The following is a 72089-nucleotide window of genomic DNA, read 5'->3' as shown; positions in this document are numbered from 1 at the left end:
TCTTCTGGAGGAAGTGGACTACTGGAAAACCTCACTGAGGTATTTAACAGATTTATTAAAAAACATAAACATAGAACTGCAATTTCTAAATAAATTCCTTTGTGCACTGGCACAACAGTGCAGTGGCTGTTACTGCATCACCCAAGTTTCCCTGCCTGCAGTGGTCTAGCTTTTCTGCCTCCAGTTATGAGGTACCTCCCCTTCTAACGCAGCAAAGCTAAATTTAGGCCCTGCAGAGTGCACTATTCCTATATTTAGTGCTGTGAAAGTACGACTTCAGCAAGGAACTGGCTAAACTATAAGGTGTTCTGCAGTCCAGGAGACAGAAATAGAAACACAGCAAAGTGCCTCTTTGGATTTTTCCCCTGTGGCCAGGCCGCAGTGATAATGGAGGTCTCTGTGCAGGGGCAGCATTTAAAAGAATATTTATCTATCCCAGCAGTTATCATGGAATTCCTGAACGTGAGCAGACAGAGCTGCAGAGCTCTACGCCACTGGGAGGACACCGAGCAAGGCTACTGGCTTTGTGACGAAGGGAGGCTGCTGGCAGTGAGCTGGGGACACAGCGGCTCTGCAGCTTCCCCGGGTGCCAGCAGCACTGCAGGGCTGGTTCCAGCTGTGTTTTACTCCTCTGCCCTACGGCTGGGGATCTGCTCACATACGGTATGCATAGAAATACGCCGGTGCTCATGTGGACCATCAGGGTCCGATTCTCATGGACCCAAACTTGCCATGTGTCAGCCTCGTGTGATATGTAAGACAATATAATACTGTTTGTTAAGCCAGGTGAAATACTTGGGAGGGAAACAGGAAATTTGGGAGTACTTTCCTTTGGGTTTTCCATCAAAGCAGGAAATGCACCCCACAGTCGCGCCGTGGCGATGGAAATTGTTGTGGCTTTTTCTCGTGAGGCTCTGAGCAGGTAGAGGAGTGGGGTGGCGGTGGCTGCACCCGCCCCGGTGGTGGCCCGGCTCTGCCCGGCCCACAAGCACGGAGAGCACCACTAGAGGGCTCGCAGGACGGGGATTGCCACGTCTGGAAGAAAGCTAATTAGAACTGTAAGATGTGCTGGCACCGAGCCCTTTTTCTGCTACTGGCAGAGGTTAACAGAGTTATTATAAACGGGTACTCAATGATCACTTCAGATTGCCTCTTGGGGACCGCCAGCCATATGATTTAATTCCTGTGTGAATCAGAAAGCGTCTTTTGGACAGATATAGGATTGATTTGGTCGAGCAAATCACTTTTGGTTTTTTTATTCAAGTCTGCAGAGTCTGTATCTCAAATAAGAATGGATTAAAGTTTGATGAAAAAGCCGTACTTACTGGTATCCTAAAACCCTTGGGGGGAAACTGTTTTCAGAAGAAATGTAAACGGTTAAGAAAGATAAGTATATAGAGCTAGAAGATTCCTGAAATGATCCTCTGCTTTCATAGCCATCAGGCCACACAGTGATAAAACTTTTCTAAACTAATGTTGTTATTTTCTAAAAATAGCCATGGGTTTTTTCCCCCATTGTTCTCTTCCTGGGAGGTTCTTCCAGAACAGTACAGGTAGAATTGTTTACTAATTCCAGCCTAATTTTATTGTGGCTCACTTATTCCTATTTGCTCTTGTGCCATTTTTTCTTCATTAAATCTTCTTCCTCCCCAATGTATCCTCCCTATAAATACACCTGGGATAGTTATATTTGTGCTAGCCTTTGCTTGGCTGGGCTAAACAAGCAAGGTTCTTAAAATTTCACATTCTAAAATAGACCATCAGGCTTCAGGACTGTTGCAACAAGGCATAAGGACCTCTTTTTTAATCTTCTTTTACCCCTTTGTCCATTAGAGAACATTGCACAAGTGGGGGTACTGTGACATGGGGAAAATTTGCCATTATGTCTTTTTATGAAGTGTGGCAACAGAGTAGTTTTCTGAGACAGAATATTGCTGTGAGAGACCCACTTTATGATGCAAATTGGCAGGTACTGGTCTAGATGAGCTATTTGCCTTTGATTTCTAATTTTTAAATGTAGAACAGCTTAGTTGCTATAGAGAGAATCATACTGGTATAAACCAAGCAACATGACCTCAGCAAAATTGAAAACAAAGCATCAACAGCAGAGAAAATAGAGCAGAGCCTTTGAAACATCTCAAATTTTCCTTAATTTTCTGTGAGATTCAGGAGCATATTAAAAACATTCAGGACAGCATTCACATATTAGTATCCTCTCCCATATGGGCTGGTTCTTGGAAACCAGAAAACCTTTCTAGCTTTGCCACAGTATCCCAGACTGCAGTGAGACCTCTGCTCCTTTTGTCTTGTCTCCTAGCTGAGTTTCCATGCATGTAATGAGTTGCCAATGATGGCTTTTCACAGAATCACTATGTTGGAAGAGACCTTTAAGATCATTGAGTACAACCCATGCCGTAACACCTCAACTAAACCATGGCACTGAGTGCCACATGCAATCTTTTTTTAAACACATCCAGGGATGGTGACTCCACTACCTCCTTGGGAAGAGCATTCCAGTAGTTGGCAGACAATTCCAGTACTTTTGACCACTCCTTTCAGCTTTGTGCCAGCAGCATGGACCTGGCAGGCAGTGAAAACTGACTCTGTTCTCATAGAAATGAGAAGTGGGAAGCATCTCCGAAGGACAATGTTGAGTCCATGCAGTGCTCAGTCTGTGTCGCAAGGCTTATGGCTGGAAACAGTCAGTCAGTGACCACTGTGGACTATGGAATCACAAAGCCTGAACTGTCCTGAGGCAGGAATGACAGGCACAAAGAGTAGGACAATTGCCAAGCCTCTCAAGTTCCTATTAACTTGTCTGTTGCTCATAAAGCATGCTCTCTCCTGAGCATTCACTCATTTACACAAGCATTAAGTGTATTTGCAAAAGTATATCTATCTTGACATTCTTTTGCTCTGTGATCAGGGCAATGCTTTGATAAAAAAGAGGAGTGAAAGGGCCTTCTTTTAGCTGGAGACCAAAAGCTGCTTGAAAGGAATGGAAAGGGAGGGGGATTCCATGCTGAAGATGATTAAAGAAGATTAAGTACTTAAGTAAAGTGAATGCTTCACTGTGCAGAGTTAATGCTGAATTTCACTGGTCTGGGAAAAGAAGCTGAAATGTTGCTGCTCAGATTTGTGTTAATAATTTTCTTACATGCTACTGAATGACCCAACTCACTTTATCGTGGGAACAGAATATAATCCAACCAATGCCCAAAAGACTTTAGGAAAAACTCATTATAAAGAAAGCCAATCCTGTGCTGTGACAAGACAACGTGTAAATGTTTTAATATTATCTCCTGGAAGATCCAGGAGTTAAAGGAAATGGAGGCCTTGTTGGACAAACATTGCCCAAGAGATGGAGTCACTGCTCCAGTAACTTGTAGTCTTAACAGATGTAAGGGAAAAACAAGGGAGGTAAGAAGCAAGAGCTGCGTGATCTCATGTGGGAATGTGCCAGTCCAGCGAGCATTAATGGCTCACAAGCAACTTTATCCCCTCCTCACAGTCAGTCTAGACTGAAAGAAAGGTGATGGGAATTTAATAAAATACAGATGCCACTCTAGCAGAGAGTCTAGCAGCAGAGTGACTGCAGACAACTTCCTGGGCTGGCTGTGTGGCAATTGCCAAGATAATGTCTAGAAGTTCAGTTCCCAGAGCCTGTATATCCCTGTAAGCACATTGCTTTGTCAGGCACCACACCCAGGCACAACCTGGTGTGAAGCCCCTCTGCCCAGCGCTGGGCACCATTGGAGCAGAGGTGCTTGGGGAGATCTGGCCTGGCTGCACCCATGTAGCCAGTAACGCAGCTCAGCCTTTGCCTGAACCTTTAGCCTTGGTTGTTTCTCAGTATCACATGGCATTAAAGATGCGTTGAAAACCAGATTTTCTCACATCTGTTGCCAGATTCTGTGGCCAGGATTTCAGCCTGGCAAGCTATTCAGCAATGCTGTCCTTACAGCTGTAACTCAATTAACCAAGGCATGCAAAACCCTTTGTGATTTTCCCCTTCTTATTTCAAGTTCACTTGCTAAATAGCTACACATACCAGTTGGCCTTTTCCTGTTTCTCAGGTGCTTTCTTCTCTTGCCAAAACATCTCCCTCCCTGGCAGGCAACATGAGGGAGGATGGCACCACTCTCCTTCCCCAGATGGTCAGTGCCGTCTCCTCCTCAGTCACCAACTGCTGAATGTGAAAGGATTCATGACACGAGTGTTCACATAGTGAGAGGCTGAGAAATTCCCTGGCTTGTTGTACTGTCCTCAGCCCGACCTTCCTCTTCATCTATATTTTCATTTGCCACTCAGGATGGAGGAGAGCAGTCATGAGTCATCCTAGAGGCTGATGACTCATATTTTCAGTGAGAAGAGTCAGTGTGCTGAGGATTTCTCAAGTCTCTGCTCAATCTTTCATGCCCAGAAGCTCAGTGGAGGGTTTGTACATGGATTTCCCTACCTATGATTTCTAGCCCTCAGTTGGTTTTTCTCTCTATTTCATTGTTTTCTCACTTGCCAGTAGCTTTACCCTCCCTCACAATCCACTTTGAGCTCTCCAGTTCCAGACTGAATCTGCCTGCTTCATATATGCTAATGTTTCCCTCTAACATCCTGTATGCTCTTGCTGCTTGGAGAGAGCCCACTCGTATTTGCTCTCTGTGTGAGATGCTGCTATATCATGGTTTGGACAGCCTATGGCAGTGTGCTTGAGTTGGTGCTAAGAAACACGACATTCTTTTCAAAGCTAAGTTGCTAAGCTGTACATGTTGATGTATGACACTCCTTGCAGCTGGTATCAGCACAGAATCCTAGAATGGTTTGGGTTGAAAGAGACCTTAGATCATCCAGTTCCAAGGGCCCTGCCATGGGCAGGGACACCTTCCACTAAACCAGGTTGCTCAGGGTGCCATCCAGCCTGGCCTTGAATACTACCAAGGATAGGACATCCACAACTTCTCTAGGCAACCAGTGTCTCACTACTCTCATAATGAAGAATGTCTTCCTTATATCTAATCCACAGGCTCTTGTAACAAGCCCCTTTCCCCTTTTTTACATACTGAAAGGCTGTTCTAACCTCTACCTGGAGCCCTCTCTTCTCCATGCTGAACAACCTCAACTCTCTCAGCCTGTTGCCATAGGAGAGGTGCTCCATCCCTCTCTGACCATCTTCCTGGCCCTCATCTGGACCTGCTCCAGCAGGTCTTCATCTTTCTTATGTTGGGGACCCCAGAAGTGGATGCAGAACTCCAAGTGGGGTCTTACCAGAGCAGAGAAGAAAAAAGGCATTTCCATTTTGACGGAGAGTAGGACAAAATCATTTCCCCTGACCTGCTGGCCATGCTACTTTTGATGCAGCCCTGTGTCTGGCTTTTTGGGCTGTGTGCCCTGCCCTCAGGGTCGGGTCATGTTGAGCTTCTTGTCCACCAACACCTGTCAAGTCTTCTCCTTAGGACTGCTCTCAGTCTGTTCTCCACCCAGCCTGTGTTTATGCTTGGGATTGCCCTGATCCAGGTGCAGGACCTTGTGCTTGGCCTTGTTGAACTTCATGAGGTCTGTGCAGGCCCAGTCCTCAGGCCTGTCCAGGTCCCTCTGGATGGCATCCCTTCCCTCCAGCATGTTGACTGCACCTCACAGCTTGGTGTTGTGGGCAAACTCACTGAGGGTGAGCTCAGTCCCACTGCCCATGTAGCCAACAAAAGTGTTAAACTGCCCCTGTCCCAGCCCCAGCCCCTGAGGAATGGCACTCATTGCTGATCTCCACTGGGATATTGAGCCAGGGACTGCACTGAGTGTGACCATCCAGCCAAACCCTTCCCCACTGTGATGTGGGCTGGGCCTCTCCACTTCAGAGATGGGGATGTTGTGTGGGACAGTGACATGTACAGCTTTGCTTGTACAAGGCCAGGTAGATTACATCAGTTACTCTTTCTTCATCCACCAATGCCCTCACCCACCATGGAAGGCCATGAGGTTTTTCAGGAACAATTTGCCCATAGTGAAGCAATGATGGCTGTCACCAATCCACTCCTTGTTTTCCTTGTACTTTAGTATAGTTTCCAGGAAGATCTGTTCCATGATCTTAACCACAGGTTAAATGGGTGACTTTCCAGCTGTGCAGGATCTTAAAATACCCATCCGGTCGCAAGTTAAGGTCTGCATATGACCCATGGTGAGTGGCTGAAACAGCTGCTAGGCCCAAGCATTACTTGTCACTTCTTGTTTGAGGTTCACCTTCACATCAGATTACAGCACCCAGAAGAAGCACAAATGGGTTCTCAGGGAGCAATGGCAAGTTAGGAGGTTAGCCACACAGCAATGAGGTTGTTCCTTAGAAGCTGTGGGAAGAATTCTGCTTGATGTGTAACCCAGTGGTGATACTAGAAGGGGATCTGAATGAGAAGGGCATATGAGAGGTGCAATATGCTGGGAAAACTGGAAAAGAGGACAGCATTAAAGTGTAACAAATAAGTAATCGAAGTAATCCTTCCCAGCTTCTTTGAACTGACAAATATTCTTATGTTGAAAGATAAACACACACACAAAAAGAACTTATTTTTATCGTACAGTGCATGACTGATGTGTTGGCAGTATTTTGTTGTCACTCTGCATGGCTTTTAATTGAGGTTACCTAGAAACAGCAAGGGACAAAAGTGTTTCACCATGACTGAGTCCTAATTATGGGAAAGTTTATAGAAAACCTAAACTGTATCATGGGAAAAAATGGAAAGCCAAATTAAGTTGTTCTCAGTCTTTTCAGCTTCTCTTTGATTTACAGAATTTTTAAGTAAAAAAAAATAGATAAGAGTTATGTGACCCACTTATGGTTTGATGTATTATGTTTCTCTGTTTTCTTTTCCCATCTTGAAAGGGAGAGAGGGAAATGAAAACTAACTTAGTTTAGGGCTCTGAGTCAAGAGTCCTAAGCAGAAGTTAAATTTTGAATCTCACTACAAACTTCCTTCACAATCTTGACTTAAAGAAAGTCAAAGATTTTGTGTTTGTTGGAAAAGCAAACCAAACCAATATGCATTGAAACTACAAACCACACTGTACTTGGTATAATAGACTATTGGCTCATGGTCTCTGGATACATCTTTTCTTCAATAGATTTAAAGGTGCAGGCTATGTAAAGAAATCATAGAAACTATACCATTTACCAAATTGCAGTGAATGCCGTATTTTATGTGGAAGGTTAAAAAACTAGTATTGCATCTGAACAAGCTCATTCATGGATAATAAATAAATGAGCTGCTAAAAGGCTATCAAGAATGTGAAACTGCTCTGTCCCCTTTTTTCTAATTATAAAATCTCAAGGATACCATCCTAGGCAGCGCATTTACATAGAAATTCCCAGATCAAAGTGCTCCCAGAACAAAAGATTTGCTGGAATAAAATAGCTTCCAAAAAACTCTGGATAATTGCAGTCTTGGTGGAGCCAAGCCCCCTGGAAGCTGCCAGCCGTGTTGTGTGTCTTTTGGCACCTCTGCAACATATATAAATAGCAGGAGCCCTTCCTGCAGCCAGGAACAAGTGAGATGAGAAAAGGCTCTCTTTCCAAATTTGAGAAGAAAGCTGTAAAAAACAGGCATGGTGTGCCAGGGGACTTCGGGAGTCTGCCCTTTGGTCTTCACAGCAGGCAAAGTCAACTTCCCCTCCATTTTGTTTTGTAAACACAGACAGAGCATGACCACAGCCTGGGACTGCTCTTTTTGAGAACCAGATCTCAAACTGAGAAGATGAAACTTATCCTGGTGTGATCACAAGCCTCACACTGAAACCTTTGCTTTAATAAGCTTTGCTAACCAATTGTCCAGAGTGGCTACCTTAATGTTGCTGTGCAGTTCCTCTGCTTAATCTAGCCTTTGAAGGTGTCAATCAGGGTTATTTATAGGGAAAATGCAAGGAATAAATAAAGATCTTGGGCCACAAAAAATAGCACCACATTAAGTAAATGACAATTCATTACAGTTTGAGCAGTGGAAAAGTTCATATCCTTGCTCTGTCCAGGACCACCCTGTAAATTCATGTGGCAACTGGCCACATGAATTTGTAACAGGCCTTCAATGTCTTTGCTGTTCCCTAGTCCTATTGAAATGCCAGCCATATTTCAAACACCCATGAACTCTGCACACTCCACACAGTGAGCTGGATATTCTGTTGATGGTACAGTTTTAACCACTTCTGATCCAGTCAGGACAGAGCAACATGGTCTACTGAAAAGCAAAGATGGATATTAAGCTGTGTTTTCACAGATTTCCATTACCTAAAGACTCAGGGTCTCCTTTCAAATGTTTTAGTTTATCCTTAACTGAAAATTTTGCTATGTTATTTTTGCAGAAGTGTTTGAATAATTTCATAGAATCTTAGGACCCTTTAGCTTGGAAAAGATCCAAAGCTCCACATCTGCACATTCTTGTATTTGAAGAGAAATATAATCCAACGAGACAACTGAGGGTTTTTCCAACTACAGTGTTAGGTCAGTGGCATTTTAGTACCTTTAGAAAAAAGGGTTGTATGCTGCACTAGGAGCACAACTGAAGGCAGCAGCTGCCTAGGTGGTATTGTGTGTTAGTAAAAGCAGTAGCTGAGCAGGCAGCTGCATGTGGCACATTTCACACCTCACCAGCCCATAACCACTAGAATAATTTTTCATTTATTTCTTCCTGCAGACAAGGTGGTGAACTCCAGAAAAAAATACCCACATAAAACAATTCCTAATTCCCCAGATTGCTCAGGGTGCTTCAGTTTATTAAGCCTTTTGGCTGCTTCTTGTATGCTCTTCTAATTCATTGAAGTGACCCTTCAAATTTGCAGCACAGGGGGCTCTGGCTAAAAACACTTTTTTTAGCTTGTTTTGCTAGTATATTTCAGATACTCTTCTTCAGAGTCATTGTTTCACTTCCATCTTTGTAAACCTAAATAGCTTTTTTTGCACTCTATTTTTACACCCCATTCTTTCTTTTTGGGTCTAGACTTGATGTAGGAGAGAAAGATTAATTCTATGTGCCATGAAAATATTTGCCATGGCACTTTCTGTTGTGCTATTTGACAGGGTACTCCTTCTTCTATTTGGCCAGTTACTTTTACGCGACTCTTTTTTGCAGAATCCACAGCCCATTTATCACAAATGGTCCATGATGTATTCAAACATTTGTGCAAAGCATGTTTTCCTCAAAGATCTTGTTCTGGTTTAACTACTGCTGGCAATTAAGCACCACACAGCCTCTCACTCATTCCCCCTCCAGTGGGATGAGGGAGAGAATCTGAAGAGCAAAAGTGAGAAAATTTGTGGTTGAGATAAAGGTTATTTAATAAGTAAAGTAAAAGCAATGTGTGCAAGTAAATCAAAACATGGAATTCATTTATTCCTTCATTCATCACTTCCCATGAGCAGGCAGGTGTTCAACCATCTCTGGGAAAGCAGGGCTCCATCATGTGTAATATGTGTACCCCCTTCCTTCTTTTTCTACTACCTTTATGTGCTGGGCATGTTGCCACATGGTCTGGAATATCCCTGTGACCATTTGGGGTCAGCTGTCCCAGCTGTGTCCCTTTTCAACTTCTTGTACATTCCCAGCCTACTCACTGGTGGTGTGAGAGGCAGAAAAGGCCTTGGCTCTGTGCAAGCCCTGCTCAAAACATCCCTGTGATATCAACACTGTTTCCAGCACAAATTCAAAACACAGCCTCATACTAGCTACTATGAAGAAAATTAACCCTGTCTTAGCCAAAACCAGCATAGATATCCATTCTGTTACAGGTTTTGCTTTTTCTTATGTTTTCCACAACATTCTTGGGATGTCATGACGACACTGATTGCACCTGCCACCACAATAAACTCAGCTTTATTAGTAGCATGTAATAATATAGAGCAGAGTCTGGACACTACAAATGAGATCAATTTCTCTGTCTCACAAGGGAGCACTGTTCTTCCTGTTTTGTGGGCAGAGAATATAGCCTTAAAGAGTCTCACAAGAATACCATAGAGAAACCTGGTTTGTTTTCTGAAACCTTTTTTTTTATCCTAATCAGAGGAGAATCCTGCCTTGCTGGCATTCCTCTGGTGTTGTGAATCACAATGTGCTTAATTACCAAGTAGTGCTGTTCTTCCATGCAAGAATATTTTGTTCCCAAATCTTCATCCCAGCTTCAAGACGCAAGAAATATCTGTGTGGATGAAAGAGCTGTTACTTTAGAACAGCTGTTCAAATACACATAAACACCCTGCTGAAATGGCTGTTTTGCCTATGATTTACATTTGTAAGAGGTCTTAATAACTGTTTCTAGTATGAAATTTCAGCTCAAGCTTAGAGCTAACATTGGTACAAGCTGCAGTAGTGCCAGAATGGTGTTCTACTCTCATGCTACTCTGCTTGCTTACCTGGTGAGAGTGAAAATGACTGAGGAAAAGCTGCTTCAGGGACATGCAATGGAGGAAACTTTTCACCTGATGCCTAATGGTATTTATCCATTTTGTCTCCAATGCTCCTGCCTCTAAGAGCTTTCTAATGTCCTCTGTGGTGGGCATGAGGATAGTTGCAATTGGATTTCTGGTGAAGAGTTTCTGCATAGCTAATGCTCTGTGATTTGGGTTATTTTTATTATCATAACAAGGAAGTATCAGGGCAGTGGGCACACAAAACTTCCCTGAGTGTGTAGCTAGGCTAAAAGCTCATTGTGAAGTGATGGAAATCTATTTGATGAGTGAAAAAACAGAGGTCTGCCATCTCTAAGACACTGTGTCCTTTCTTAAAGGAGGATACTTCATTTTTCTTCCCACATGATGAGTTCCTAAATGACTGGCATGAAAATACAGAGATACACCAAAATGAGATATTGCTGCATTTCCAATATCCAGTATAACTGCAGGGAAAGCTGTATGTGGTGATGGTAGAAGCAGATATTTGCACACCCATGTTAATGGTGGATGCAGATGAGTAGGTAGAAATTTGCTCAATGTGCTGTCTTTCATGGAGGCACACCACTTAGAAGTAGATTATGGTAGTGTTACTGTAGCAGCACAGCTCTACACAGTTGTTAACCTTGTCATAGGTACAGGGTGAACATTTAAAAGTTTCTCACTTCCAAATGGTAATTTGTTGATTTTTTCTTTTTTCCAAATTTGAAGGTTTGTGATTAGAGAACAAATATTTCAGATTGAAGATTGACTTCAAACACCAGGAGATATGATGGCAACTAAAATGTAGTGATTTAGCCCTGAACCTACTGGATCAAGTCATCTCTCACATTGCTGAAGCAGTGGATAATTGCCTTGCCTTGCTCCTGAGAGGGTTCTGTGAGTATACCTGCTTGGTGGTGAGGAAGGCCAGCAGAGGGTCAGCCATGGAAATAAATAGTGAGTAATATTAATATAGGTTGTTTGTATCTTTTCCTTATTAGTGTGCACATGTCACATGCCTTAGAACTGGTCATGGTGGGAGCTGATCATTTTCCCTCCAACACACCAGGCTCACACTTCTCAGCTCTCAGTCATGGACCAGTCTCCAGTGAAAATTTATTAACAATACTGACTGTATTTGTTGCTGGTGTCAGGGTTTTGACAGCAGGGATTGCAGGGTGGTCCCTGTGAGGAGAGGACAGAGGTGCCCCTTGCTAGGCACAGCCGGTTCCAGACAGCTCCAAATGACCACGCAGGACACAGCTGAGCCCTGCAGCCACAGGGAGAGGCTGTGGGATAAAGGACTAAATGCTATCCTGCAGGAGGAGTGAGGGAAAGAAGTGTGATAAACACTCCGAGCCCTGAGGTGAGGGCAGGAGGAGGGGAAGAGGCACCCCAGCAGTCTGCAGATCTCAACACTGCACCAAGGGCAGAGGTTTTCCATTGGGAAGGTGTTGTTGATGATCCTAAGAAGTTGTGTTCTGAGATGCAGTGTTGCAATCCAAAAGAGTAAAATGCCACTTGGCGGTGTCTGGGGCTCATTTTTTCATCCCAAACTGCTGCTATTGGCTTGAATTGAAGGCTATTCCAGTTTAGAAACTGGGACTTAGTGAGGCTGAAGAATGATGTAAACGTAGGGAATGAGTGCGAAGCTGTAACTTACGTGCTTGTTAGGTCATGACATGGCTGTGTACAGATTGATACACTGGCAACATCATAATCCCAGCAGCTTGCTTACAGAACTTGCTTCTTAATTGACAGATGTCATGTTTCTAAACACAATTAGATCCCTAAGAATGCCCAGAAGTGCCTCATGGCATTTTCAAAAGTGTCTCCACATTCAACTTAGGAATAAGTGAAGTAATTTTCATTGCCTTATTTGCATTTTAGATCCTTAATATTTTTAAAAAAGCTATTGCTGGGAGGTCAGATATGTTGAAATTTATGTTTATTTCCTGACTAACTTGTAACTGTGGTCACAAATTTTACTAACATTTTTGCTATATTTATACCTGTCACACAGTATATATATTTTAGAATAACCCTGTGCATGCCACAGGGTTATTCTAAAATTGACTATATCTGTTTTAAAGGAATTCATAAAGGTTGTTTTCTCCCTACCATCTAGTTCTCACATAAAAGTCATAAGCAATTACAGGGTATTGTAAAAGTTATATGTAAACTGTTAATTATTCTGAATCAGTAATTACTTATCTCATGGAGCCTACTGTGCTTTCCTTTCAAAAGAATTATCCTTCTCTTCCAAAGAGATTTAGTTTCCCAGTGATTGCCTAATCATGCTTCTTATAAATATTATATATGCTAAGCAGAGAAATGAAATCTCACCTTTAACAGAGGTGACAAATCAAACAAACCAAGTACGTTCCACACTGCTCAGATTGAAATGCATATCTATACAATCAAATTGTTAACCAAGCAGTTGTATTCTTTTCTCTTCTCATTTCTATTTTCTTGGGGTTTTTCTCTTCCTTCTTCTTCTCCTTTTTATTTCCTCTTCCTATTTTTTTGCCTTCTTCCTTTCTTTTCCTTTTTTTAGGTCGGCTTAATCACAGGTGGAGAACTATATTTTTAGACCTTGGTTCAGCCCTGAGGGCTTAGCCACAAAATTTACACCTATTGCTAGGTCAGACTGGTAGGTCTTAACCTCCCCTTAGATATGAAATTTAGTAAAAGGAATTGGAAAGAATATGAGTTACACTGACACCAGAGGAAAAACCATCACTTTTTTTTAGGTAACGATCAGGATTTGAGGAAGTTTTCTTTATGTAAGCATGATATGAAATGCATTCAGTTACTGAAGGCAAGGAGGAAATCTGGTAAAAATTTCTGCTGACAATCTATAGTACTGTATCAAAGAAGTACAACCCAACATTGGTGCAACAATTGCACTGTTAGTGTGCATTTAAAGAAGAGAAAAACAAACATCTTATGGTGCTGAAAAAACATTTGTTCTAGTTCTTAATCTGCAGGCTAGTTTGGTTTGACCAAACCAAAGAAAGAAAAGAAAATACATCTGTCTGAGTTTTCTAGCTATGATCACATTTTTTTCTGCATAATTTAAATCAAAATATGGTATTACCATGCTTGTTTAAAGGCTCTTCTTGCCTTGAACTTGTTTTGTTCTGAGTTCATGATTTGAGGGTTTTTCATTCTCTTGCCTCCAGCCAAGGTTTCCCATATTGCAAGTCTAGATCATAGTGAGAGATGTATATTTAAGTTTTAGTTCTGCTGTGAGGTTAAGTTGAAATGCTTGTTGCTGTCCCTCTCTGGCATGGTGAGGTTATGCAAATACATAAATCCTATTTGATAGAAGGAATATGATTGTGAAGTGTCCCTTAAGTTTGTAGGTCAAGTTTGGATGTGTTCCCATTATTTATATTGTCCCCCAGTGCCAAACCATCTTATATTTACCTGTGCAACATCCACCAAGCCTCCAGGGTGGATTACTTGTATTATAGCAACATCTGGGCCATAAGAGCAGCCTAGCAAGGAACAAAATAACTGCAAAGCACAGATTAGGCATGGGAAGAGCTGGCTGGCTGCTGGGTGTTTCTGCAGCACTTGATCACGGACAGCTGTGTACAGCTGTAACCCAAAAAGCAGTGAACAAGCTGTTGCCATCAGAAAATGCCAAACTTGCAAGTAGGGATTTGTTTTTCTTCTTGGATACATTTGAGTGTTAGTTTGAACTATGTATTACCCGGTAGAATTAGCTCTCATCTGATCTCATAAGAGTGTTTAGGAAAGAAACAAAGTAAAGTTTCCAGGAAACCAAGCAGGCAATTCACTTTACTTGTATGATATAGGGCGGTAGGTTCTGAGGAAACTCATTTGCCCACCTGCCTGAAGCATGGGGACAAACCCCTGCAGCCTCTTTTTCTGCTGGAGCTGTGCCTCGTGTCATTTTGCCATCCTTCAGCCCCAGAACTGGTTCCAAGAACACTACAAGGCAACCAGGGTAGCAGCAGCTCTGGGAGCTGCATTCCTGTTACAAAACCCTAGAGACTGCCTTTTCTAAGTTGCTAGAGGCACTAATAAAATAAGTAGCTCTTGACATGCCAACTGGATTGAAAGGCTGTCCTGCTGGTAGTAACCCCAGTGTCCATCAAATTACAATTCAGTGGAGAAGAAGACTGGGAATTTGTGGTTAAGTGTGAGTCAGGCACCAGGACAAGCCTGGAATGAAGCAAATGAGCCATAGAACAGGATTTGTATTATGATTAATGCTATTGAACAGTGCTGGATAATACTTGTACTTTCTGTAAAGTCACTGTGGGTGATAGCTTGAAGATGCAAATGCTCTTTGGCTAACTAGCAGAAAGCCAGTTCATGCCAGCCAAGCCAGCCGCACTCCAGACAGGGCACAGCAGTACCTGCATGTGTTACTGCTGCTTCAGCTTTTGGAGGAGACTCATGGAAAAGCTGGGGAGACACACAGAAATATGACTGAAAGCAGAGAATGGTAGGCAGCAGGTGCTGAGCACTCTGTATGAAAGTTGCAGGGTTCCCCTTTGTGCCACAAGCATGGTCCTCACTGCTCTGTCCAGCTTTTGCCCTGGAAGCTTCTGCTCTGGAGAACAGTCCACTGCTTTTCTAGATTAAGGCACCTACAAATATTTGGGGAGCAGCAGCCAGCCTGCAAATATGAGCTTGCCAAGAAGCTTGGAAACCTATGACAAACAATCTGTGCTCCTGTGCTTGTTCCATAAAAACTTCCTGAATTTAACTCTTGATGAGAATCATTTAGAATGGATCATAAGGACAAGCAAAGAAGGTGCAAAATTACATAGAGTGGAGCTACTTTTATTAAGTAAAATAAAAGTTTTATTTTGTTTTATTCTACTTCCAATTGTTTTATTCTACTTCCAATGCAAAGTGGTTACAACAGCAAGTTTTAACATTAGTTTCTCAGTAGATCAATCTGAATGACAAATGTTAGCAATATCAGCAGGCTGTAGCAACATGGAGCTTTCTTCCATCATTGCAGCAAATGTCCACTTCAACAGGTCTTTTCTTTCATGCTGCTGACTGCCCTTTGTGTAGCTTCACAGCACTATAAGAGGAATGTCTGGAAGCAGCAGTCCACAGTGGTGGCAGTGGTTGATTTGCACCTCACAGCACTTTGCCAACATCTTGTTAGCAGCTGCTTTTGCGTGCATTCCTCTCTAAAACTCCAATATATAATTTTACCAAATTGATAACCAGAGAAAAAAATTTTTACCATGCTTCTAGCTTTCCATGGGCTGAAGTTTTCATCGCTGATCCAGTGTCGTATGCAAAGTATATGTTTCACTTCTTTTTTTCCTTTGGCTCTCCCAATTTGAGGCAGGATGGATACTAAAGTATGAAGTAAGAGATGTGGTTGCTTTTCATTTCAGTTTCATTATGCGGAGGGTACAATTATGAAACTGAACTGGCTGCCTACACTGGGTGCATTAGCCATGGTAGCATAAATCAGGACACTGTTGAAAGGTCCTGAATATGAATGCCAGAGCAGGTGATTTTCAGGTGAAATGCCTGATACAACCTTTCCTTACCCACAGTTGCTGGGTAGTAAGGCTGGTTCTGTGACTGGCTTCTTCAGCAGGTTCTGGCTAAGTGGTGCAGGGGTGTGAGAGAGCCATTCTTCTCTGGCAAGTGAACATGGAGCTACTTCAGTGTGCAGGCTGGCTCATGGGATGCATTCTGAGTCCCATGTGCATTGTAGTTTTGACAAACAGTATAAATATTTACAGATTGTGCTTCCTTCTAGCTGTCCAAATAGACTTCTTCATTAGAGAGGGAACTGAATATTATGTGCTTCCCATGCAGTCAGCAAGATATGAACTGGGATTAAACCGTGTGATGGCGGTCCATCAGATTCAGAGGTTTACAGATAGCCATGACATGACCCTCATCTAAAGAGAGAGGGATGTGTGACTGTGTCACATCATGCAGGACTGCAGACTGCACTGACTGGTACCAGAAGAAAGACTTAATTTGCTGCTAAATGTGTGCTTGAGTTTGCAAACCCAGCATTTGGGGAATGAAGGAAATATTATTCTGGTTTTAGAGACTTTATGTGTCATCTGGTGTTAATGAAAGGCAATAAATGTTGTATGAGAAAGTACCATATTTAGTGAATTTCCTCTCAGGGATAGAAAAAATAGCCTCTGAGTTGATTAGAAATTTTGTATATTTATTCTCTTTATTTGTATTCTTATCGCCTAAGAAGAAAGAGGAAGAGAGATGTGTTACTACAGTTTCAGTACACAAATAATAGTCAGATGTGGCTCTGCAGTGTTCTGTTTGGTCAGGGTTCCCCTTAAGCTGTGATGAGAACAAGTAAGCAAGAAAGGTTTAGCTTGGGCAAATAACAACATGTCTTCTGAGCTTCCTGGGCAGCATCCTTACACTACCAACTTCTGCCCTCTGAGAAGAATTAGATTTAAACCATCAGCTGATTTCTACAGCCAACAAACATCACACTAGATTGTACCAGCTTTTGATCACTGTGAACTGGGCCAGATTTAGAATGGCCATGTGGACCTGGAATGTTACAGCCATGGTAACTCCCTCATTGCCACAGACAGGTTAACTCCCTATTCTCTCCTCATCTTTGCAAGTGCTTTCCCTCAGTTTAATTTTAGTTTGTGCAGTAATAGTAGCACTTACTAATTTCTGTGCAATTTAGTTTTCATGCCATCTTTGTCTTGTTTCTTCGCTTCTGATATAGGTGTTTTTTTGTCATTATAAAATGATCAAGAAGGTTGGCACTTTAACAATAGAAAATAGAAAAGACAAAAAGGAGTCCACAGGTACCAGTAAAATTATGGTCCAAGGGTAATTTTGCTAATAACAGTTTCCAGTTTCATGAGATCAATTCTTAACTGAAAATCATTCCACCCTACCATTTTATACAAAGATTTATTAGGTCTAGGAAACAAACTGAGTGATTATTCCCTTATGTATCTACACACATCCACACACTTTTATAATTTATTTCTTCCTTTTTTTAATTTATAATAATGTGAGAAAAGTCCAAGTGAGAATTATGGCTTGGCAGAACTTTAGGTTATATTGAAAAGATTTGATGTTGTTATGATGTAAAAACTATTCTTTGTTCCTATGTCAGAAAGGGCTGTATAGATCATCTTTTACCCAAAGACTCCCCTACTTTTCTTTCTTGATGAAAAAAAAAGTGATTGATTGTCATAAGCTAATTACATTTAATTCCAGTGTGCTGAGAGAATGTAATAGGATGCATGGGGCAAGTGACAAGGTTTTGTGGCTGACTAAGCCATTAGCTATTTTTAATGACCTGCTTGGCCTGTAGCAGTACCTGAGGTAGGAGTAATTGATTTTCCTAACAGCTGAAGGCTAGAGACAGCTTCCCCTGACAAGACCTCACAGAACAAGGCATTTTAAAAATCTATATGGATTTGAGAGGCCATATGATTGCATGATTGCAATACATCTTTTTCAGACAGTGACTTTCCCAGTATAATTAAGCTGAAGCATTATGGGAAGGTGTTTTTACAAATTAAATTGCTGGGTTGGCTCCCAAAATGTAAGAATATCAAAATATGGGAGTTCAACATGTAAAAATAAGAATATATCAGAAAGCTACACATTCTCTATTTTTGTTATCAACATATGTAGCTAAGATAGCTTTCTTGGTCACAGCAGAAAGGAAGAAGAAAGGATTTTCTTGATACTCACTGCCATGTGACTGACTTAATACTGTCTTGGAGATCCCCACTGATGAAAAATTTGTACAAATACCTTCTCTGTTGGCTACATTTTTTGTATCTGAAATAAAAATGCTGCAAGATTCAGGAAAGGAGGTAACAGATCCAAAGTACCTTGCCATTTCTGCATTCTAAGAATCTTGTGTTTACTGTTCTCATTTCTTTTTATTGAAAAAGCTACTTTGAGCTGAAAGAAATAAGTAAGTTGTTCTGTAGGTGATTAGATTAAGAAAGGGATGCATGATAAGAAGAAAATTATTCTTCCTGTTGCCAGCTGCATGATCTGCTCTGGCTGCTGTTAACTAAACCAGATAACTGTACTGTCATTGTCCACTGCTGATTGCAATGTCAATCTGCTGATCTGTGAGCTCAGGTTCAGCTGAGAGCCAGTTTTTGTCTTTCAGTCTTAAGGAAAGCAAGGAAAACAGCTCTCTTTTTCACCTGTATGGTGGACTTATTTTTAACTAATAGCATTTTGCTTACTTGTTCAGGCCTTTGAAAATTAGGGAACCCTGATTTAGTACATCCAAAAGCCTCATGGGCTGGGAATATGTGATAAAGTGAAGTAGCTGTGTTTATAGGAGTTTACATTGAGTTTACATATTATTTCCTATATACTTTTTATTCTTTCAACCTTTCAAGAAACTAGTGTCAATGTTAAATGTTACATTTTGAAGATAAATAATCCTTCAAACTGAATATGATGCTACCAAATTAGCTAAGCTGGAATATATGCGGGTTGTTTCTAAATGAACTGAGGTCACCCTTGCCGCCTCCAGAGGAATTGGTCATGGATTGGATTAAGAACAAGTAAATAAATGAAAGACAAGAATGTTGAAAATGTACTTCCTGTGCTAGAGAGCTCATAGCATTCACATATGAATGAATACAGAAGGTAGAGACTCTGGTACAGCCATACAGCTCTGTTAGCTTCATCAGAATGAGAACTTGCATTTCCCCAGAGCTTTGCATTGGTTCTAGATGGGCTTGGAACAGAAATTTAAGTACAGGAGTTGCAGCCAACTTTCAAATCCCCTATGTCCTGCCTTTCCCTAAATCCCAGAGTTCTGTAAACTAGAATAGAGTGCTGCTCTATTCTAGTTTGACTGTTTGGTGCATCATTTGTCTTTGAAAAGTGCAAGAGAGACCACCCATTGAAACAGCTGAAAGATATCATGTCACACAGCTTCTCTAAGAGATCCCTCCAGATAACCCAATGCCTGCCCTTCCCTTTCTGTCACTCCTTTTCTGGGAAATATATACTAGACCAGTTAGATCCAATATCTGATGAGAAACTGGAGCACATTGCAAATTGACGTGTAATGCGATTTCATAGAAACTCACCTTCTGTAGAGACAGGGAATAAATTGTAATTGCAGGTCAGATTTTTATCATTGATTAGGAGATATCAGGGGGGTTTATCCTAATAAGGATTAGTAACAATGTACATTAGCTTTCACTTTGGTCTACATTTGAAATAATTTCATTATATTTGCTGAAAATTACAAAAAAAAAAAAAAAAAAAAGGAAGAAAACCTTTTTTTCGGTGGCCAAAATCAAGTGAGTGAATTTTACTTGTGGAGATGTGCAAGCCTGCAGTGCACAGGATAACAGGGCATTTGTTTGTGGAATACATATTCTCTAAGCCAGTGCTACTCCTGGTTGTGTGAATTAGTAGACAGTTATACTTTAACAACCTATAGCACAGAGCCAAATACCCCTTGGGGGATCACTGGATGGTCTACTGGCATTACCATCAGCCTTGCTCAGGTGCTATGCCCTTTCTGAGAATTGGACAATATGCTCTGATAGTGTGTTAGAGGACAACATGTGAGAATCACCCTCAGGGAGGTGCCATAAGAAGCAAGGATGGTGTTTGCTACCTGTTGCCTTCACAATCTTTTCAAAATTAATCCAGTATCCAAGGGGACGAAACATTCCTTAGGGTAGAGAGAGCAGGAGCTCTTTTGCAGTCATGGCACTAACTCAGTGTGATTCTGGATAAATCCTTTCCCCTCACATTCATTTTCAGGAGCCATAGAATCAGCCATTGAATAATATTTGCTTAATAACATTTGCTGTTATTGTGTGCTGTTAATGACTGCAAAATGCTTTGTGGTTTGTAGGCGAATGGCACCAGATATATTGAATACACCGTGCTGCATAAAATGCTGGGTATGTTTGAAAAGAGTAGATGAAAAAGGGCTGTTTGTAAGCCCTTTGAAGTCTGGGTTAAAACTTCCACATATTTCCATGGGCTCTGGATCAGATAGTGAGTGTGAAGAGAGGGATGGGAGAGAAAATCTTATTCAAGGTCATCTACTTGTTTTTAAACAAGGAAGCAAGTTGGTGCACTTGTGATTGATTGCCCTTTTTCCTTTTACTTGGAAAAATAAAGATGAAGGAAACATTACTGGTATCCCATTGATGTGCATCCAGTTTTGGAACAGAACATGGAAACTCTCAGCACCATAGCTGTCTGAATGTCTCTGTCTGCAAATGATGATCCACTGATGAACACAGTCATGTAGATGGAAAGAACATTCTATAGTGCAGCCCTGCTCAGCAAATCCTCTCACAAATAGACCCTCCATAACTCAGAGTCATGTTGCCTGGTTTATTTCAAGGGTCAGTGCCCGGGTGAGGAATGTGACATCTTGGGTCATTTATGTAACAGCCTAATCATGTAACAGGTGAGGAGGGAGTCCATGTACAGTGAAAACAAATCCCCCTGCCATTTTCCCCTGCATTGTCAAGCTGATTATAATGAAGAAACATGTAAAGCTGAAGCCAGAGAACCAAGGCTTGGAGCCTAGTCAGAGATTCAGAGAGGAGAGAGGATGGTTGATTCCATGTCTTGTGGCATGGTCCCAGGACCTCTGGTCTGTGTGTGAATCTATATTTGGTTTCTGTTCAAGTTATGATGCTTGAGCTTCTTATACGTGAGTAATATAAGAGAGGCTGTATTATTCCCAAAGGAAGAGCTGCCTGCCTTCATTGTCTCTACTACCGACTTCTCCTTAGCTAGCAGCCTGTAAAGCACTGACTGCAGACCAGGGAAATGTGCCCTAACTGCACTTAGTTCCTGATGAGTGTGCACATCAGCTAATAGTCAACAGCTTTTCTCCTTCAGTGAACCTGTGTAAAAATAGACCTCATCCATCTAGTTCCAATCATCAAAAAAAGAACATTTATAGTTGTTCAAGACCAACAATTTACTGAGTTTGTGCATACTATAAATTCTGGCACATGTCTTACAATTTTCACATTTATGGACAGCATACTGTTGTATCTAGTACACTCAACCTGATCTTTTAAAAAATATATATTTCTCCAGGTTTACTGGGGCTTTACTATAGTTATCATTAATAAGAATATTGAATAACTAGTTGCACTTTCTTGGGGAAAATATGTATGCAAGGCAATAGATATTGCTTGAGTCCAGATTAGTGTGTTTTAGCAAAGTTTCATAAGCAGTTTCTTTTTTTTTTAATGTATGTTTTCTCTGACAAGCACACAGTTAAAGGTGGTGTTGTGCATATTTCATGTTACCTAATAAATATTTTATCAGCCTTATTAACCAGATTAGAGGGAAACAATAGAAAATTAATAGTTTATGTTAAGACTATGTTGGAAGGCATATAACTCTTACAGCTAATATATTTGCCACATTTCTCAGTTGGCAACCAAATTGTTTTGTATCTGCACAGCACTTCACCACTATGCTGGGCCATTTCCTCTGTGCACATAATATTTCTCATTACTGTGTTCATTAAATCAGCATCCTTTGTCAGATTTTCTTCTTGCTTGGGTTGTCCCTGTGTAGTGAGTGTCTCATTTACTGTCTACCTTGGTGTTACTTATCTTGTAGAGAAAGACAGACAAAGTGAAAGAAGCTGTGGTGCTCTGATGCTGAAGTCACAGTAAACAGGAGGTCTTGCTTTCTATGAGTGTCTGCAAGTGCATCATCCCACTTCCTCTCCAAGTCAAGCAGGAACTCATCTTATGCTCTATGCATGTGTCGCAATCATGGCAACTCCCTTATCAGCTTCATATTCTGTCCTCATGTGGACACAGATCTAAAGCCTCCTGGATTCCTTGAGAGTTGGTTTGTCAAGCTGGAATAGCCTTTATTATCCAGAAAAGAGTCAGGAGAAGAGCATGTCAGAAGCATGTAGATATGCAGGAGGAGCGTCTCCCAGCTAGCCACAAGCAGGGAGTAGATGCAAGGACAGAGGCAGAGAGAGAGAAAAGTATTTTTGACATCCTTAGGAGATCCAGGAGTAGATGTTCTTTATGCAACAATGACTGAAAATGTCCTTGGAAGTAGAGAAATTCAGGAGACATACTCCACTGAGAATCACTGGCAAACAAAGAATTGTGAAGGTTTTCTCTTGTTTGGTCCTGTTTGAAACAGCCCATGTACAGGCCTTCAGCACTCAAGCAGTCAAAACATCTAAGCTGTTTGCAGAAGTTATCCATATGTTTTACTGCCAGGCAACTGAATTCCGGTTTTTTGCTTCCTTTAGTCTGTGCCTAACCCACCTTTACTGGAAACAGAGTGGTGAAAGAGTGGAAACAATTTAACAGGATTCACAAAGAAGGGAATTATGCTATACTAAACCTGACTCATGGTAAACCCACTAAGCCCTATGGAAAGCTTTAGTTATGGTTTTAGGACCTTAGATTTGGTATTGAAAAATATGCCAAGAATAGCTCAAAAATGAGGCAATTTCTGCCTTACTGAGGATTTTCCATCGATAATTCCTGTGCAAGGTCTGTCAGTATCTAAAATTCTTAGCCTACGGTATGAATGCTGTCTGGAGCACTACCCTCTGTCCTGTACTTTTCATTCGCTCACTTCTGGACACAGTCCAGTGTCCCTGATGTCCCTCCATTGATTTAAACTTGCCCTGGATTAAGCTCAGCAGTTGCCTAAGCATATTAATTTCATGGTTGTTTGTGGTTATGTTTTGGAGATTATAAGGGTACTGACTGTTATAAATATCTTTATAGTTTAGCCTTATAAAAATGCAGTGCCTTTACCATGTTCTTATGCTTTTATTATTATCATTACTGAGTTACCCTTTTAACTTTCAAACCACTCTGAGGTTTAAAAGTTTAATGAGAAATCATTAGCTATGGAGCACTATGACTTGGTTTATGAGCATTTAGCCTAATCTACTAGCCAGGGCCAGTCCCAGCATGTGGGTCCGAGGTCACAGTACGCCCCTCTCAGAAGTTTCTCAAAGCTCTTTGAGAAGCTGTGCTAACTAGAACAGTGACTATGTCCATATGTCACTAGCTATCTATGGAGACAAGTATTGAGAACAGGGAGCTAAAAAAGGTTCACATTTTCTTGGCTACCATATCAAGCAGCTTTACGTCAACATCTTCAAGTTACACCTAACCTTGACCTTCAGCATCTGACTTGGGACTTTCCAGACTGATGTTTTTTAAATGAACAGTATGAAGAGTTTAGAGGCCAGAGTCTGGTCTCTTTTGTTTGGGCTACTATAGAAAATGAACATACAATTGCACTGTGTGTTCAAAGAACCACTAAGTCCAAGTGCCCAGTTAAGTGTCTTGGCATATCCCTTCAAACTCCACCAAGCAGCTGTTTCAGTCAGACATACCTGATTTCTGTATGTGTATGAACTTTCCATGAAAATCCAGGCTAATTTCTGCTGCTAGACACAAACTCATATGTTCAGTTGCTGTTGGCTCCAACCTTAAAACTCAACAAGGTTCTCAGGCATCTTCACCTGCAGGATTTGGTTTTACAGGTGTTCCCAGGGCTAGTGGTCTGGTTCAGGCTGTGCACCAGACAGCAGTGGTTAGGATTAAGAACCAGTTTCCAGCCTTCCACAGCCTGATTTACTAAGAATTTGCCTTCCACTTTTCCACTTTCAGTCTCCATTGCTCATTTTGCTGAAGCCCATCTCCTCCACATGAAAAACTTGATCTTTGTCAAAGCAAATTGCTTTTTACTGTTGAAAACGTGAATTGTCAAGCTGCTTTCTCTGTCTTTGGGGTCTGAGTGCTGTTAATCTGGTCACAGGTGATATGTCTGGCAGCTTCCTAGATCAGTGTCTATAAACCATTTTAATCCAAGTCACACTTTGATCCTTCAAGAACATTTTCTCTCCTTGCAGTAGTGGATGGGTGCAGTGGTAGCTGGGGAAGGTGTCCATTGTACCATGTGCGTTGCTTGCAGTACTTTAGCAGTTGGTATTCCATGGATGCAAAGTGCAGCCCTAGTAATTTAGGGACAGCAGAGTAGCTCCACCCCTCTGTCCTGAAAGATCCAAGCCATTCTAGAAAATTTGTAACTGGAACAACTGAAAAAGATGGTGCTTGCCTGTTGTATTGCACTAAATAGTTTATTTAGTTGTTTTTGCACTGATCACATGGTCTTTCCCCCCAAAAGCCCCGGTGGTAATGGTTTGTCCCAGGTTTACTCCTCCCCTCGCCCCTTCCTCACTTGTATCCCATTGGCTGTGGCCCCCTTCCTCCACCCCCCATTCCCCCGGGTTTAAAAGTCTCCCGCCATCAGGCATTCGGTCTCTTTTTCCCCTCGGATACTGCTCTATTCCCCATCGCGGATCCCCTGGAGTAATTCCACAATAAAGCTGTGGTATTTTTTAGCCCAGAGGAGAAGAGCACCTCATATCTTTTACTTTTGTCCTTGTAAAGGCTGTGAGGGGCCGAGGATCCAGAGCTAGCTGGATCGGACCCAAACAGCCCCGGGAGAGACTCAGCCATTTACACTTGCCTAGACCACCAGTGTAGCTTATCTCTTCAGCACATGTCCAGAAGACTGTAGATAGCCAAGTCCTTTTTCCACCTGGCTCATTGACACCATCTGTATGTGGTATCTGACCTGGCAACAAAAGTCATGGTGGGTGTGCTGGCCACATGAGTTGTAATGTGCTTTGACTCCTAGAAGACAAATTCATCTTTGATAGGTAAGAACTGGTCACCTGAACAGGGAACTTAGGGCTGTTTGGTGGATTGTGGTGGCTGTGTTAATTGGGAAAATGCCATGCTGCTGGGTTGGCTCTGGAGGGACCGTGCAGAGCCCTGAGGAGCCAGGCAGGGTGCCCTTGGTATCAGCACTCTGGACAAGCACAAAATGCCAGAATGTAGAACCAGCAGACTCACATTGAGATTCATCTGATCTGTCATATTTATAGAGGTCTTCCAGCCTTCTCCTTGTCATAATATCATAGAGCCTCACTGTTGTCATTACATTTTTTTGTGCATGATGCCAGTGATGATTTCTATCCCTGACTTATGGAAGGAGAGATGAGATTCAGAGAGACACAGGGCATGTTTCACATGTCCAAATTACACGTGAAACAAAGCACAGTCTTAGTGTTGACTGAGCTATCCTAAAATCAGGCAAGCTGTGTTAGCTGAAGTATGTGCTGGATTAATTAGCAGCCTGGGCACAATGAAAGTATTGCTTTGAAAATGTCTGTTAGCATCTCTGTGTATGGCTTTTAAGAATATCATTCTGCTTAAAGTTCTTAGAATTGACCTTCAGTCCTATTCTGCAATGTGTCACGGAGCATAAGTGACAAAAGTGACCCTCCTCTCCTCACATGAAAGGTGTATGGACAATCAGGAACTGCTCAAGCTCCTGGGTAGCAGTTTAACCACTGGGCATTCTTTCCATAAAGACTATTCATAGGGGTACTGTTCATGGTGACTTATAAAAGGGTTTTTCGTGGGGCTAATTACTTCTCAGTCCTGCTTATTTCCCTAGGTTCCCTTATTTTGTGAAGGTTTCTTTCTTACACTCAATCTTTCCCCTCTTTCTTTTTGCTGTGAAGCATTCTCTGCCATGACTCAGACATTTTGTTTTTGCCTTGCACAGCATCCAAGAAGCAAATTGCAGCTTGAACAGCTTGTTGGAGCATGATGCTCTAAACAGAATAATGGATTTGTTCCCTCAGTTGAAGGAGTAAGCAAGAATCAGTTAAAGGCCTCTGCCTATGTGAAGCCTGGTAGATGACATGGATGTTTCTGCACTGTACTTTCAGCCTAACAGCTCCCTAAGGAAAAGGTGGTTGTAATTATTTTCTGGAATTATCTTCAGGTTTTTTATCATGTGCCCACACATGCACTCTTTAGTTTTTAAGATTTCAGACAATTAACTGCTTCTCTAGCAAAGCCTCATGATGAATATTCTGTCTTGATTTGTTTTTAATTGGAGTGTTCCTACGTCATCAGTATGCTCATACATAATTTAAAGAAAACATCAGCTCTCTTCCTATTGTCAGGTTGGCTGCAAATGGGTTTAGAGTACATACCTCATCTGTACTCTCATTCCCTCTGTGAGGGCTTATTCTATTTCAGACTGACCTTTCAAATATATGGCTGAATGGGGGACCATGGCCATTGCACTAAACTGATGCTTACAATGAGGCAGATGTCACCTTCTTATCCCCTCCCATTCTCTATCAATCTCAATTTCTAACAGTTTCTTTCACTGTCTATGCAGATAGAGGGGTGAGGAGTGAAGAACACTGGAGCTTTTTCTGCATTGTACCATGGATGGTGCACCATAGAGCAACACCTATCAACACGCAAGTAAATGCTGAGCAAGCTAGCTGGGATACAGAAATGTGCCTGATCATGGTAGAATGGGCTAATTCCTTCTCCTCTAGAAGAGTGTCAAACAGCATTAGGCTTTCTATCAGGAAGATCTAGGTCTTAACAGAAAGGGAGACCCAATAGTAGAAAATAGTCTGTTTTCTGATGACAGCTTTTTCTGAAGCACTAGGTGGTTTCTGTAATTTTAAATTAAGTTAACAGGAGAATCATGGCCAAATCCTTGGTGTTATGCTCTGGCCGACTGGAATTAGACTACTCTCACAAGTTCATTTCGAGATGCTCCAGTGTGTCAGCACCATACTGCAGTCTGCTCTCTGTTAGGCCTAAGACCTTTGTTGACAAAAGGAGATGAAGGAAAATTCCAGCATGGGAAATTAGATATGTCTTGCATAGCTCCTCCTTTTTACCCAGGGTGTTTGGCTCTTTGGACACATTTATATTTTGATATTTACTTCTGATCATCCCACACTGCTTTACTACCCTCTTTGTTTATTTGGTATGGTCTTCCAAGAAACAGACCAAAGACTGAATCAATTTTTTAATACAACAAGCAGGAGAATAATACATATCAGTCTGTTGCTCTTTCTTTCTTTTTGCTTGATCAAAAGGCTTAATTCATTAATACATTCATGCTGTAAATTTTCAGCTCACAAACGTGTAACAGCAGCTCATGATCTTTTCAGATATTCATACAGCACATGGTGGAAATATGTTATTAACTTTATTGAATATGTAGATAGAATTTGGGTGTTGTGGTACAAGTGAATATATCTGACTTTGCATAGTTGATTAAATCTAACTCAAATAATGAGATCAACAGGCACAACAAACGGAAAACAAGTGCACGCATGTACTGTTTAAGTAGGCTGATATCCTTCGATGAAAAGGTCATCTGCATGGTGGGTGATGGGAAGGTGTTAGGTGTATTTTTCTGGATTTTAATAAGGCTTTTGGCTCTGCCCTCCACAACATCCTTTTGGGCAAGTTGCCCATCTGTGGGATTCATGGTGTGCTGAGTGGTGGACTGGCTGAAAAGAAGAGCTCAGGGGGTTATAGCGAATGGGGTTACATCTGGCTGGAGACAAGGCACCAGCAGTGTACCTCAGAGTTAAGTCCTAGGGTCAGTGCTGTTCAACATTTTTAACAATGGTCTGCATGCGGGGGTTAAATGTACAATTAGCAAGTTCGCCAACAATACCAAACTGGGAGCTACTGTTCACTCTCTTCAGGGACAAGAGACTTGCAGAGGGATCTAAATAGACTGGACTGTGATTAATTGGATGAAATTTAATAAGTTGAAATGCTGGATTCTGCATGCTGGAATGGAGGGATGAGTATAAATTAGGAGATTTCACTATTGATAATAATGCTTTTACATTAATAATGTTTAGTCTTTTTAGTTGTTATTGTGATGTGAATGAGGGGAAAGCAGGTGAAATGACATCTTGGGGGGCTTGACAGGAGCCTGGTCAAACTCATTCCATTGGGTTTGGGCAGAGTACAGAGGCTGGATGGAACGGTGGCAGTGACACACCTAGGCCCTGAGCAAGCGCACGTGCTCAGTTCACACCAAGGGGGAGGTGCTCCCCTATTGCTGAGGAACTCTGTCCATTTGTATCAGACAGGGCACCAGGGGGCTGGTTGGGTTTAACAGAGAAAAGTAATGACCTGAACCCATGATATGCTTTTCTTGCTGGTGATCCTGAGACTGTGCTATGTGTGTATGAAGTGGGTGAAAAACACCAAAGCACTCTCAGTCACCATTTAAAATTAATGTCATGGAGATCTACATATTTACTGTGCCTGCCAAACAGCACTTATTTACTCAGAGCCCTTTTCCTCTTGTCTGCTTTGTTAAATAATCCAGAAAGTAACAGCAAATGATGGCTCAGGTTATTGGGCTGTGAGTGCAATATTTGCTGTGCTGCAGTGTTAAGTGCAGAGTCTGTGATGTGTGTGCTGTAGTTCACATCTGCAGAAAAGGTAAATGTCAGAGGCACCTGGAAAGCAGGTAATGTTGGACCAACCAAAGAGCAAACTGCAGGTTTTGATGCTATAAAGGTTTAGGTTTAACATTTCTAAGCAGTATGGAAGGATGTTTATGTCACTCTTGTCTCATCTAATTCTCTTTCTGAATTGTAATTAAATATTTTGGAGTAGGTGACTTTTCCCAAACCAGTGTGGCACATTCAGCAAATAAAATCCTTGGGGAAAAAATTCTTCTTGATGATGCTACAGTTCAGTGTAACAACTGCAAGTCTGTTACAATTCAATGGCTATTTCATTGCTGATTTTGAATTACATTTATGATCATCAGTCAGTTTCTAGAAGAGAAGTGGTGGCAGCTGGATTGCTTGCCTCAGCAATACAGCTGTTGTTGAATAAGCCACAGACACTCAGCAGTTCTCCTAGACCCCAAGGAGGTCCCCTAGAACCCAGGGGAAGGCAGAAATATGAGACAGAAAAGCACTTTGTTATATAGATAAGTGTTTCTTCAAGGCCACCTCAAATTCTCCATCAGTGTCAAATTCACTCTGAATAAGTAAAATAAATAAAGGAGGAATTATTATTACATCTTACTTTCCATGTAAGATCATGTTTGAATTTATTTATTTATTCTATCAGGATCTTCTTTTGGTGATGAATATATCCGTTTCCAAGCCAAAGCTTGTTCACTTTAACAGGGGTCTGAACCCAAGGCAGAGTCTTAAGTAACTTCAACCTTTAAAATAATTTGATCAATATGTTTATATTAACTGAAGCAAAGCCTTATATGCAACCTCACACAACCATGGAAAAATAGAATTTCAGTTCAGGGGCCACAGGTCGTACCAAAGACCCATTTTCATTAGTTTGTTGAGAATTTGTTTGCTTTTGTTCTTTTCTTGCCACTTTCTTAATCTGTGATCACATCTCCTCCTTCCACCTACGCTTCATTTAGCTTATTTTTTCAGTTCTCATTTCTCTGTTTTCTTTGGTCAAGGGTTAAGAGCTCTAAACACAGATTAAAAGATTTATATCAACATTATCAGTTGGTTCTGCTTCAATTGGCAACTCCTCTGCTTTTCAAGGATGATATTTGATGTACTGTGCTGGCTTTTTTCTTTTCAAAGTTATTTGGGGAGCTTTCTCCAAATTCTTTGCTGGTATTAAATTATCCTAGTCATCTCATCTCCTAAGATAGAGGAGCATGCATTTATTTTAAGAAATTACATAATGGCAAATTCTTCAGGTGGCTTCACGTCTCTTTCACTATTTTCACTCTGGTTCTTGTCATTTCCCTCATTTTTCTCTGAAATAGAACCATCTCTTCTGTACTTTCATGTGTTCTTCATTATTTGGGATGATTTTCTATGTTCTTCATGATTTGGGATGATCTCTTCGGGATCAGGTTCTGCAGTGTGATGATTTGTCTTGTTCAGGCAAGACCTTGAGAATTTGACCCTGCAGGTCAAATTCTAAAACGCTCATTCTACAAAAATATAACTGAGACCTTTTTTTGTATACTGAGATTTATCTATGACAAGGCTTTAATACTAAGCTTAGCAAAACTTCTTTTACTCTTCTTAAATGATTTAAAGATAACCTGAGGCAAAGTGAGTCGTGGTCTTCATGAGGCTAAGTCAGATTTTTAAAGTAGTATAGAAGGGAATACACTGTTTCAATTGGAAGTGACCTACAGTGACCCTCCAGTCCAATGGCCTGACCAGTTCCAGGCTTTTATGTCTTAAGAAAGTATGTACAGAATATGTGCTGCCTTGGCCATTCATGTGTCTGTTGGCACGCTCTTTGATTGATTCCCTCTAACTTGAGTTCCAGTTTATCCAGTATTCCTTGCAGAGATATATCAGCTGAGATCCTGAAAAATATTTACATGCATGACTCTTAAGGCTGAATTCAGTTGAATTTGGTCAAGCTTCACAAGCTGGTGAGACTGAAATGGATGTTGTTCAGGTATGGAGTTCAGGAAGACAAAGACAAGCCTGTTGTCTCTGATCTACAGGTACTTTTTGTAGTCTTTTATTTTCAGCATGTGGGCAGTCCTGTGCCTTTTATAAACTTCTCAAAGCATAGGTCCAGCTTACTATTCAGGGCATCAGCTGAACACATACCAGAACCCTGTAATGTGAGAAATAAAGTAGCAGTCCCCCGTGTAACTACTCTGTCTTGAAAAGTAAATCTAAGCACAAGCACTGTTTATGTTTAATAATGAGTTATTAGCAGAACTCCTGCCTACGGTTCACGCCAACAACTCTGGCACAAAGTGCCACTACCAGTGATGTTCATACTCTCTGATTGCAAACACTACTGTAGCCTTAAGGATGCAGGCCAGCACCTGTTGCTAATGCAATAAATATGGACTTGAAATCAAGTTTTAAAATAGAAAAAATTCAGTGTCTGGGTGTTAAGGGTCCAACCTAAGTAAGTTTTCCAAAGAGCCATCTGGTCTTCTGCCATATCTTCTGGTTCACCCACAGACCGGTTTCCCTTCAGCTTTGTTGACATCTCTCTGCTTAGGTAATATCATGACTCTCCACCAGGTTTATCTCATTATTACAAAATCCTTAATACTGGGCAGGAAGAGGTTAAAAGTTCTCTCTTGACCTTACAGGAAAGAAACCTTATTTCAACATGACTACAGGTTTGTTATTTCTTTTTTCATCAGTGCTGTGTTGCCAAGGTGTATTCATCATGAGTTCCAATATTTGATGTCCTGAAAAACGGGACCTAAAATATAAAACCAAAGTGCTGATGTCCCAGCTCTCATTTTCAAGTGGTTAAACAAGAATCTCAGCCTTCACTTAAGAAAGACATTTCAAGGCTCAGCATTGTTGAGAAGTAATTGGAAACACCTGAAACACTGAACACTTGAAAATTACTGCAAGTGAAAAATATTGGAAGTGCTTATATATTCTGCAAATTGAGAAATCAGAATATCTTTAAAAATAGAGCTCATTATTTTTATTTTTTAACAGAAGTCCCATGGTTTTTAAGTTACTCTTGAGATTTAGGAACAAGAGCAGTCAAGTCCTTCTCTTTGACTGTCTGTTTTCCCAAATTACTTACGCTGTTCTGTTATTCAAACCTCTCCTCAAGCTGAGCGGATCGAATGAAGGATGTGGGTTTGTCTTAGCACCTGCCTTTGCTGAGTTTCAAGTTAAAGGATACCCACAAAGGGAGTCTGGTGCTTGTTGGTGTTTCTCTTCTACAGCCAAGCCACCTTACTTCACCTTTTTAATTTCCATTTAGAAAAGCTCAAAAGGTTCTATCTGTTTCTTGAAGCTTGCTGTGTTTCCCTTTGTGAATCAAAGATTTTCCTGCCCTAGTTTATCTAAAAAAAATTGCTGACAAGTATGTCATCTGCAGCCCTTGCAGCATGGCTGGGTCAATGCTCAGTATTTACAAGGGAATATTTTTCTCTCAGATGTTTGAATTCAATCCATACTGTTGTTATTTATTAAATAAATAAAAATTTATTTCCTGATGTCTTATTTATTAAAGACTAAGGATTTATTTTAAATGTTAGGCTTTGTGTTTACTTTTAGGTCAGGAAGACTTTTACTCCATATAGTACAAGTGCAGGTGTGATGCTTCTGTGCCTTGGAGCACAGGAGAATGAAGAAGTGCAGTGGGCTCCCTGCACTGGGCATCTGTGCTGTACTTGGTCTGACTGGGCACAACTCTTCATTTCCCTGCAATGGCATCTGATTTGTGCCAGCAGGAGTGAAAGGTGGCTCAGGTTTGGTGTCCTAAGGTGTCCTAACCAGGTTGGAAAGCTCACTTGAGCAGAATGGCTTTAGGAAAGTTAAAACAAACTTGATGAGGTTTTGAAGCAGGCAAACTTTGTGAGACAGGCTCATCATCACCTCACTCTGTGCTAAGGAATTTGGGCTGGAATCTTAACAGCTTTGGATCAGTGTTTTCCCATACGGAAGGGTTAAGTCAACATTAGAAGTGGACACTGCAAGTATAAGTTTTTAGATAAAAACTTAGATAAGGGCTAAGTTCAGTTCCTAATTTTGCTAACTAGTTGTTCTAGGACTTCATGGGAACCATTCTTTCTCTGCCTCTGTTCTGATTTTTGGATTTTCTTCTGGTCCATATCCCATTTCTGCCTTCCCTCAAGATACATTCTGTTTCCCACCCACACCTTTCCTCATCTGAGAATTACTTAACTTTCTGAAGAGGAGTTCTGTGAAATGTATCCTACACAGATGCACTGCTAGGGTGGAGCTGGGAATAGAGCATGGGTGGAAACAAGGGACTGGGACAGGGATGAGGGAGAACAGAGGCATGAGCCAGCAGTGTGCCCACGTGGCCAAAAAGACCAATGGCATCCTGCTCTGTATAAAAAATGTTGTGTCAAGCAGTACTAAGGAAGAGACTGTCCCTCAGTACTTGACACTTGACACCGGTGAAGTTGCACCTCAGATTCTGTGTCCAGTTCTGGGCCCCTCATGAGGAGAAATATGTTGAGATTGTGGAGTCAGTCCAGAGAAGGGCAATGAAGCTGGTGATGTGTCTGGAGTACAAGTTCTATGAGGAGCAGCTGAGAGAATTGGAGTTGTTCAACCTGGGAGAAGGGGAGGCACAAGGGTGACCTTATCACTCTACAACTATCTGAAAGAAGAGTGTAGCAAGGTGAAGGTCAGGCTGCTCTTCCACACTGTGCCAGGGGAGGTTTAGGCTGGACATCAGCAAGACTTTTTTCACTGAAAGAGTGATTAGACATTGGAGTGGGCTGCCCAGCAAGGTGGTGGAGGCATCGTCCCTGGACACGTTCACAAAATGACTGGACATGGCACTTAGTGCTATGGTGTTGTTCTCATGACAGCATTCCATCACATGTTGGTCTCAATGATCTTGGAAGTCTTTTCCAACCTTAATGATTCTATGTTATGGGACAATATGACACTGCAGCTCCAGGACAAGAGACCAGAACTGCTCTTTTCCAGTTTAAGATGATATTTTACTGTCCCATCAGAGGCCTTCATAAGCCTGTGGTGTGCACAGAGAATGAAGAGCAGCCTAAGTAGTCAAGACAAAGTTGTGTGGGAGATGGGCTTCTGTCTAGAGCAAGTATTCTCAGGGATGATCTTCCTGTGTCTAATTTTAGTGCACAGCCTTTTCCACTGATTCCCTGGCATGAGTGCTTTCTCTTCTGGTGCTCTACTGTTTGGGGTTCTTTGGCTTCCTTTGCCTGTCTACCAGAGTCAGTGATCAAGCTTCTCCAGCTTCCCTAAGCTTATCAAAGTCTCTTTCTCACTGTTATCTACATATCTCAGCAACTGGCTCTCACAGAGCTCCCTGATCACCTTTATGGTCTCTGAGAGTGACAGAAGGTTTGTTTGTGTGCAAATTAATATGCTGATGTAAGGAAAATCAATAAAGAACAAGGTCACAGCAAAGCAAATCCTATAATTCCTTTATTGGACAAGAGGGTATGCTTCTAAACATGCTAAAAATGCTTGGAATATGGAAACTCATTGGCAGACACCACTGTTTCCTATGAAGTTTTGCAGCCTTAAATTGGCACTTGGAGTCATCATAGCCCTTTAGCTAGCAGCACCAAAGCCATTGCTAAGTTCACCATTGAATTCATCAACTAAGAAACTGAGCCCTAAATTCTGACTTGTTCAAGAGTGAAAATCCTACCTCTGATCTTTCTGAAACAGATCAATATTCTTTCTTGTTGGACTGCAGCTGCACAAGTGTTGTGCAGTGTTGAAACATGGTCAGTTTATACTTTATAGGCAATAAGATCTGCAAACTGGAGGAACTAAGGTCACCTAAATCACTAACTTTGTCTCTTCTAAGCCAAGATTGTATTACCAAGGGAAGATGGATGTCGTACAGGCACCCACAGTGGAAACCAAATCCACCTGAAATTCAGACTCCTGAAGAATGTCATATCCATATTTACTGAGCACGAATGGCCTGACCTTCTCCTGGGTTTGCCCAGACCAGAGTTCTTGGGTAGTTTTATTACCAGAGATTTTTAAAACAATATGAAAGAGACTCTTAGGAAAGCTGGGCTAGTCTTCTGTTTTTATTGATGGATCTACTCTCATTTTTATCAGATACTGTTGTCTTCCAGTTGTAAATACCTGGAATTCTCCTGTGTGGGCAGACCTTTGTTGCAGTGGAGTTATGCTGAGGGCTGTAACAGGTAATGCCAGGTGCAGCCCATCAGACACCTCCCATTATATTTTCTGCACACTTCCAGCTTTGAGAAGCTGGTTGGGGTCACTGGATTGGTTCCAAGTACAAAGTAGAAGACAGGAAAGTCTAGTGCATGTTGGGAAGCGTATAGTATGTTTCCACCTCATTCAGAGGGGCTGTGGTGCTGGGAAGCCATTTCTATAGAGCTGCTTTGTGAAAGGAAGTTGTATGTGTTTAGAATGGCTACATGTATATATAAGAAAGGTAACTGCATATGCCATAGATTTGTGTATCATAAACATGTATGTCATAAGCAAATTTAATTGGGGGATACAACTGTCAGTGCAGCTATGAAGAATCCTCTGAATTCACTGTTGCAAGCATGTTGGTTGGCAATTTACGTATTAGCTCCAGAGGGAAAGAATTACGTCTTTAGCAGACAGGTGATGAGTCTTGGTACATTTTTGTGAGCCTAATCGATCTTCTCCTGTAATCACTAATTTTATCCCACCCTGCCTGTCCCCAAGATTTCCAAATGGAGTGCACTCAATCTTTTAAACATTCTGAAATGGGCAGTCATAGTCTGTCATCCTGCAGACAATAAATTTCCACTGACGATCCCTGCATGAAAGAGAGACAACAGAGAGGTGTTAGTGAGCCAGAACTGCACAAGATGCTATACAAGTAACAGTAACTTTATACCAGGTACTGGTATGGCAAGAAAAACATCCGTCTGCCATTAATTGACCTTCATCTGAGTGCTCTGTGTTTTCAAGACCCAAAAGAACATTAAATATGTGTGATAGTTACAATTCCCTTACACTCCTTTACAAGATAAGAAAATCAGCTCTCTGAATAAGTAGGTCTCTGAAGACAATGAATCCTGATGGTGATCAGTCCTGAATTGACTTTTAATCAGTGACCAAGAGGAAAAGGATAATTCTGTCAAAAGTTATTGTCATGTCATACATTGTTCAGTAATGTGTAAAAGGTGAATAGTACTTGGGTGATTTTAAGCTATGTCTAAGAGGGGAGTTATCCATACAGCAAATATTGATTTCTCACCCTTGATCAAATCACATGTGAGGAAGAGTAACATTTTTGAATTTAAGGAGAGTTTGTGCTCTTCTCAGTTTGTGATTGGTATTCTCTCTCAAGAGAGCGATAGGAAACCTAACAACTGTTAGTAGGAAGCCTGACTGGAGCAGTGGGATTCAATAGTGGAGGCCAGTGATTTAGTGTCCAATAGTCACAACAGGCTACAAATTTAATTTCCTCTGTAGCTTATTGTGCATTAAATTTTCCTTTGACAGATAAGCATGAGATCAGAGGATGAAATACGGTCCTGCTGTGAAGAGAATGTTGAATTTAAGCAGCTTGATACTGACTAACTTGAATTTAGATCCAAACTACAATCCTTGCAGATGACAGTTGTCATTTATATTGATAATGGCTAGTCCTCCAAGAGGTTTCTGAAAGTTTGAATTCTGCTAATAGTGATGATGTCCTAAAGATGAGGCATAGGATGGGTAATGTTGGTAATGAGTGATTTAATAGGAGTTTGCATTTTAAGACCCCTCCACCAAACTGGTGCCAGACTGCTGCCTCTTGGGAATGTGCTGAGACCCCCTGAGCCCAGATTTTGGTATTAACTGTGCTCAAATGGTGTCATTGACTGGGTGACTCTGTCCTGGAATAAGACTAATTTGACTATTAAGCCCTGTAGGTATACATTTTGTATCTACCCTGTAGGTATAAAATGTCTCACTGCAGCTTTTGTTAACTGAGGTTTTTTAACTGGAAATTTACTGTGCTGCTAAGCTACAAGTTTATCCTGAGGGTCATTTGGAACTGGGTCTGTGTCATGCTCATCAGCAAGTATGATGCAACAGTTATATAGTTTGGCTTTGGTTTTCTTTAGATCTTTCCTAGATGTTTTAAGTTGTAATTTCCTTGTAAAATTGTTACCAAAGGTTAATGAAATGCAAGATTCATTTTTAGGTTTATTTTAAGAATGAACCTTAAAATTATTTGGTCAATGTGCATGCTTTTCAAGGACAGTTATTACTCTTTTGTTCACTAAGTTACCAAGAGAGATAAAAAAATAAAGAGGATATCTTTGTGGAAAACAGAATTATACGGTCAAAGTTAAGGTCTGCTAAGATAGCACCCATTGTCAGAGAGACGTTTAGCTCAAAATCTTAGATCAAGTAGGTTTTCTAAAATAGGACGTGAAATTAAAAGTCAAGCTCTTTAAAAGAAATGTATTTTAGTCACCTGAATTAATATTATGCTTTAAAATACTGGAACAGAATTATTTCTGAAGCTGTCATTTCAGCTTGGATTTGCTGACACTAGCATATATGTACATGGTTGATGCATTTATGGCATATTACCATTTTTTCTCCTTTTACTTGTGTTTGAATTCAAGCATACATGCCCAGCTTCTCAGGATGCAGGCAATTACTTTGTACTATTGCTGTTGTGTGCTTAATTCGGTAGTTATCAGCCTGTTTCAATTTGTAGATCTCCTAAAAGTTTACCAATGGGGATGCAGATGCCATCAGGAATTGCCTTATGAATATATCTGAACTTGCCTTTGCAGAATATATCTGAACTTGCCTTTGCAGATCTTAACACCAGTAAGTAGGTGTCATCCCCTCCCAGTTGCTAAATTAATGCATTTTCCTTGGCATTGGGAATCAATATTGAACTGTCTCTTTAGCTTTCCAGCTGTCATGTCCTGTCAGATTTGAATTTTTGATGTATAGAGAAATTTCTTTTATCTCCAAATATTTTTGAATAATCTGTTTCCAATTAAGTTAAAAAATTCTGTGAATTCTTATTCAGATTGAGTTTGACAAAATCCTCTTTCACTGGTCATATGAAACATATTAGGGACCTTAAATACCCTATAATTTAGCTCAGCTGAGCTTGGTGGATATCCAGCTTGTCTGGGTATTTCAAACATACTTTACTGTTGGGGTATCTGGCTGTCGATTTGTTTTTCAGTGATGATGTCTGAGCAGTTAAGAAGTAACTGGCTATACAGATGACCCAAACAAATGGAGCAGAGAACAGTTTTGTAAAAGAAACGAGCTTATGACAGCCTTCATGTGCTATTTTAATACTACATAGCAAAGGACAAGCTGTGGCTCTTTCCAAGAACACCTGGTAATTCCCACCTTCCTGTCCAATGTACTTGCTGCAGGTTGGGTTGTGAGTGTTCCAGTAGTGCTCTCTGGACCAGGAGACTGTTCCAACCAGATCACAGCCACCTAACAATGCTCCACCAGAAAGTCATGCCATCATGACCTGGCATGTTTCAGAGCTCAGGCTGAAGGTATTATGCTGTTCGGTTTGTGGGTTTAATTTTGGAAGCTATTTTGCCAAGGGTTTGAAATGTGCATGTGTATGTGGGCAGTTTCAGTTGTTTACAGCCTTCTTCAGATAGCCCATATCCTTCTCTGAAATTTGACTGTATCAGTCTGTCTGATACAGATACTGCCCTTTCCTGCAAATGTTCCCTTATTTATGTCTTTAGGTCATCCTGTCTGCATCAGTGTTATCACCACACTCCTGAATGGGCTCCCAGAGATACTTCAGGCCTTTTCTAATTCTTTCCAGCTGCTTTTGTCTTGCTTTATAGACAGTTGTTTTCTCCTTTTGACCCATTTAAAATGAGACTGGAAAATGTAAATAGTAACCACATCTGAAGTCTGTTCTTCCCAAACAAGCAGTTAAAACTTTTGATAATAACTACAAAAATAACTCTTTCATTCTTTCCTGCTACACAGGCATGGAAACTCACAGACAGTGATTACAGAAGCGTTGGTGGGGATAGCATCATTCTAAACTTTCTTTGTCCTTTGCCACAAGCATCACATGCTGTCTCAAATATCCTTGTATAAACAGTGGCCTCACTGATGCAATGTCTTAGAGAGTAGGAAGGGAAGATATGATTTCTGCAAGTTTATTGAAGAAGTCTAAAAATACCTACCTGTTTGAAGTGATTGGGAAAGTTTTAACTGAAATACGTTCAGAGGCTTTTTCTTGCCTCTTGTTAGCTCAAGAACATTGTCCATATGAACTAAATAGTAGGGACACAAGTTTAATGTGCTTGAAAAGAGGAATTAAAAAATGTTCACAAAAACAAGTGGAAATGTGCATGCTCCAGGCAGGCTGAGATCAGAAGACCTTTTCCTGCTCCTATTCTGCTTCATGAGCTGCAAAGAATCATTAAGGATGGCAAATTTGCTGACTTTTGTGATTCATCCTGCTCAGGAGGAGTGTTACAGCCTGAATGTGAATTCTGAACTGGTGTAGCAAGATTTTTTTTTTCACTTCATTCTCTTGGCAACACAAATGGTTTCTGGTTGTTCTGAAAGCTGAGGACCAGAAAGTTCATTGGTACAGAAAACTTTTCAAGTTTGCAATTCGTAAAATATTTTCTCTGTAGTTTCAACCTGCTAATGTTGCAGGTGTATGACTGCCACCAGAGCAGAGATAGGACAAAGGTGTGCTGGTGGCTTCTTCCTCTTCCAGGCACTGTGGTCCTGTGAGGACCTTTACTCCCAATGTACATTCTCATGACGCTGCCTTTGCTCCAGTCACCCCACTGCCACCCTCTTCTGAAGGCTGCCTTTAGCAGCCAGAGACAGCAATCTGCTCAGAGGCATAGGCTACCTTGGCTGCTTTGCTTTCCAGGCCTGTCTTTGTGGATTCCAGACATCCACATGCGATGGAGTCTGGATTCCAGCTGCAGAAGAATGCACTGTCTGCATTATTTCCCCTACTCTCTGCCACAACCATGAGGAACAAGGATTAAGGATAGCACTGGGAAATATTTAAGATGAAAAGCTCAGAACGGGGCTGTCCCTTATGACCTTGTAATTTCTTTATCTAAAGCAATAAATAGATACCATTGAGTCAAGTATCTATGAAAGTTATTCTTCCACTTGTTGGAAGAATTTGCAGACATAGCTTCCATTTGGTAATGAACAGGATAATGTATTTTAGCCAGGAAATTATAGTTATGGACCTGTAGCGGTCTTACAACATGTTGTCATTCTGGAAAAGCCTCCTTATTTTAGGTTGAGGGATCCCTATGGTGAACTTTGGCAAGCTGAGAACATTACAGTGACAAAAGCACTTTGGCTGCTTTGAGTGTTATTAGAGAGCACTTGAAATATTGATGTCATTAAATTCCCACTTCTCTCTTCTCTCCCCCTTCTCATGTAGCCCATCTTGGCAGAGCATTGCAGCACTCCTTACCTTGCTGTCTGTATTCTGCTTGATAACAAAGGCTTTAATATATTGGGCTGAAGTGCCAAACAAAGGACATCAGCAAAGAAATAGCTCACTATTGATGAATTAGAGGGCAGCTTAAAAGAATCAAGATCCCTCTCCCACAATCAGGTTTCAGTGACTGCTCATACTCTTCTTAAACCTGCTCTGTTAGGATCTGTGTAGCCCTAGGCAGACTACAGTGTGGGATTTATGTTAAACCCAAAGTTTAAAACTTTGCAGTTGTGCATAGTAAAAAGGGAGAAACATTCCTTTTTAACTGGACAGAACAATTGTGAATCCATTTGCATGACTACAACTTTAATAGCCATAGGGCCTCTCCCAAGAGGACTAGCAAATGCCAAGAAATGACCAGAACTGATCAATAAAATGTAGTTAACTCATTTTATGGAAAGGGATCAAGGTGCATGGCACAGCCTGAATTCCTGGAGTGGCTGGAGTCTGTTAGAATTGTGTTGAAATAGACTGGGCAGTTTAAAGCATTCACATCGCAGTTTGTACGGTATTAACTTTGCATGCTGGCAGATTCCCTGCGTCTCTGCAAAGAAAAGTGGACCAAAATAGGTCCCTCATTCCCTGAAGGCACAGGGTGTTTTTACTGAGCTCAATGAAATATGCTCCAACTAGAGGTAGGTGAGAAAGCATACAGAAGATCTGTTGCATTTGGTGAAGGTCAGATTCAGCCCAACCTACCACTGCTGTATTTTTCACTGCTCAGATGGACATGGCAAATGATCCCCATTAGCATGCTCTGCTCCTGATGCACGACTCTGGACAATGAATCATATGTACTGTGAACTTTGGTCCCCAGAATTCCTAGTGCTTTGCTAAGTACCACAGCAGATGGTGTGTAGCCATGCTCTGTTGGAGGGAAATAGAAAAGACAGGCATTTTAAAGTTTCTAATGAAACATGTGAAAAGCAAACCTGTGCACAGCAGAGAAAGTTGTGGTTGCCCCACGGATGTAATAGTCGTAAGTGTACATCATCATGTCCATATCTTCTCCATAGTGTCCTGGATATTCTGTTGTTAACCTTTACATTAAAGAAAAAGAAGATAATATAATTTGGCATCTTATAGAAGAGTCCAGTTGAATGACTACAATTCAATTAGTAGATTTCTCCTGCGTCTTTGAAAGTTCTTGTTTCTTAACAGCACTACAAGATGCAGTCTCACGAGACTGCCTTTCTCCTCTATGCCACTAATTCAGGTAGCTATTTGAATAAAATTCAGCAACTTTACAACAGTTAAGAGCAAAGTGCAGTATTGGAATATATGTATATATATCTGCAGCTCTGGGATAAAAGCAATCTGAACAAGAAGATAAAACTTGTCTACTACTTATGTCTTTATTGCAGGGATTTGCTCCAGCAAATTTTCCTCTTGTGAAACTCTTTGGTTTGCAGCTGTAGACCGCAGTAAATGTTGCCAAGTAAGACAACACTAAGCATTTATCCATGTATGAATTGTATTAAGTGAATGTAACAATTAATCCATTACTCTTTGTTCTTTCCTCTCTGTGCCCAATTTATAATGTAAAAATATGGGCCTGAACAGTATTTGTGCAGTGTAATTGATCTGAGGACCTCAAAGTGCTTATTCAATTATTAACCAAATTAAGATTGCTGCTTCCCTGGGAAATAGGCAAGTAATACTGCAATTCATTTTACACATAATGAACAGATTCAGGAAGGGGCTGGAAGCTTGACCAGTACTTTCTGTCAACATTATATTTGAAGTCTGAATGGAAGCCTGGCACTCCCTGTATTACACCATTTTACATGGGTGCTCCTACTGGAGTTGTCAGCCTCACTATGAAACAGCAAAGAGAAGCATCAGGTTCCCCATGAGGGAGATGCTGAACCTGTGGAAATAAACAGCCCAGCTCCTGTTGAGACTAACAGGGTTAAGACACATTTACAGAAATCCTGGCAACCTTTTTCTGACTTAATCCTGCCCAGCAGCAGTACTTGAATGATGCTTGAAGGTGATTGAAGCACATTCCAGCCAGCACTCATGCATGTTTACATTTTGTTAACTCAGTAGAGTCTAAGCACAGGCTTAAATACTTTACTCACTAGGAATATAGTTTTTGGGATGGGTTTGAGCTTTTATTAGGTGCTTTGGGTGTATTTGGAGCTCAAATCTATAACTGCTGGAGAACTCAGAAGCAGAAAGTTTACCTGAAAACTGAGGTACTCTGGGCTATTAGGTTGCTTTCCAGGTCATGCTCAGCTTTTGAATGGGAAAGATCATTCAGTTAGAACATCATTCCTAATAAATCATTTTTCCTTAACAAATGAAAAATGTGTCTGCATATGAAACTCAAGCATGACCTTATAAGACCCTCAAGTCTAATCAGTCAACTTCTTTGAATATATCTTGTTCTCATGCTTCCTTTCCTTTGGCCATGAAAATCATCACACAGATTCTGACATTAAAGTACAAGGACACCCATCTCAGAGTGTGTTTGGAAAGCAGAAAGTCAGGCCTGGTCACAGTGTCTGTTCTCTGAGTTCTGACCAAGGACACACAGATGTGCAAAGCCCTTGTGGTGCTCTGCCATTGGTAAGAAATAACAGCAGTATTTCACAGGTCATGCAGACTAGGAGAAAGAGAAGAAACCATGAACACTGCTCACTCAGCCAAAGGAGAGTGCCCATATTTAGTTTACTAATTTGAAGCCTGAGTGTCTGATTGTGCATGTTCAGAAAATTCAGGGTCATAGAAGGTTTTAAAAATGAAGACCAGCTATGGACCAGCATTTAATTTTGCATTCTCCCATCAACTCCAGGTTTTGACACTTTGTTTAGCTACTATTATGAGAAACCTCTAAGACATGTGTTTATATATGTTCTACCAAATGTGTTTCAGAACATCTGTATTTGGCACTCAGCAAGGAAAATGTTCTGTAATCTTGACCAGTGGTATGTGCTGGGCAGATAAGACTGTGCACCACACAAGGTTAAAAAGCTGCTTTTTTCTCTACTCAGAAACAGAACTGAGAGTCAGTTCTTTGAACTTCTTTCGTGGGCCTCTCAGTTGAAAAAATAAATCTGATGACAAACTTTTGAATTGCTGTGGTCTCACAGACCTTTTGCAGAGGCATGCAGTGTTATTCTGAAGTGCAGTGTGAGTCTTCATTTAGCTTCCCTCTCTTTTCTTTCTGACTGCTGTCATCTTCCCCTCCCTCTGTATTAACTTCTCCACATCACCATGCAGCCTCTTAAGGCTCCTCCACTAAGAAATGTTCAAAAAGCAAATCTATGCAATCACCAAAAATAAATTATTTGGGGACTTGAGCTGCTCTGGAAGTGTGTCTTGTTTCATAGGCAGGTGCTTAGGGGCTACTTTTGTTCTGAAGAGAAGAATTATAAATAGTGCTATGACAGCATCGTTCAAGTTCACATGAGTCTGTGTGGTCTGTCTAATTAATTTCTCTTTGATGATTGCTGTACTCATTTCTGAAACTGTTTCCCTAAGCCCATGCATTTCAAGGTTGTCTGGCTTGCACCGTGTTCTTTAGAAGGAAATGCAATTGATCATCCATGTAGCAGGGCTCTGTGGTATGTCCCATTCCTTTTCTATTATCTCTATTTTTGGAATCCTGAGGGTAATTTACACAAAATGTGTCTGCACTTAGAGATGCCCTTGTGTTTAATGCATAGGGATAATCAGTATGTGGTTTTCTCATCATGAAAGGGAGAAAGGTCATTTAAGAACCCATTGAGGGCCTTCCCAAAGTGGTCTGCCTGACACAGGACAGTGGTTCTGTCAGTTTTTGTTGTAGCTTGGTCTGTACCCTTATTATCAAGTACTTAACTGAAAATGTTAAATGTTTTAGTCACTAATGAATACCAAGTGCATATCAACTTGTGAGCAGCCTACCATGGTCCTACAGACACATAATTTATTTTCTGACATGGTAGCATTTGTGAGCCACGTGTGGCAATGTATGGTTTGTACCCAAGAGGAGTGACAAAATGAGTGTGAGACACTTTTCCCCTTAGTTACTGAGGATTTGCCAGCGCATGGGCTTTTCAGGTGGGAATAGCCATCCATAGTAACCTTCACAGTGCCCTGTAAGCACTTCTGGCATTGAACTCATAGAAAACAGAACTGGGCTAGAGGAGAAGTGAGAAACCTGGGAATTGCCAAGTATCCAAAGTTGCTGCTGCTGTTTGGGGTGTTGTATGACCAAGCCAGGGTGCCTGTGGTTCCTGAGGGGGTAGGTGACAGGGGGCCCCGGAAAGAGGCTGGCAAAGCAGCTGTGAGAAGATGTGTGTTATAGCAATTGTGGTCTCTAGGCACTGAGTAATTTGTAAGGCTGAGGGGTAGGGGCCAGCAGGGTGCATCTAGTAGAATTGTTTGTCAAACCCAGATACACACACAGGTGTTAAGTTTGGGGAAGGACTTGTAGGGGAGAAAAGAGTAATGTGAGACCTTTAACAAGTGGTAGTCTTTTCAGTCTGTATGATCTGTTTGCAAGAAAATACAGAAAACAGGAACTCTTGTTCAGCTTTTCAAATCTACTTCTGGATAGTACCAGGTGTATGATGTTTGGGCACAAGAGACTTGAAGCACCAGTGACATTGTTGAGAGAGGAGAAAGAAGGGAATTCAGTGTTCACAACTGGGAAAGGAAATCTTATGATAAGGGGTGTATGTAGTTTGGCCTGTGAGCAGGAAAAGTTGACAGAAAAAGGTATTTTCATAATGGCATTTTTACCTAGAATAGTGTTGATGTGGAATGGTTTATCTTTTCAGTGTTTTACATTGCTCCAACCATCCCTACATTTTTCTGATGTATTTCACTATAATCATATAAATCTTGCTCAGGGTAGGATATGTACTCAAAAAAGGCATTAATTCTTTACCAGGGTTACTGTTGTTTTTATTTTAATCTGAAAACAGCTGTATGTTTATTTTCCATGGTGAAGAATTGCTATGGTAGAGATTAATAGAAAACACAGAGTTACTCATTTAGCACTGAGAAGAAAGTTTTGTACTAATCTACAGTGATCTGTGGCACTCTTTTCACAATTGACTTCAGAAATAGTTATCATGAGTCCATTATTTGCCAATAAGAAGATCGTCACACTGGTAGCCTTAATATGTACAACCTGCTGATTAAAGAAATAAATGAGAACTGGGTATGCCTGGCTTTCAGATGCCATGCAGACAAAAGAAATTAGTCTTTTAAAGTATGAGAGATAGTCAGTGGTAGAACAGTTTCTGTCTCCAATTGTGGAGTATACTTATTCCCTGATCAAAAGTACATGATTTTGGAATGTCTTACGCTGTTCACTTCTTGTGCAACTACAATGCTAACAAGATGAATGGCTTCTCTTTAACCTTCATTCCCCTCTTTGTGGCTGAACTCTTCCTCAAACAATGCCACAGCCAAAAGAAAGAGCTGTTTCATTTTAAGAGGAAGACATAAGCTTTAACATTAACTTTCTGACATTTGAGGACAAGGAGTGTCTCCTGACATTCCTTACTTTATGGGCTTACTTTCAGGTGTTGTTTACAAGTGCTTCAAGAGTATGTCTTTCCTAAAGGAGAAATTTTGTTCAAGAGCCACAAGCCTGCAAGTTACATTCAATGAACATCAGAATTATATGCCTCTTTAATCAATTTGAACTCTTCCTCCAGGTGGAAGACAGAGGTCATCTGCTTTAAAATATGCATCCTAAGCTGAAAAGCCAAAGAAGGTCTTAGTAAGCTGTCTACAGAAATTCCAGCAACTGCTCTGAGTACAAATCCCAGATTGCCAAGCTGCCAGGGAACTAGAGGTGTCCTGGAGCTCCTCTAGAGATGAGAGGCTCTCTTGTGTGGCCATGTCATGTGTTTTGGGATTGAGTTCAGGCTCCAGGCTCTGAGCCCATAGATTCACACAGACACATCACTGCTGCTGTGTTCCCACTGTGTTGCACTGAAAGCCACATACCCTTCCAGGGTTGAGGAGCCACAAGGCCGGAGGCTGGCACAGTGGGACCAGAGCTCTTCCAGGCCTGCACGAGCTTGTGTAGTGCAGGTACAAGCAGCAGCAGAGAGCTCAAGGCAACTTGTGCCTGCTCCTCAAGAAATATATGTCCAAAATAACTTGGCCAGATTTCCAATGTCAGATCAAATGTGTTTCTCCTAAAATGTCTCTGGAAGATGGTCCTGCCAATTGAACTTCAAGGTTGTATTTGATGGGTAATAGCTAAAAAAAAATTTAAAAAAAAAATCATCAACCTCCCCCAGCAGTAAAATACCTTTTTAACAATGGAAAAGGAGGAGAGGGGAATTGGGTTGTCCAGAACTACATGTTTCCATGACATCTATTCGGTGTTCACCTCTTGGATTTGTACCTCTGCTACTGGTTATCTTTGAGAAACCTGCATAGGATCACATCATTTACAATGTGTCTTGTGTGGCAAGTTGAGTCAGGAAAACAAATAAGTGCTTTAAACTCCATAACTCTTGGGAAATGTAATTGTTGCCTGGACAGTGTCACCATGACAGAGAACAGCCACAGCTCCAGACAGACCTTCTGGCATTTAAACTGCTCGTTGTTTCAAGAAGGGAAACAGTCATAAACAGTCTGCAGACTTGGGGTTGCTCTGTGACATGTGTTTGCTTTTCAGAGTATGGAGTCAAGCTTTAGTTTCCTGGCAAAGAGAAAAATTGGAGCTCTAATGGGACCACTTAGTGACACTGTCTCTGCATCTGTGATAAATTTGCTTCCTTTGTGGTGCAAATCAGTAGCATTCCCTAGCCAGGTAAAGTAAAGGGAGTTTTTCTGCCTCCTGTGAGGAATGTTAATTATTTTCAGTATGTTAAAAATGTGCAGAATCCATGACAAGTCTTGTCATAATGAAGAGGGAAACTAAGTACTTGTAAAAAAAATTAGAAAGTAAGTGCAAAACTATGAGACTGGAAAAGATTATTAAATTTATTTTCAATATGAGCTTACTGCAGAGGAAAGCTGGGAATTAATGGTGAGAGGACTAGCTGAAACAGAACTACTGGGTTCAAAGATAAGAATATAAATGCTAACAAATAAAGTCCTTCCACATGTATTTGACTTCAGTCATTTTATTAAGTAAAGTGAAGACAAAGCATTGGTTTCAGTCAGCATGATGATGTTATAAATTTGTATCCCAACAAATACTAGCAGTTGTCAAAAAACACAGGGATATTCTAGGTGTAAAAAATAGGGCAAATTCTAACAATTCTGTTGCATGGCTCATGCACATAAGGAAAACCTGTCTTTATTCATTGTAGGGTCATCTCACTTCAGGAGGAATGTAGTCCTGAAGCAGAAGAGACAAGAGAAACCATACATAAGGATCAGCTGGTTTACTGCTTTTATATGTACCAGAGAGGCCTGTATGGAGACAAGTGGAAGAGGAAGGAATCAAATACTCAAGGTGAGAGCTAATTTGAAACAGTTTTGTCACACCTCAATATTGTCAGTTTTCTTTAAAATGCATTTCTGTCCACATCTGGTTTCATACTTAAGGATACATTACACATTAAAAGTCAAGGCTGCTGAGAAATTCTGCAGTGTGGATTTTCTTTGAATATAGATTTTCCTGTCTAATGATCCACAAAGTACCACCATCATTGCATACTTTCCTGGTACTACTTTTCCAGTAATATTCATATACTAATGAAGTAGTATGTTTCATGCCTTTGCATGAAAATAAGCCTCTCCAACCAAAAAATAGGAGTCAGCAGCATGTTGATTGGAAGTTCTCCACTGTTACTTTATTTACAATGAGTTCCTGGAACAGAACAAATACTATTATCGTTTGGGGCAGAAGCTGCAATAAATAATGATACACTACACACACACATCTTTGTTGTGTCTCACATGCATATACAATGTGAGGTCTTACTCATGGTAGCCCAGAACTAATTTGCAGTTTGTTTGGAAAACATATTCTTCCTGTCAAGTGCATGCTAACTATTGCAAGATACAGACCAGAAGTGTGATGTGTGAGCAAAGTCTTGTGACAATAACTTGGAAATGCCAAGGAAAGTTATGTTGTGAATGAGATCTCCTGGGCTTAGGGGACAGGAAGTTTGGTTTCGGTACACTGAAATTTAATAACTCAGACAAGTCACATCTGTGACTTTATGAGTAAAAGTGAGTCCAAAGTATGGGGTTTCACACTCCCCTGGTGAAGTTCATGTTGGCAACTACCAGTACTTGCCCAGAGTACTACTACACCGTCTAGGCAGGGAAAGAGAGTAAACCAGAAAAGAAACCATTCCTAGCTGATGATAGAAAAGAGACCGCTGTTTTGGAGGAGGAGAGACTTTATCTGTGTGGTGTGGGTCCTCCAGTAAAAAAGTCCTTCTATGTGGGACTGCAGGATAGCTCTGGTGGAAAAGGACTTCAAGAAGTCTCTGCGACAGCTCTCTGCTCCAAACAGGGTCAACCACGGGGTCAGACCAGGCTGCTCAGCTTTTATTTGGTTCAGTCTTGAAAGCCTCCAAGGACCGTCAATAGGCAATCTATCCTCATAGAAGAAGCAGTTTTCTTTACATCCCACTGAACTGGCAGTCAGTCCTGCCCTCAAGCATGTCAGCTGCACCCCCCAGTTTGGCATCATATGCAAACTTGGCCAGCATGTGCTCTGTTGCCTCCTCAAGATCATTGATAGAGATATTAAGCAGGACAGGCACCCAGGCAGGGTATCAACCTTTAACCACTGCCCTCTGAGCCTGTTAAACCATTATATTTTAACCCATCTAGTTGTCTGTCCTTCCAGACCCTAACATCCTAATTTGGATAACTGTATGTGGAAATAGCTTATATACATACACCTTGCTAACTATAGAGGCAGAATGTTTTTTTAATGAACCCATAATCACAAACTATGCACCAGAAGCTTTTCACAAGCCAGTGACACAGTTTCCTATCAGCCAGTGACACAGCTTCCTACCAGTTTTACAGCTCTCCCCTCCCAGAAGAATGTGAGTACATAGGATTTCTACCCTCCTAAGAGGGAAAAACGCTTCACCTGCTTTTGAAATGCTGCCTTTTCTGCATGGAACTGCAGGTCAACTACATAAGGCTTTCTTTCTAAGCTCAAAAATGGAGTGTTGTCACTGTTGGAAATAGAAGGGCAGTATAGGAGTCTGTACACAGCTGAGATGAAAACCAAAGACTCCAGTAACCTCAAACATTTTCATTAGGATTTGCCTTACTCTGAATGCCAACTTGCAAAGCAGAGACAAAGCTGTTCTCAGTTGTCAAGACAACATCTGAGGGAAGTAGAACTGTCAACAATAACAAAAATGTCAGATTTCTGTTGTCTCTCTGAAAATGTATGCAATATTAGAGGAGTACAAGAGATTGGAAGAACTGCTTAAAAGTCTGAGTTTCCCTCAGAGGGAAGAGCCTGGGCAGGTATGTAAATAAGCCCCCAGATAGGGAACATACACAGGCAAAGTCTGCTGGAAAGGAGGCAGAAGAATGTTCAGAAGAATGTTCAAAGATTTTGTTACACAGTTCCTGTAATTTAAAGGCATTAAAAATAATAATAATAAAAACATTTATTTTCCACCTGGCTGGAAGGAGACTGAAGGATGAAAAGCAAGGCAGTGCTGTTGTGTTTGGCCGGTAGCCAGCCAGCCAACAGGCACATAAACAGTTTGTATGTATCTCAATGGGAAGCCTCCTTCAAAACTGAGGTGTGGAAAAAGGTTCAAGCACAGGTTTACTTTTTTCTTAAATGTAGACAGGTTATTCTTTGTATCGCTGAAAATAGCTAAATTTAAGCTGAATGTAACCCTGGAGCATAAAATGATGGCTTCTCTTGAACAGAATGGACAGGAGAAATACAAGCTGCCTCTACAAAATCTGCTGCTGTCTTTGGTTTTAATTTAGAGAAACCACACCTGTGGTGCATTTTAGAGAAACTGGTAAGCTTGGGATTCGCAGCTCATTTTTTCACAGTCTCCATTAAGTCGCCAGCACTATTTGTGATATTCTGCTGAGACCACGTTTTTCTTCTGGGTTTATGATCAGTGGCTCATTTTGACTTTGATCTTTAAACATTTTTGAGAGAGAAAGCATAGTCATATGCACTACTAATATTTTTTCTGGGGTAAGTGGTAAAAGTTCAGTCTTGTAAGTCATTGTTGCACAAATGTGTAGCACAGAGATGCTCCTACTCCAGTAAATATGCTGGATTTATAGTAGGAAAATATCACTCCACTTTGGAGACTTCTGTCATGGTTTCCAGCACAGCTTGGCTGATGCTGATCCCTAGACCTGTTCACTGAGGGCCAGCTACTGCGTTGTGCTGTTCAGTGTAACTGCACCCTTATTCTTTCCCTTAGCCTTGGATCCTTAAGAATCCTGTGGCAGACTGGAAATAACATGCTTAGCTCCATAAAACACAGTTAACTCTTTTTCAGACACGGTTTCTGACAGGTCAAGCAGCCAAAGGCATTGATAGGGATTGTTGGGAGAAAGAAGATCACAGGTTTGGTGTCTGCTTGAACTCACCAGCAGGAATATGGGCACCTCCGGCTATAGCGGCAGCAGTAAAATTGCCATTCACGGTCCAGCACTGATGGAAAATACTGACTCTGGAAACCAGCCACCAGCCCATTGTTTGAGCAGGTTTGATACCTAATAATGAGGGTAAAGAGGAGAACACAAGGAAAACATGGTATTAGATTCCTTGATAGTTTCAAGCATTTCTCAAAACAGCATCAGCATTTTTGACATAGAGTGCAAGTTGAGGGTTTGACTTTGTGCTGAGAAGCACTGTTTGCACTTGCTGTGTATAGAGTAACAATTTTCTATAAGAAAGCAGCAGTAGTTAACCAATGTCTTAGCATTTATGTTGCACTTAAAACTATTTAATCTGGCTAAAGTATTTAAATCATTCTAGTATGCTTACCAGGAAAGAAGATTCTTCTGGTGTTATTATTCTCAACTGTTTACAAATCATAAGACTGACTTCAAAATAGTCCATTAGTATTTTTGTCTATGACTGTTGGTATTTGAGGATTTGGGTTTTATTGAACTAATCTTTTCAACTACTTCTCTACCACAATAAAAAAAAAAAAAGCTTGAAAGCTTGAGAAGCTATTTGTAAAAAGAAGTTCATTAACTTTTTTAATTGCTTGCTTTCACAACTATGTCTCTAGGAGAAGGGATTATTTATTAAAAGCATTGGCTTATGATGAAATCATTATTTGATAGCAATCACATAGTGAAAACTGTGTTTCAGATGTTACATAATTTTGAGAGTCACACAAAGTTTATGACTGGATTTTCAAAAGAAAAATATGCTGCTTCATGTTTTCTGTGTGCTCAATAATTCTATCATACCTGTGAATCACTGCCTCCAGGCAGAATAGACATGGTCTCAAAGCATGCATGCCTCTGTCTGCACACCCTTCAACACTTTAACACTGATACCCAAAGTAATTCAAGTGGTAATCAGTTTGAATACCTTGCTTCTTGGAGACTAAAGACAAGGAGCCCATGAAAACAGACAGGTCAGTGGTTCAGCTATCTGGCGCTCATTCTCTCTAGCACCCTCCTGGCCTCACTGTTTCCCTATCCTGAAAATTATAGGAATGCTGTTTCTTCCATCAATTTTCCTTTTCTTTCTTTTCCTTTCATCAAGGAAAACCTGTAGCGAACTTTCTCTGCGATTTCTTAAAATCAATTACAATGATCTATCTGAAAGACACTTTCAGAAGTAACTGTATGTATAACAATTACCAAAAATCTCCCTTAGTTTCATTTAATGACCTCATAATTTATTCTAAAGACCTGAAGTACCCAGAAGGGAACACACATCATCTAGCGGAGTTTAGTGTTTGGAAAGTCATTCACTTGTGCACAGGGGTGTTAGTGCTTGCAAAGACAGCGTGAGGCTGAAGTATGCAAATCTGAAAAACTGATCAATTTTGACCAGTGCAGGGATGAATTTCCGTGCCTAGTTTTCAGCGTCCATTTTTGAACCGAAGGGTCTCTTCTCTGTCTCTTCCCCTTCGTTCTGTTGTTCAGACAAGAGTATTTACATTTGTTTGTGTCCCTGTATCTCCCATGCTGATGGGGCCACAGTACTTGTTGTGCTTTGTGAGACTCTTTCAAGGACCTTCAGAATTCAGTTGTGATGGGGACTCTGAGTTGCCATGGTATCACACCAAGTATGGCATTCTGGCTTTCACTCAGAGGATTTCAGCAGGGGTTTGATAGGAAGTTGTTCTGATTTTTGGCTCATAGGCCATAGGAACATACAGCTAAGACTCTGAGTAAACATATTGGATAGCTGCAGATGATTGGTGTTATCCTGATGGAAGAATGGTTGATACACAGCAGTATAGGGGTTGGTTCTACCTGTTGCAAAATGAGCATTAAACTGTGTAAAATAGCAACAAATTTATGCCTCATCTTCCATCTCTCTCCCTTCCTATCTGCATTTGCACTGCTCAAGTCCTCATGCCCCTGGGAGATTTTTTAGCTCTTTTGCATAGGTGCAATGTTGGGAGGACTTTATTTCTCCATTTCCTTGGCATTTCCTCTCAGAAGCTCAACACTGCCCTGCAACTTCCCATCCTCACTGATCAGATCAACGTCTGATATTCCTGCTGACTTGTCTTTGTGGGAGGTTCTTCCTTCTTTTCTCTTCCCACCTGTTGACATTCAGTCTGAGAAGTCCTGTACTCTTTGCCTTTGTCCTATTAAAGTTTTTATTTTCCTGACATGTTATATGTTATAAGTAGAAAAAGCTGCCAATTTTTTTTAAAAGCTTGCAGAGTGTACAGGTTGGACCAGTTGCTGCCAGGGTGGAGTTCTAACTGTTATTGTAAACACCAGTCGTTTTCCTTAACTACTCCTTATGTATCAGTACCGCCCTGCCTAAAGCCAGGTTGATGGCCCTTCTCGGACAGTGCAAGAAGAGACATTGGAGTACATGCAGATAACCTCAGACCCAGAATGCAATGAGAGACGATCCCCACCAAATTTACCAAAAGACCCCAAAAACAATGAGCCAACACAGAATTAAGAGATCAAAGTGATGTCTGGACGTGAGGAGCAAAGTACAGAGCCTGCAGAGATGCTGACACCTTTGTTTGCCCCTTGCCCTAGCTAAGAGGCCCTGGCTAGAGCCTAGACCCTGGGAGGCAACCCCAAAAGTTGTAACCCGGTGTCGGGACCCTCAGCTTTGTTCCCTAGTGGACAAAGCTGCACTTTCCACTTCCTCCAAGCCCATTCCTGGGAGACCACGACAGTGAGACTGCAGACCTGTTGAGCCTCCCAACCTTGAGCTGATCTCTTTTAATAAAGGCATTAAAAAGGAGATTATTTCATTATAGACGGTAATAAGATGATTGGCTCTCGCAATTAAAAGATAACTATTGTGTAAATATTAAGAAAAGCTTTAGTGATGTACAGTTATGTTACAGTAGTTTAGACGTCCTCTGTTCTCCCCATGGTTCCCTTCCCCCCCTCCCGTGTTGAGACCATCAGACAGCCGGGGTTGTCTAGGACAGAAGCTGTGCCACGCACCCCTTGCATGGGGCAGCCGGGAATGGAAAAGCTTGGTGCATAGGGGGTGTGGCATGGCAACACCTGATCTCCAATCAAGTTACAAGAAAGCAGTCTCCACCGATAAATGGCAAAGAAGAACTGACAGACAGACTTTGGGAGGAGCCAGAGCTGGCTGATGCAACCCCCAGGGGTATAAAACACTGGGCATCCATCTTGAAGATGAACTGGCCATGTGGTATCTATGATGGCAGTTCCCAGTACTGCAGCTTTTTCCTTATGTAGTCCTTTGTTGTATTTTTGTCAAGGTTTAATAAACCTTTTTAAATTTTCAAAGTGAGCCATTGTTTCTCACAGGACACATTATTTTCTACTAATATAGTAGATGCGATGGAAAGATTCATTTTGAAAGAGATGTCACTCATGGACTTCTCTCTGTAGTGAATTGAGAAACAAACCTAGCTAGCAAAACACTCATATGTTTACATGCACTCATATTTAAGTACCAGATTTTAGGAAGTGTGGTTATTTTTTATTCTGATTCTATCTTCTCATGATAAGTTTGATTAAAAAATATAATTGGTGTTGCCTTAAAAATTAGTTTCCTAGATGAAAAGTGTACCTGGACGTAAGTAATGTTTTATAATTAAATTGCATTTTTGTTTTAATGTAATTCAAAGTAAAATTTGAAATACATATTAAAGGCCATATTCGATTCTCTCTGTTTCTGTCTCATACACAAGGTCCTGTAATCTTTTATTCGAGCTCAGTATTTGGTTTAACAAAACCAAAAGATAATAGTGATGTTGAAGTACTTTTCTTTAGCTTTGAGATAATGTAAGATTATTTGCTGTAATCTTTCTAGCTTTCAAGTAAAATCCAGACACTCCTTCAAAAATGAAGAGATGCTCTCAGAACTTGGAGTGCTTATTTGTGAGGTCATATAACATATTTCCTTCCCTTTTTTTTTCCCAGCTGACCACTTTCCTACAAGAAGAAAGTAATTCTTCAAGGGAAACAAACAACCCTCCTCACACACCTTTTCAGTCAGTTGCTCTATGCACTAATCTGAAAACAACACTTAATATATCAGATTTTTTTCCTTCTCTGTTGAATTCACTACTCTTGAATCACAGCAAATCCTGAAGTAAGTAGGGTGAGTAGAAACTAGTGATTCAGGAACTTGGATTTATAGCCAAGTCAATATTTTTTTCACAAGACCCACTCTTTAGCACTTTTACTATAAAGGATAGTTGAGTATTCAGAATTAATCTTACCGGGTTCTCCTCACCCCTGAAATCTTGACATTGCTAAGAAGAGAAGAAAATGCCTCTTAGAAGGTGAATGCAGAAGAACGTGAGAAACTGGCTGGGACTGTGTGGGATTAAACTTGGCAGTGGGTAGGTTTTCTTTTTCTAGTTGGCTCAAGTTGCCAAGTGTGAAGAGTTGTCTTTTGGATCTGGTACTGGGAGAAGAGGAGGCGAGCTGGTTGGTGGGGGGGAGTGAGAAGATTGGTGGCAAAGATCAGGTGCTCTTGGATGGGAAATTGCCCTTGCCTTGGGTACAGGTGTGGGAAATGTCTGCAGCATTCCATAGAAAGTCTTATTCTGGGAGGACTTCTGTGTAGCAACAGGGATATGGTATCTGAGACATTCCTGGCCTGCTGTGATTCCTGTGATAAACCTCTCCTCTGCCAAATATTCTTCTGAACTGGTTAATGAGTGTTGTACAGCTGAGCTCTGTCATGGCATGCAATCAAAGCATGCATCCATGTTACAGATTTAGTTCAGGTCAGAACTGCTTTTGTTCTTCACTAGTGAGCTTTCATCTGTGAGACCAAAAAAGAGCTGGTGTGAAACAAACCCACCCAAAATGCATATGTGAATTTTGGATCCGTGCATTACCTGTTTCACCCTATAGTTCCTCTTAAATTGTGCCATGCTATGTGTGAACATCAGTAATAATCTCGGCAGCCAAGCGTGTTCCTCATTGGCTCAACAGACTGAATACAAACACTGCTTACAAAAATAGAATTGTTTTGAGTAATGGAATCAGTTTTGGTGACACTTCAGACTTACGCCTCCACCTTAATTTTGCTCTTTGCTACATAAAGCCCCAGAGTGTTGTGCCCCACCTAATGCTGGTGCTGTGTGGGAAACCTCCCTCTGAGGCCCCCTGTTCCTCAGCTACATCAGCACCATGTTATCCTGAGGATGAGAACCCAAAGAGGAAGCCTGTTCATTACAAATCTGCTGAGGGAAGCCCAAGTTAAGCTGCAGGAAGTAGTGCTGTTAGAGAATGCACTGAATTCCTGCTGCACTGACTGGGATTATGCTCCCTGAAGCCCTCTAGAGCCATGCAGAGGCTGACACACAGCTCAGTGGGCACCAGATCATGCTGCATTGAGGGTGATTTGTTCCTAATAACAGAGTAACATGAGAGTGTCATTCCATGTCCCTGTGGAGGAGAGGCCCTATACTGCTCTCCTGAGTTATCTTGGTGGTATGTCCTCCCTCTGTGTAATTGGATTAATTGTGTGATGAGAGCTAATTCAATGGTCAGTCTGTTACAGGTGAATGGGCAGACATAATAGGTTGAGGGCAAGCTCAGGACACTTGCAACTCTGGTACCCAGACAGAGGGAACAACTTTTATGTGTTTGATTAGGCCACATCAGTCTCCAGAAGCCAATTTTTCAAGGAGTGTTCCCTATCTGTTGTGGTGTGCTGAGACGTTGTTATACCACATGCCAAAGGCAGCCCCTGTAATAATATCTTCAGCAATATTTTTTTTCATTCAGGGGGCATTTATGACTTATTGTTTTCTCTCTGACCAAGGGAAGGCTGTTGCAGTGTGATGTATTTAATTCCAATAGAAGGCAAGGCCCTTTTCACTCTGGTGATTTCTTCTTGACAGTAGCTGACGAGGCCTCCTTTTCTACAGAAACATTCCTCTTCTCCTCAGATGCTCCCTCTGGACTCAGTCCATTGCAGCTGTGCTAAATGGACTTGAAGCACTAGTCCATTAACATAAACTTAGGGCTCTGAAGAAAATTAACTTGCTTGTGTAGATAGCACAAATGGGAACATTTTCAAAGAGCAGCTGGATTATTGGGTTTGGGTAATATAATACAGCCTCAGATCTGAAATTGGGGACTGGTTGGAGATTGGGAACAAAAATAGTTCCTACTGATATACCAAGGTGTGCTGCCAGAACCTGAACAGGAGGATCCTTTGCTCAGTAGTCTGTCTTTGCACCTAGTTTGTGGGCAAAGGAGGGAGAGAAAGGGAGTGGAGAGAGAGAATCTATATATCTGTTTTTTCCAAGTCCCATCTAAACACTTTCTCAGATGTCTAAACAAGGAAAAGAGGCAATAAACATGGAGTAAATAGCTCTTGGCTGGAAATCCTTCTCCTTTTTGCTTTACAGCTAACTGGGAGTATAATGAGGATATGGCATGGTTTCATTTGTATCATGTGGGGTAAACCAAACTTATTTTACTGGAGGGAAGAGCTGTTTGTCTTCACTTGCAAGCTTTTGTTCCTTTGTTTGTGTGAACCCTGTCTTTTGGTATGATAGTTTTCGGCAAGAAAAATAGCTTTTATTAAAACCCTTGTTCAGAGACTTGTCTGTAGAGACAACTCTGTAGTATTCAACAAACCAGTGAAGAACAGTCTCACCCTCAGTCATTCAGACCTTAGGTGGTGAAATATTGAAACAAGGTCAAAATTTCTATAGTACAAATGGAGATAAGAACATAAAATTTGTGCACCCTGAAAAGATAGGATTCTTTGAGAAGCTGCAGCATAAAAATTAGAAGGAATAGAAGGACTCGAGGACTTCTGCAGTAGAAAGACTGCAGAATCAGGGCATGCTCTGGAGACTTTTCCCTACTCCAGACATGAGGATTTCCAAATTATCCAGGAACTGGTTCTTGCTCCCAGTTGCTGTCTCTCTTTTGAATATCATCTTGGTTAGCAGATAGTTAACCTTACTCTGAAGAAGTAAGGTGTTAAAACAGATTCAACAAAGTCTTTGCACATGTACTTAACTTTAAAAATATTCAGAGATTAATGAGGCTGAGAAGGCATTCCTGATCATCTGATCCAATCTATTGCCACAATTTCCCCTTTGAGTCTTCTAACAGGTTCACAGGCTTCTTCTGTCCGTTCAGCAAAGCACAAATGCACATAATCTCTTCAGAAGTGCATGAATATATATGATTAACTTCAGGGATGCATTTATGCAGTGAAGCACCGTAGTTAGATATATTCTGAAATGCCACTAGGTAATTCTCGGTAGAGGTTAGAAGGGATTGGTCTTCATGAGTCTGCTTGTGAAAGAGATGGGGTGCCCCAGAGAGTACTCTGCCTGTTCTCTCCATTGACCCTGGAAGAAGGCAAAGGCCATAAACTAAGCATTATTAAGCATTAGATGCCTAATGTGGATCTGTGTCATTGTCCTCTTTCTGTTGGATAGTTTTTTCATATTTGAAAGATTGTAAGTTTTATGGTTTCATTATCTAAATCTGTATAATCCCTAGTGTTAGTGAAAGAAGTAAATTTACCAGGAAGCTCTGCCAGTGGTTCCCTCTTGCTCCCAACTCTCTTATCCCTATGGTCCCACTATCCATTTCTGTCATTTTGTCCCAAATACTGAAGGCCAAAGAAAATTATGAATTGGAAACTCTTTCTTCTCTTTTATATTCCCTCGTCATTTTCTCTCCTAAGCTTGTTTTTGTTTACTGTCTTTTCTAAAGAAACCTCTCTTGAGTTTGTCTCTATTGTGCAGCTTTGCAGCAGTCAGGAATGGTAATTTGAAAATCACCATTTGAAATTTGAAATGCCATAAGCATAATATGTCAAGGGTTATTTGAATTTGGTGTTTCTGCCAGACTAGATTTCCTGACTAGAGTTCTGGCTGAGAAACCAGAGGGAACTCAGAGAAGAGCTGCAGGTATGATCAGTGCTTGCTTAGGACTGTTGGAATACAAAACCTCCAGAGGAGAACTAGAAGAATGGAGACATGTTCAGCCTGAAAGCAAAAGCATGGATGAAGGTGTGTGAGTGAGAGAAAGGCATAGCTGCTACCTATTATTAAGTAAAAAGGATTTTACAAAAGATTCAGCGAGCTTGTTCTCATTGCTCAGTGAAGGTAGGGAAAAGAATAAAAAGCCTCAATTGCAGCAGAGTAGCAGCCTTTGACACTGGCTCCCACAGCATACTCCTGAAAAAGCTGGCAGCCCACAGCTTGGACAGGTGGTGGAGTTCACCATCCCTGGAAGTGTATAAGGACAGACCAGATGTTTACACTCAGTTGACCTGGTAGTGTTCAGTCATAGGTTGGACTCAATGATTTCAAGTCTTTTCAGACCTAATTGATTCTGCAAAATTTTAGCAAAAACTTGGCAGACTTGTAGTTACTGGTGGTACAAGCAGTTGAGCATCACTGGATGTGGTGTGCAAGGTGAGACAAAATAGTCTGTGAGACAGAGCTGAAGAAGGAATATTTTAGTCCATCCTACAAGGATGGGAAAATGTACTAGCAAGTCCAGCAGAGTGCTGTGTCAGCTGAGCTGAGAATGACATATTGCTCACCAACAGATTGGTTTGTTGGGAGATCAGCAGGGAAGAGAGTTGGCCAAACAGGAGCTGTTGGTACATATGGTGACTCATATTTGGGATCCCACTTGATTATTGCATTAATCTTTTTAGAATTGGGGATGGCTTCAAATAGCAGTGAGGTGGATGGGGAAGAGAGAGAGAAGAGGGACACCTATGAGAAGTAAGAATGCCAAGAGAGAAGGCAGGATTCTCAAACCTTCCTCAGGATGTATCTGTGCCATCACACTAATTTGAGGCTACACTGGCCTACACTTTCACTCCAGTCACTGGGCTCTTGGGCAGCAGTGTTGGCATTACCAGGGATGTGCTTCCATGCTGCAAGCCTCTCTCCATGAAGCACTGTTGATAGAACTAGCTCAGCCCTGGGGGTGGAAAATTGAAAACTGCAGAATCCAACCAGCATTTATGGAAATGGCCCAAGTAACTACGAGCACAATTTCACCTTTGCAAAATGGGGAGGGAGGGAGGGAGGGAAGGAGGGAAGGAAGGAAGGAAGGAAGGAAGGAAGGAAGGAAGGAAGGAAGGAAGGAAGGAAGGAAGGAAGGAAGGAAGGAAGGAAGGAAGGAAGGAAGGAAGGAAGGAAGGAAGGAAGGAAGGAAGGAAGGAAGGAAGGAAGGAAGGAAGGAAGGAAGGAAGGAAGGAAGGAAGGAAGGAAGGAAGGAAGGAAGGAAGGAAGGAAGGAAGGAAGGAAGGAAGGAAGGAAGGAAGGAAGGAAGGAAGGAAGGAAGGAAGGAAGGAAGGAAGGAAGGAAGGAAGGAAGGAAGGAAGGAAGGAAGGAAGGAAGGAAGGAAGGAAGGAAGGAAGGAAGGTCTATGCAGAGTAGGCAGAGAAATGTAAGGATGTTGGACTGCAAAGGTAAGCTAGTGAACAATTACTAAAATAACTCCAAAAACTAGTAAAGGGAGAGAAACTGAGATAAACAATTAAAAAGGGGTTGAAAAAGAAATACAGAGAAAATAAAGGGTTTGCTATAGGAAAAAAAAAAAGTAGGCAACAAAGAGGACAAAGTGAAAAGATTTTTTTAAGAGGTAAAGGAAAAAAGATTCAGATAATACACCGTGGATGTAGTCATGCTGAGCATACCGAGCGCAGTGATGAATGGATACATAGCAGACGAAAATGTTCTGTATAGACTTATACACTATCCTGTTTGTGAGAAGTGAACTTGAGCAATTGCTGCCACGGAGTTTTAGAAAGTTAAAAAATAAGTTTATTTTGAACAGAAAGAAATGTCTAATTCAAAATTATTATGCAATACATAGAAATTGCATAAGTATATTAAAAATGAAGAAGTTGTCCAGGATTATCACAATGTGTTCTTTCTGCCTGTTTTGCAGCTCTCACCCTTTTTTTCAATTCTTATTTCAAAGTTAAACATAGGGTCAACTGTTTTTTCCCTTAGCAATTGCATCAGCCATAGGCATGTGTCACATGGTAAATGAAAGAGTATGATTAATTCAAAACAAAATTTTGAATCATTTAAAAAGCAGAAACTTCATATTTCATTGCTAACCTATTCCCATATTAAAAAATCCAAAAAATCACATTGCAATTTCTGGGACAAAACCATTTCAAATATTTGAAAATACTCATTCCTGCATGCATTTCATTCTGTCCAAAGAATATTTCCATCCCAGAGTTGTCCAATACTCTGTTTCCCATTTCATTAAAAACCCCAGAAAATAATTAAATAATGGGTATTCTGCCCAAATATTAAATGCTATACATATTTCCAGAAATTATTGTCTCCACATTATGTGATGACCCGTGCCTCCAAGGTTAATGGAAAATGTCTAGCTAAGCAAACTGATGCTATTAGGGAATTAACATGATCTTCTGCTATCACCATGCAGATATATGTGCCTCTGTCATCCCTTGTTAATGTGGATTTTTGGCTTCTGTAATAACAGCACAACTAGAAAACTGCATTGGTTTATGCTTAAGCCAAAAAGCTTAGCAACAAAAACACAAAGCAAAGAGCCAGTGCAATACAAAGATTATTTTTCCTAGTGATCAGAGTGTGAGGATGAAGTGAGGAGTTTTGCAATTTGTTTCCCAGTTTAGTCACTGATTCAATGTGACTTTTCAAGAAGGACTTTATGCTCTCCTCACCGTAGGTGCTTGCCTCATTTTCCTCATCATTGAAACAATAGCAACACCAAACCACTTCACAGCTGAGGTTGTGAGTGACCGAAGGACACTGACACCCTCCAGCAAGAAACTGCTACAGAGAAGACAAATGTGATGCTGATCAGCTCTAATGCATTGTGATTAAAGAGTCTTAAGGCAGCAAAACCTGCTGGTTATCATGGCATTCATATGCATTTGCATTGCTCTGACCAAAGTATTAGGACCCACATTCCACAGGGGTTGTCAGGGCTGTGCCCTTCAGGGATGGCTGGGGTTATCCTACCATTCGGTTCCCGCCCTGTTGATCTCTTCCCACCAGCACTCTGTCGGCTCACCGAGGCTCTGGGATGCTGGCATGCAGGCATAGTTCCACAGTCTGTCAGAGCCTTCCTTCTTGCTGAAGACACTTCTGACGGCCACGATCACCTGCCCATGAGGGCACTGAAAGTTGAAACTTTGCCGGTACACATTGACCCATTCATCATTATCTCCATAATTATAGGGACCATAATAATAGTCACTGTACTGGCCCCATGCCACAGTCACCAGAGGCAGGAACACACAGACAAGGAAAATGTCCATCCTGAAGATGTTCCTGACTTAGAAGTGCCCCTCTGGTTTGTGGAGCTGGCCCTTTTATATTGCCTCTAACATTTGGCTTCCAGATGTTATGTTTCCAAATCCAAGTGCAGTGTGTCATTGCTTAGCAAACCTCTGAGCTACAGAGATGTCCAATTACTTTTAAGGTGGAATTCTGCAAGTACAGTAAGACTTCAGTCCCTAAGAGCAGGGTCTTCCCACCACCGCAAACCATCTGTGATCCTTCACTGCAGAGCTACTGTCCACAGCAAACTACATGTCATAGTACAACTGTCACAGGCATGCCACTTTCATCCTCCAGACAGCGGTTAAGTTTGGAAATTACTTTATTTGAAATTAAAGCTCTATTTGAAGTTGCCATTTTCCATCATTTCCAACATGCAAACAAATGTGATCCTCTGCGTGTGTGGCCATCATCCTTTTCCTAAATGTGTGTGTGGCCATCATCCTTTTCCTAAATGTGTGTGTCATAATTCTGCCAGTGCCTAGAAAGAAGAGAATTGGGCAAGGTGAGGGAATTCACTGTTCCTGTTGAAAAAACTCCTTTAGAAATTTTGAGCTGGTTTGGTTGGAGGCAAGGTGGAGCCCAAATGACTTGAGACTCTGTCTTGGCATGGAAATAGCCCTCCCTGAGAAGTAGGGCATTGGCTTCCTCCAAGCAGAACTGATTTTGCTATGACTGTATGTGAGCTCTGTGAAACTGTGGACTCAGCAGATATTTTAATTTGAGGATAAAGCACATAAGCAAGTTACAATGAGAAAAACTTCATGCGTGACCAGAGCCTACTGAAATCTTTGAGTGAGGGCCTTGAAGCTACCTTGATTTTATCATGGGCTAGAAACACAAGGCTGTTGCTGAGGAACTGCTGTGTTGCAAATTCAAAACCTGACTCGCCACTTGTAAAGTCTTTATATGTAACATCCTATGGCAATTTCTTTATCAGGAACCCACTCTTTTCAGGGAAGTCTGAATGATGTTTAATGGAATGGTCTTTACTTAACTGTGTACTTGACCCATAGAAAACTCTGTAACTTGAGCATGTTTTAATAAGACAGTACATGCCTATGTTGCCTCTGCTGTGTTACTAATAAAATGTATAACCCTCGGAACAGTTCCAGATTCAGATCCTGTCTCTTTTAGTGAAATCCAAAGGCTGTTTCTTGCAGCAAGGTTCTTCTCAAATCTTTTTACTACCTCTCTTCCACATTTGGACCATGCACAGAAAAAGGGAAAAGAAACAAACAAAAAAAAAAGTTTATGAGCTTTTATTCTGTTGCTGGTACTGACAGAAAGACCTGTGATAGTAACTGGACTTGTTCCTCTCTAGGGATCTCCAAATCCATCCTGCTTGGTCATTTTTTTGCAGGACTATAAGCATCCCAGGAGGCGGGTGCATTTACTAACAAACCTCAGGTCTCAAAACTGCCTCCAGCCTCATCAGCCAGATGCTTTTGCGCCTTTAGCTAATAGCTTTTCTTGTAGCAGATCCTGTTCACCAAAACTGTAGGTGGTGGTTGGCTCTTTCCCTGAGCAGTGCAGCAACATCTCAGTTGTCTGTGCTTACAGCCAATGCAGATCCACATGCACAAGGCATGGTGAGAGCTGCTGGTGTGGCTCAGTGCCTCACTTCCAGCTGCAGCATTCCTAGATGCCTGGGGGAAGGGGACTATGGAGACAACAGAGAAGAGCCCTTTCCTTCAGCTGCCCTCCTCTAGATCCTAGGTACCAGTGGGGGACACAGGTACCTAATGTCTTAAGAGAGTGGAAATGTAAGATTAAAACCCCTAGTAGTTATGTGATGAACACCAGAGTGCATGAGCTGCACAATCTCACATGAGTTTTTCAGATAACTCAACAGTGTATTTTTTCCCCCCTCTTATTTCCTTAAACACACAGTCACATCAGGGAATGCTGCACACTGCTGTAGATGCCTAAGAGGCATTCTGGAAGAAATTTTAGCAGGAAGAACCACATTCTCATATACATATGATCCTTACCTCACATAACCCTTTATAAGCACCATTGCTGGTAACAAAGTTCTTACACAACCCACAATATTACAGGCAAGAGGAAAGGAGAAGGTGGAAAGAAGGATCTATGGAGAGTAGGCAGTCTTTGCCTACCTTTGACATGCGTGTGAAGCTTTGAGGTGTCTGTTTTCACTTCTAACATACAGTCTACCCTGCCTGATCCCAGTTAGTGGGTAGAGCGGCACTTCCATGCTGCACTGTGATCAAGAAGTGGCTTGGCTGCTATGCAGGGAAGACAGTGAACACCGCAGATGTGGAACAACATCTCCCTGTAGTAGTTGTGGCAGTTTAGACATGTCCTGGCCAGCCTTACTCTGTTCTGGCCACTGAAGCAAGCACAACTGTTCAAGATCCAGTACTTTTAAGCTGCAAACTAATCTGCAACTTGGTGCCTTTTGTTGTCTTCTGCTACAGTTTGCACTGCAAAAAAACCCTGATATTTAAAAATCACTCCCTCTCAGAAATTACCTACCCTTTAATTTGACTTTAAAAATATCAGCCTTGCATATCCAATGTTTGGAAAAGCAGAAAGTGTCAATGAATTAGTAAACATTAGGTGCTAAGATCAATCTTTCATTATTAGTTCCTTGCTGTGGAATCTATATTGTATGGTAATTGTTTTCCCATCAGCTCTAAGAAACATTGCATTTAAATCACATAAAAAATTAATTTCTGTCCTGCCCAGTGGTGACAGATCAAAGTGATTATTCTTGATACCCTGTCTCCCTGGCCTAACTTTGGAGTTAGCTCAGTTTTTAGCACAGCTTGGACTAAAGAAGAATCTTCTTTCCAACTTGAATTATTCCGTGTTTCTCTCCTGCTGAAGTTAGTAGATGCACCATTACTCAGTGATGCAGGTGTTTTTAGTGCTTTGGAGCATTAGAAGAAATGCTGCAGTATTTTCTTGCCATGCCATGACACAGGCATGAAATGCAGAAAGATTTCACTGCTTTGAACTAAAATCACAGATGCAGAAGTAATTATTTGAATGAATAACAGTAGCCAGCCCAAGCTCTATACTAAAATAAGAGAAAGAATGGTAAAGCTCTATTTATTATTTGGCATACACAAAGATGCTAGAGCTGAAATGAGAAAAGTGAGGGTTGAGGCTGGGTCAGTGACAGGTACAACTAGATCTGTGTCTACAAAACTGAGTTGCATGAAAGTAGTGTCATGTGGTTTTATTGGAGTATCTGTGCTGTTTAAGTTCCTGTGTCTGCAAAGGACTGGCTCAAGGGCAGCCAGTTTTACCCCACTTTGAGGGCAGAAGGAGCATGTGAGGGTGTTATCTCACAGCACTTCACCATTTAGATGCATAGGAGAGATTCCATCTCATATTTATTACTCAGGACTATGGCCAGAAATGAAGCTTTGCATTTTGGGCTGGTGAAGGAAGCTGTGTGTGTAATGCTGAGCCCTGAAATCCTCTGTACACAAAACAGGTATGGCAGAAGCAGTTACCACTAGCAGCAGCAATATATGTCTGCTTCCAAGCTAATGAATTGCATTGTGGCATTTCACCATAAGAAGAAAGTGGTTTTCATTATTGGAATATGATCCCAGTATTACCAGATGGAATGTGCCTGGGCTCGTCTGGCCCTTGCTGCTTGACCAAAGGCAGCAGCTGTGGTGGTTTCACCTCAGAGACACCTTTGGCTGGCTGGATGCTGCAGATCGGCACTTGGGATAAGTCCAGGCAAGCAGGAGCTCAGGTTTACCTCTAATGGAAAGGCTTTAGGCGAGGTGAAGAGGAAAAGGAGACGGATTCTGCTGGAGGGTTTAATCCAGAGTTTTATTCCAGGGTCACAGATCTCCGAATCTTGGTAACAGCTCCAACAGAATATTGACCACATGGTCCCATGTCTTTTTAAGCCCGGGGAAAGGGGGAGGGGAAAAGGGTAGGTGTGCCTGCCACCAACCAGGTGGAAAGGGGGGCAGTCTCAGGGGACAATGACACCTAGAGTAGCCAATGACCCCAGGGCTGAGAAGCATCTTTTGAACTTGACCAACTAGACGACGCCCTTGCTGGAATGTTAAGACTGACGGACAGCACTTAGGAAGGGGGCAAGGGGGAGGGGAAGGGAGAGGTTGGCACATCTGAGGGACTGGGAAAGGTGAAACAGGATATTGCTTCACACTGCAACATTTTATGACAGCTCATATCATCCCCGAGGTCACACACTGTGAAAATATTTTCCATATTTTATTGCACACTGTCTCAGTGTGATGCTGGCAGTTCTGATAAAGCAGAGTGGCTTGGATGAGTCAGGGAGGCTGCATGATCTGGGAGCTGTAAATTGAATTCAATTACAGATTACTTTTCCTGTCATCTTTGCAGCATGGCTTATATATTTTTATATATATGTTCAGAAACATAATAAAGGCACCCCATATCCTCAAACTTTGAAATGCAGGAAATTTATATATATACACTATATATATACTCATAAAAGTAAGTTTCCTACATTGTCAATTATCATAAAAGTTTGAGGATTTGAGGTGCTTTTATTATATTTTTGAAATGAGATTACGGAGACCTTGGTATTGTGGAGGACAAAGCTGCTGCAAGACTACTTCATAAGGGGTAAAGATATATCCTAGTCAAATTTTTAGCTCAGAGATACTATTTTCTTTCAGAATAATGTATATGGGGAAGGCAGGAGTTAATTTGTCAAATTTTCCTGCTATTAATGATATTTTGTGTTGCTCCATTCACTTGATGTTCTCAAAATATTTTGATTAAGCCTTTTGAACCACCTTTTTGAAAAACAGGAAAGGTTAAAACCCTTTCCACAGTGGGTCCAGTGATCTGCTCAATGTTCACCAGTACTTCAGGGCTAGAAAGAGATTTTAAACTACAGCATCTGGACTGGAATTTAAAATCCTACTCCAGTCCTGGGAAAGCACACATTTTCCCAACCTTTTCTTCCTGCTCCTTCCCTACAAAGATGTTGGTTCAGCTTCTACTTTGTGTAGCTCCTTTTGTCTGAAAGGGAAGCTACTACTTAAGATACTGTGATACTGGAGGATATTGCAGAGCTGTTTTCTCTTTGGAAATAGCTGTAGAAAATTCTGATATGATACCACCTGGAATATTGCTGTGGAGGAAAAAAAGTGCTTGCTGCAGTGCTATTTTTCCAAGTTAACATAAGCCTTTGAATTGCTTTTGTAATAGCTTCCTTCCAGCATATGTATTATTAAATTATGGATTAAAAAATAGAAGCAAACAGAAAAAGCAAAACTTAAGTCACAAAGTCTCTGAGAAGATGATAAGAAAGCTGCACCAAAACATTAGTAAAGAAACAACTGAAACAAATTTTTTCAGTTTGGGAAACCATCTAGATGCCATGATAACTATTTTCCTTCTGTGAGTCTGAGATCTATTATTTTGAAAACTTAATTCTCAGATGATCAGCAAACATCTGCATCATAGATTAATCATCATTGCTAGATCAAATAACCCCCAAAAACCGCTCAAAAGCAAGAGTCACAGACCTTTGTGACAAACCTTCCTCATCCTCCCTTTGAGTAGGGAAAAGTTGGATACTGGAAAAGAGCTGAATTTTGCAATGGAAGGCATCTTCATCAACAGTAGAGTTTGTACAAACATCCTAGAATGGCTACCCAGAATATTCTGGTGTTAAATAACCCAAGAACGAATTGCCATCATTACAGACTTCCGCAGATCTCTCCACAGAAGTAATTTCAAATAGATTTGCTAAGGGTCATTTAACCAGTTCTGATACAGCCATTCGTCAAATACAGGCATGAGGAACCTGGTAATCTGACTATTACATACATATTGTAAGAAGTCATGCACAATTTATGGACAGAAATTGATGCTTTTTTCATTGTTGTTCTTCAGACCCACTAAAACTGAACAACCTCCTCTATGGTTTAATCCTAATCGAAATCAGGATTTCGTCAGAGCAGAAGTATAACTGCTCCTCCCTAGCCTGCTCCACATACTCCACATGTAAATGCTGCCCTGTTGTAGTAACTCTTACCATTTATGTTAAAATACTCAATCCCTGAAGTTGTGATTACAGTGACCCTTCCAGGATCCTTACAATAAGGAAAAGCCAAGTTGAGAAGTGTTTGCCATTACAGTTTCACATGTCAAGACAGGGCATGGTACCTTTCAAGTCATGTTACTGCTAAAAGTGAGGTGGTTTTTCTGAGTACTTTTTGCTAACAAAGTCTGTTCTTATTGCTGTAACCACTATCTCTTTTAGCAGATAAGTTTGAGATCCATACCAAATCTTAGGTCCGGTGCTGTATTAAGCCTAGACAGTCAGAATACAGTGTCTGAAGGTGAAGCTGGCAAAAGAAATTTAAAAAGCCTTGAGGATACAGGAAATTCAGTGAGCATTGATTCAGGAAAGAGCCAGATGCTTCAGGCTGAATCAGTGCTGAACCTCTTCGCAGATTTACAGGCAGCATTTTGCCACGACTTTTTTATAAATTGAGCTGAGTAATCCCCTTTTCATCACTCATCCTTCTTGCACACGCACATGTGTCGGTGGACTTTAATATAATAATTTATATTAAATAATAATATAACAGTTATATTTAGTCTTTGAGCTAAATTCACACTCGTCTATCTCTGTGCTTTTATTGTTTCCTGCCTGATACAGCAGGAGACCTTTCTTGAAAGAGCACTCATCACCAGATCAGCATAGACAGAAATGTTATAAAACTTTATGATTCCTCCAGAAAGAGACTTTTTCTCCAGTGGTCTCACTAAACATTTGAGTGCAATTGCTACTAAACTTAATACATAAGGAATTTTGTATATGATAAATTACCCTTTCTATCTTTCAACTTGTTTTAAGTTTGGCCTCAAAATGTGTAGCTTCAGCTGATTCTTGAAGCATTGAGAAAATCTGTTGAGATAAAACAGGGAGGAAAAAATGTTACATTTAAAAGTAGAAGTTACAAAAAACAATCAAAGTATTATTGAGGTACTCTTCATAATCTGAGAAGAGATACAACAGAGGCCCCACCCCCATTTTTTTTTTTTTTAATTTTGAAAGTCCAACACAATGCTTGTTTCCATGTAAGCATTGGTTACTTCTGTTTCAATTTAATTCATGGGACACCTTTTAGGCATGGCCACAGCAGACAGATGTAGCATTTTCAAAATCCATGGACTACTGACTTGGGGCTTAATATGGGTGATGTTTTCCAGGGGTGTGACTGCCAGTGTCCGACTGAGCAGTGTTAAGAGATCAACTGTGATGCTTGTCATGCAAACCATCTGTTGTGGATGGAGAGTGGGTTTCACCTTCAGAGAATTTTGGTATCTCACATGCCTTTTTCCCATAGTCTGTGACCAGCAGCTCATAGCATCACAGTGAAATGCTGGAGGGGAAAATCTGAACTAATAATAACTCTGCACAGACCCATGGGGTAAGTTGGAGGTCAGGGCTGAACTGATCTTTTATGTGAAAATGGCAGTAGCTGTAATTCACTTGCTGGTCATGGGAATGGGCTGAACCAAAGTCAGTTTTTTTCTGAGGTAGGTAAGGGGAAAAAGAGCTGACAATGTGACTTAGAAGTATCTCAGTTTTACATGCAAGGGACCCTATCTCTGTGTGATCTTTCAGGCCCATGCAAAGTGAATGCTGAGTAGGAATACTCAGAGCTTGTGCTGTTTTATTTCAGTTTTGTACTTTCTTTGTGTAGGCTTCTTTGTGTCAAAATAAAATCTTAAGAGTTCATGATGATTTTGCTGTAACAGTCACTGAAGTCAGGTGCTGTCTGGCAGCCCATGTTATGTGGGAAATGAAATGAGATGCCTATTTGGTCCCTTTTGGCCGTGTGCTTTGTGAATTTGGATAGCTGGAGTGACACTGAAACCTAGCTCCCAGCACCATCCATTTATTTTGCATTCTATTAATGAGAATGATTTCTCTTTACTGTTTTGCTTTTGAGATGCTGCAGATGGTGGGGGGAAGAAGTGGGGAGAGAGGAAGAGAAAATCTGGAGAAGGGGCTTCTGCACCCTGCCACTATAATTCATTGTGATCTGACCTTCTGGATTTTCAGCCCTGCTCAGCCATCCATCACTCCTCATGTGACTGTCACCTCATATTATTGTAATTAGCAACTGCCAGCCCCAGAGATTTGACAGTGGAAGTGAAAAAGTCCCAGAAGCTCTCTGCCAATTCAAACTTAACCCTGTCATAACAGGACTGATTGCTCTGCTCCAGAAGTAGCTCATTGGCAATTGCACTTAGATAATAGCATGGTCCTGTGGTGGTATCCGGTTCCTTGACTCCCCCTGCTTTGTTGTCCTTGTGCCCTCCCAGCTCCTAGACTGCTTCACCCTTCTTTCTTCCTACATGCCACCCCTCTTTGCTGCCTATGAGAACTGAAGCTACCAATGAGGGTGCTCAAGCCGGCAATCCCAGTCTGTGGGTGGATGATAAATTCAGCTTTCTGTAGTTGTGCCAATTGAGGGCTGTCTGCTCAGCCTCAGAAAAGACCCTGCTGTTCTGTCTGTTTTTCCCCTCCTTCTGGGACTTAGCCCCCTGTGCCAGCACTCCAGAGTAGAGAGCCACCAGGGTCCCTGTCCGTTTGAGTGGCCATTGGTTCGTGCTGTTAAGACTCCCTGTCTTTGTTGCTGGTGGTATCTCAGTCAGGTGGATGAAGCTGGGTCATATCTGCCTTCTCATGCTATAAGTTCCTCACCTTCACTTATAAACATTCTCCAAGTGTGATTGACAGCTGCTGTTGCCAGTCCCTCTTTACATGGCATTTACAGATCTTGCTTCATTGTCTTTTAAGCAGGGGGTGGGCTGGAGGTCATCCTTGTTGTTACCTTCTTCAGCTAATTAGGTGCAACTCCTGCTCTGCTGCTGTACAGAGGTGACAGCACTGACAGCTCACTGGAAGGTTGCTTTTCCCTGGGAAATATCTGGGGTTGCAGATAAAAAATTGAGATACGGAGAGTGTGACAATATCTGATGCCCAGTCTCTGTGGTCATTCTATCTGTTCAAACAAATAGAACAGAGTCAGGTAATAAAGTCAGGTGATTAACTGTTTCAGTAAGTGTCACAGGCAGGTTTGACATGGGCCAGGCTCAGATACCATTCTGATAGAGTTTGCATATAATCAAAAATGGATTTGCTTAACCTATTCTGCACCATTCTATCAAGACACAGCTTTTTTTACTCTGACGTTCACAAAAGTTGGCCCCCCCTAGTCCTTAAGAATAAGGTGATGCCCCTTTTTTTTGCAGTAGTTCTGCACTGCCATGATCAGTCCTCATCCACGGTGTACTTTGCTCCATCACCTTGCTCTTGCAAGTAGTTGTCTACTATTAATTTAACCTCTCTGGGAGACTGGGCCAGAACAGCTTCTGCTCATTGCCACAAGAAGCGTAACTGAGAGCCCCTGAAACATGATTTTGCTATCTAGGTTGCATATGCTTGAGCCATGAAGTTTCTGAGCCTGCTCTCAACCTTCAAACATTTGGCTTTGCACCACACAGTTTACTGAGCTTTATGCCAACCCACATGACAGGGCATGTTTGTGTGAGCACTCTTGTATTTTTTTGTTGTGTCTGACACCACACTAGATACCAGCAGTAACTGTGCTCACCGAGAAGCAGGAAAGTGCCCACAAAGCTGTTACTGCCTTAAGCTTTTCTAATCACATCAAATTCCCATGGTTTGCCAACTACATCCACAGAATAATACATCCTTTTCTTTGTGCTACATTCTAGTTTATTTATTGCATTGAGAGCTGCAGCAAATGTATTAGGGCAGCATGTTCCCTGTGTCTCTTCTCAGCTTTAGTACATTTACAACTGCTGTTTATCATGAGAAAAGGTTGCGTGGAGGAGTAGCCTTGAGGGTGCATAACCTTGGTGTTATGTGATTTATATGCATAAATGAAGAGAAAATACTTGCCGGTAAATGGAAAGATAGACATGGAA

At 41.2% G+C, this 72089-nt stretch overlaps 1 protein-coding gene across 1 annotated transcript; it reads right to left on the bottom strand.

The window, feature by feature from the left end:
- Window positions 1-35489: 35489 nt before the first annotated feature.
- On the bottom strand, window positions 35490-62095 carry DPT (dermatopontin). The gene is made up of 4 exons (XM_054628224.2): window positions 61797-62095; window positions 50755-50880; window positions 41169-41276; window positions 35490-35556 (listed from the first exon to the last, which is right to left on the bottom strand). Exons 1-4 carry the CDS (start codon window positions 62093-62095, stop codon window positions 35490-35492), a joined length of 600 nt encoding a protein of 199 aa, XP_054484199.1.
- Window positions 62096-72089: the final 9994 nt, after the last annotated feature.

This window comes from Agelaius phoeniceus, chromosome 2 (genome assembly GCF_051311805.1).
Source record: "Agelaius phoeniceus isolate bAgePho1 chromosome 2, bAgePho1.hap1, whole genome shotgun sequence".
NCBI classification, from domain to species: Eukaryota; Metazoa; Chordata; class Aves; order Passeriformes; family Icteridae; genus Agelaius; species Agelaius phoeniceus.
This window is presented reverse-complemented; position numbering and strand designations above follow the sequence as displayed.

Coding starts and splice junctions, on each gene's coding strand:
- DPT (XM_054628224.2), bottom strand. CDS start 62,095: ATGGACATTTTCCTTGTCTGTGTGTTCCTGCCTCTGGTGACTGTGGCA. Junction 50,881..61,796: donor AACAGGGCGGGAACCGAATG/GTAGGATAACCC, acceptor CCTCATTATTAG/GTATCAAACCTGCTCAAACA. Junction 35,557..41,168: donor ACTTTCTCTGCTGTGCACAG/GTTTGCTTTTCA, acceptor TCTTTCATGCAG/GGATCGTCAGTGGAAATTTA.